The sequence below is a fragment of the Hyalella azteca genome, unplaced genomic scaffold, assembly GCF_000764305.2.
Source record: "Hyalella azteca isolate HAZT.00-mixed unplaced genomic scaffold, Hazt_2.0.2 contig8314, whole genome shotgun sequence".
Classification (NCBI taxonomy): Eukaryota; Metazoa; Arthropoda; class Malacostraca; order Amphipoda; family Hyalellidae; genus Hyalella; species Hyalella azteca.
In genome coordinates this window covers 15,134-87,222 of record NW_025938411.1, presented here as the reverse complement: position 1 = coordinate 87,222, position 72,089 = coordinate 15,134, and the positions used below count along the sequence as shown (strand labels likewise).

Below are 72,089 nucleotides of genomic sequence, written 5' to 3'. Positions count from 1 at the left end.
CTAAAAAATTAAATTAAATAACTTGGTAGTAAAAAGAGATATGTTGTATGTTTTTAAATATGCTGTATGCCTTGAAAACGCTAGCGAGTGAATCATCTAGCATTAATCAGGAATATTCAAATAATAATTGCAATAATTCTACAAAAAATACACACGCATAGATCGTTCGTCTTTTTGTTTGGGTATAAATGGAACAAAAAAGCACTCACAATCGTTAAGTCTGCGCGCTTCGTTTGTTTTCTGCTGGAAAACTAACGAATCTGATCGATGGTCGAGCCAACCCAGCCACCTCTTGAGCTGCTATTGAGAATTTATTGCGTACATATAAAAAATGAAATGATTTACCATATGCAATTTTTTATGTCTGCAAACAAACAGAATACGCAGAGCGAACATGAATTGATGACTGCGCTTGGGTCCAAAGCATCGAGCGACCTCAGCGCTCGAGGTAATACGGTGAATTTCCTCAGAGAAAAGTAAATAAGTTTCTCTAACGACCGCATGGAGCGCCTCTCGCAACCGTTCTCTGTTATCACAGCAGCTTTAGCTTATTGCGCCCTCCGGGACCCTGGTTCACCTAACACCGAGCGAGCACTTGAATTTCAAACACCGAATTTTCCGGTAAATCTTTCGCCTGATAATCTCTCTGGGAAAGTTACCTTAATTAACGAAAGTAAATTTAGCTCGGTCATTATCATACAGTTGATTAGTTATACGATGAATTGATTTCAAAATCCTGGATTTCACTCAATATGAATAAAAGGAATAAGAATCAAATTTGAAAGAGAATTCGCGATAATAGTTCGCGTAAAAGCATGTTATTATTATTAAAATAAATGTTCCGAAGTTCTGGATATTAGGCGCAAAATAAGAATCAATCTAAACTCTTAATGGCGTTCGTTTCTTTTGATTCCTTGAGCTTACCTCATTTTGGCCGGGAAGCTTACGAGTGTGCTAACTTCAGTTTTTCACTAAATTTATTTAATTATTAAGGAGGTTTGCGCCATGAACGACTTATAACCATTTTATATCCAATGCGATTGATTAAATTGTTTATGCTATATAAATAAATCCACTTTAGATTGGTAAATGATATTATTTCATTTCTTGGTCTCATGTTTAGTTTTTACATTATATTGGTATTTTACAGTACATCAAGATTTAATTTTTACTCACTTATTTTACGCCCCTATCGTAAATTTGCAGCTTTCCCAGTTTGATTTGATTTACTCAGAGGTAGTACGTTTTTAAATTTGGTCTACTTCTAAATTTATTTGATCATGGCAGAGTTTCATTATTGTTTTAATATAAATTTCGATGGACCAAATCTGTTCAATGATGGACCGATTTAGTTCAATGATTTATTCTGCTTCGATGGACCAAATCTAATATAAATCTGATGGACCAAACCTCGCGATGGACCAAATCTGTTCGAGCGATTGTTACAATATTGATGAAACTGTGAAGCTGTCAATTATTGTATAGCTGAAGCTAGCTGAAGGATATTTATTATGACGACCGAGCCCGCCAAACGTCAGATATTGAGATATCAATACATCCAAATGAGTGTTGTTGTAGAAACAAGTTCTATCGACAAGAATTGTGATGACCAAGACACTCATTGACAGCCATTATGATGGCACGTAATCTAAACGAGGATTATTACAAAGTAAAATCCATGCTAACTTCTATTAAAAACTATATTGATAGTGTAAACTGAGCGGGAAAGCAACAACGGCACTATAGTTGCCTACGCACCACTCTAATTGCCACACGCTGAGAGCGATGCCCAATTACGTCGACTCTTTACTCTTAATTGGCTCGATAATGCCCAGCATTATTGTCAGTCATCCTCGTGGTCTAATGTTACAATAAAATTTAATCTGGTAACAAAAGATTATTTCGATTCACTATTATTTTTTGAAAAGTTTACTGCAAATAATATCGTTTGGGTAGAGCCCAACGAATTGATACTACACAAAAGTGATGTAATATTATGTTAACTTCTGTTAAATATTTCGCCGAATGCCAAGTCCTCACACGTTAGGAAGCATTCAAATGCATAGATTTCCGTTGCACAATAATGAATTAGGTTCATTTTCGTGTAAATTCATAAATTATATGCGGTTCATCATGAGCTAGTCTGCACTGTTCTAGAACTATGGGATTAACAATCAATCGGGAAAGCTATTATTCGAATAATAAACAAAAAATCTCACTATTTACATTGTCACCACTCAACACGAAACACAATTTCGGAACAATTGTATCTTACACGGAGCGAGACGAAGACCAGTCGTTTTCGATCTTAAATAAAATATTAAAAAACCCTCTCAAAAATACAGCATCAAATGCGTGTGCTAAATTCTGGGAAAGATATGACTGGAGAAGGAAATGGAATTCATGCGAATTAAAATTCACACGAATGCTGAAAAAGTAAGTGTTTCTCGGAAATAATTACCTGCAAGTCACCTCTGAGTCTCATGGGGCCCACACGGCCCAATGAGGAACTTGATTATTAGTAAGTTTAGTTGGATAATAAAGTTAATTGATCAAATTAACCAATTGCTCTATTGAAGGAATGGCGCCGCGAATGACCAGACAAGTGAAGAGAACCGCGATACAACAATTAATGTTCACCGGCGGTCCGTTTACTGTTTAGTTACTTATTATTATTGCTATATTTTTATTCATTTATTTTATTTTAATTTTACTAGACTTTATTTTGATGATATATTTAAATAAAATCATCGATTTATGTTCGCATCGCATTCAAAAGCTAGGCTAACAATTCACAATTTACGTAGAATTTAGAAAACATAAAAAGTTTTAGCAAAAAATTAACACAACTTGAACTTCTTATGAAGAACTTTCCAGCTTTGTTGAATAATATCTTTACAGTTTATTATTTCAAACATACAGGGGGTCATTAGTTTCGAACACGTGTTAATTTTCACTTTATATAAAAATATATTCTTCAAAGTTTATAGTGCTTTTTTCTCACATTCTTGTCTCTATGAAAAAATGCAGCAATTTTTAAATCGCGCTTAAAATAGTTCTTTCCGGTAACTTTATCAGCGCTTCAAGATGCACTTTTCTTTGGACACGTCATTAAAAAAATCATCCGAACCAAAAATTTCCTAATTTAATATATCTTGCAAGAATTAAAATTGCAACATTTTTTGAAGTAACGTCCAAAAAAATCCACCAAATTCAATTGAGCACTCGCGTTGCCCACAGCTACAGCTAGCGCCGTGCCCGGCAGACAGCCCGAGCACTCCTCGAGCCGCTCGAAGAACGTGCAGTGTTTTGCCGAGGACATTCGTAGGCCGTCGCGTGGTCTCCGTAGAGAGCAGCAACTGAGTGGCCTTTTTTTAGCTGAAGCTCCAACACATTCGTTAATTTTCGGAGGCCAATCGTTGGCTAAGATGCGGCCGTCCCGGCTCGACCACTCAGCTACGGCTGCCGGGAACATTAGCTTGGCTGGGCCGAATCCCAAGATTTTGGCGAACATTAGATCCTGAGCATGCGATGCGCTGCTGCACCGAAGACGCTGTAATCATTGCGAGCTGTGCTACTGCTAGCCTAATGACTTGCCCTTCAGCTATTCACTTACATGCTGAGCCTTCAGCTGCTTCAAATTCAAAATTTTTTAGCAGCTGAAGTGTTAAGCGAAATCACAGGCTATATATACATTGTGCCCTTGACAGACTTAGATTCTCGTGCCCTTTATTTTGTCTAAGAAATAAAAATTGCAGGAAGAAAATTAAAAATGCATTTGCGTTTCTAATACTAACGTATTATGTTAATATTTGCGCTATCAGATATAACGCTTTACAAATTAAAACGTTTAATATGAATGTGCTCATGCAATTCTTACGATATGATTTTTTCAACACATCATTTTGTAGTATTTGAGCAATCGTCGTAAAACTTTCAGATAATCTGTAGTTATAACTTTTTCAATTAAATTTTCAGTTACGGTACTGTCCATTACTTAACAATAATAATTTTACCTTATTCTTCTTCTGAAAGATGCATCGCTTATTCAGATTACATTTATTCCAAAATATTTCAGATGGGTAGATTCAATTAATCACACCTACAAAAGTTTACATGAAAATGTTCTTTCCTTCGTGCGCCAAATATCTAATAAGATTAATTCGATAATATTTCTTTCGTAATTTTTACGCGCCACATCTATAATCAGATTCCTCCAATAATATTTCTTCAGTCACGCTCGAGTAACTCAAGACCTGTAATTTTAATCCTGGAATTATCTGCAGCCAAAGCCTGAGGCAAGTCCCACTTAGTATTCGGACGGCTGCTGGCTCCACTTGCGAGTTTCCAGCCAGAATTGACAGTCTGTTCTTTAAGCAATAGCATTGAAACACCCGCAACTCTTACAGGAAACATGCTTCATGCAAATGACGACGCGGCCACTTTTTCAATTTTCCCAGTTTCACTGTGGCAGAAAATAAGATTGCTCTCCTCGCTGCATCGGCTGTCCAAATTTGCATGAATCAAGTTTACGTCCAATTGTAAGAAATCAACATAAAGGATTTTTACTTGAAGATACAATGAGGTACAAGCTCTTAAATAACTTGGCAATGTAGGTTCTTAAGAGCTGTCACGCTTGAGAGTAACGCAGCCATATTAATTTGATGAGTTTTGCTAACTAGGCTCATTTCATTTACTAAAATATTCAACAAAACATTTTCGTTAAAATCTTTTAAATAATTGTCGTATGATTTGGAAACATATTGTTCTAAATTCCTTTTAAAAACTGGATTCCTCGATTTTATTATTACCCAATATAATTTGACTTGATTATCATGTAAGATTATAGTAATATGAAATGCTATTTTCGAATACATCCACTTTTTCGGTGTAATGCTGCTTTTGCCTTAGATATGCTTGCTTTTTGTGACATGCTATTATCAGTTTTCTTGAGGTTTTTGTAGTGGATGTGTCTATTTTGAACACTTTCTGTCGTTCTTATCACTATCGTATTATCATTTGAATGGGGGTTAAAGGACCTCCTTGTAGCCTCCAAAGCTTTTTTAGCTTTGGAGGCTAATGGTGACGTTTGTGCGTTCATCGGCATCCTTGTATGAGATGAATGGGTTTGTAGCAGCCAAGGCAAACGAAGGTCAGAGGTTCCAGTGGGCATTTAATTCTAACCAAACACCCTGACTTAATATATGTATACAGCCTAACCGGCACTAAAACTTTATCTTAACGATGTCATGAATATGCATTTTCACATTTATGAACAAAATTCCCTATTGTGCTCGTCATGTCCGTCCGTCCGTCTGTCTGTCCGTCCGTCTGTCCGTCTGTCTGACTGTTCGTCCGTGACTTCACTTTTTCGTCGATGAGAAAATGCCCTCTCTGTCACTCACTGCAGTGAGCACTGAGTTATATTTTTTTATCTTATGGGCATTCAATCGAAAGCTTTTTCTATTTTATTTCGTATTTCTTTCTATAACATTGCATTGTTTACGACTGTAGGTGATTAAACAACAACAAACAGAAACATAAAATAACACAACATTGTCACGTAAATTTTGGCTCCCGTTTATTAAAGTTATCCAAATTTTAACGCTCGGCGGAAATAATTTCAATTTTCAGCTGCATCACATAATGGCCTAAAACAGCAATCAGTTCGCCACGTAAAGAGCCATTATGTGACAGCAAAGTAGGAAATCGTGTTCCTGGCAGGAACTGTTGCAGAAATAATACCCTCGGCATTTGTGAAGGTGGACCACAATTTCAGAATCCCGTGAAAATCGTTGAGCTACGGCCTGGAACCAATCAGAAGTTTCATGAAGCAAGAGATTGGGAGATCATTTCTCCATCTTTCAGTCAAATATGCAGACTAACGAGCGGGCTTCGGCGCAGGATAAATTGACGAAGCGTAATTTGGTCGGGAATTGAAAAGCCAGCAATTCTTTTTGAAGGTTTTGGTGATGTTTGCCGCTTTGCTGCCGTGAAAGCCGCACCTCATCGCCAGCCTGAATGTATCGGCGAAACAAAAGAGGCGCGAGCAGCGCTTCATCATCGTCGATGCTTGCGTTTGATGTTTTATCACTGCGTTTCATCGCCTCCATCATTTAACATCATTCCCGAGGCTGGTAAACTCACACCTTCCTTCTTCGAGATTCTACTTCATCATTTATATTCTCATTTTTCCGTTAGCATTCACCAGATAATTCGAATAGAATTTCACTAAATAGAATTTCACTAAAATATTCGAATAGAATTTCATTTAACCTAAACTCACCTTTATTCGTCGCAAAGTATAGAATTTATAATGATTTCCTAAAACTCATAATCTACCACGAGTCAAAATTATCGATACTTTTATGATACATCGTTTAGGATTCGTATGCAGAACCTTGTTGATAATGACAATTGTGAGCAGAACATTTTGCATAATTTCATTTGTGAGCAAAACTTTGTGGATAATAACATTTCTGGATGATTACCTCGTTAATAATGGCAGTTATGACATGACGCAGAATAGCTTAACTGAATTCTGAAGTGCCTGCATAACTCTAATCTGTCTTCAAATGAGCCTGAAAATCTCATAACACTAACAATTTATTAATTAAATGTGCTGACTTTTCAACGCTATCGCAATATTACGACATTTGATGATAGGCAGAAAAGTTTGAATTATTCTCGGGGTGAATGGAGGCAAACGGGTATCATATTGAGGAATGCAAGTAATATATTTGATATTCAGTTAACATGTTCTATTATGATCTGTTTTGAAAATTAGTAAAAGATAATCAAGTTGTAGTCTAGTAAGATTGCACACTTTTTTTCAATCGACGAACGAATTTGTTTAGAATTTTCTTAAGATCTGAATATGGCCTCCTGATTTTTTACATATTATTTCATGGAAAGCCTCCTTCAATTTTATCAGGTTTTATGTAGATATAAACTTCTTCGAATTCATCTAATAATTATGTCCTTCACTAGAGCGCGAAAAATAATCAAACCGAATTCAATAAAACGAGTTTCTGAACTGGAATAATGAATTGACACGGGCTAATTCATTTGGATCGCTCAATAGTTACATCTTTAGTTATGAACATATTTCTCAGCCCCTAAATGCAAATCTAATTAACGAACAGATTGAATAATTAACGAATTTTTTTACTGGGGTTACGATGTAGAAGCTTTGGGGCAATCTTCAAGGCTTTCAGACTCTAATATATTCCTAGGAAAAGCTGACGGGAGAGGGTAAGCTGTGTGCTTAAACTGTTGCAAGTTGGCTTGCCTTATTGGCAATTTGCATTAATTATTGCTTTCCAAGTGAGACTAATGGGCAGTATTTACACCCGCCCTGCCCGATAATAATTCATGAATGGGTGCAGGCTTGATAAGGCCTTAATGGAAGCCACGCTTGTCTTGTATTATACATACGACCTTATCAGCATCCTAGGAGATAAGATTATGAATCATGCTTCATTATTTTTTTGCCTAAAAAGGCCGGTAATTATCTTCAATTTCAGATTTCAATTTATGCATTGCGTTAAATATTATGACAATTCCAATGAGTGACTTTCTTTATAACCGCATTTTTGTAAATAATTAAGTTAATATAATATGTAATAATATGTAAATATATAATATAATTATTATTTATTTTAATTTTAACGTATAAATAAATAAATTATTAATTATTTACATATAATATTTTTCGTTTGAACTGGTAAATCGAAAATTAAACATTTTCGATTTACCAGTTCAAACGAAAAATATTGTTAGATATATTGGGAAAACTAATAAGAAATTTGCAAATAAAACAAATTCTCTGGTCTTCAATGAAACCTGCTTGAAGGAACAAATTCTGCCAACCTTACCAAATATTATTATGTAAATAATTAACATGAATGTATAATATGTTGTTTGGGAGCTTCAAGTCTGGCTCTAATTTCATACAGAATTGTGGTTGGATTGTTCCATTGAAATTTTGAGTTTGGAATTTTTTTAAGTGATGACAGATCCGAACTTAGTCAAGCTGTGATATTGAGGTTGAATAGAAAATTTTCTCTCCAATGTGTGCTTGGGACGGTTTTTCTTCTATCAGTTTCACTTAGCTTGAAAATTTACTATTCGTGAGTACATGATTCCCAATTCTTCAGGACTCTTCATCAAGCAATTCCAGGCTCAGCTGCTCGTTGTAAATAATGGTAATTTTAGCACCTAGTGACAATTTTACCCTTTCATGTATTTCGCAAAGAGCTTATTTATTTCATTTAGCATTATATCACACTTAGAAACATACTCCTCTGAGAAATAATTTTTTAATTCAGTGATCCCTGAAAAACCGGAAATGGCCCATTAGCCTATACTATATAACACTGAAACTTAGGTCTTCGTAAGTAAAGAACTGAAATCAAAGTCAACTTTTATAAATTGACTAAAGCTAAAGTCTACGTTAGAAAACTGACTTAAATAAAAATCTATATTCAAAAATTGGCTGAAATTATTTTCTTAAATTCTATACAAATTCGAGCCTGTCTTGCTGAGGCAAAATCGATACAGCAAGCGGCTTCGTTGGAAGATACGGCAGTAAATCGAGATCTTGAGCAGCAAAGTCTTTTCTTAAGACATTTTATGCCATAGTGTTCCTTTTAGGTAACGAAACAAGCAACTCCCGCCGCAGCAGCTGCGAAGTATTGAACGGTTATGTAGCTCAAAGGTATCGCCAGGATTCTTTATACAGAGATTAATTTGCATTGCGCTGGGTAGACGGTGACTTCCAAAGAAGATGTAAAGTTTTAAAGGAAATCTCTCGATGTTTTATCCAAAGAACCGTCCTTGGCACCGCTTTAGCAGTTTTCGAAGCTCCTGTGCTTAACAATTGATGAATAGTCTTTTCTTACACTTCTGAAAGTAAATACAAAACTAACCTGTTGAGTCAAGCAATAAATTATGCAAAACTCTCATTCCTGTGAGAATATTTTATTCCTAAATGCGGTGTGTAGTTTTTAATAATTAAGAACTGACTTATGCCTTCAAATAAATTAGGGGCCATGTCGTATGAATGCAAAAAATTGCATTTATGCGACATTCCAGAAAAAACGTTCTCCATATGGATAGTTTTTTTTAGAGAAAGTAACATCAAATAACGGATGTTTTCGTCAATGGCAATACGTACAAAGATTTCTGAAAAGTTTTTTATCACAATTTTAATAACATTTGTAAATTGGATATTTTTATCACCATCATTGTGTGAACTAATCATTCATTGGCAAGGGTAGAGAGGAATAATATGCAATGAGGCATTTTAACATTTTCAAAAATTTAGTAAATTTTGAAAAAGTTTCAGTTTAAATGGTATCAAAAGAGCGTTGGTGATAGTTATGGTTATGTTGGTGGAGCGGCGCTATAAATGAAGTTATGAACGAGAATTATTTCCTGGTTATTTGCAAAATGAAGGAAAAGAACTCCTAACTCCTGATTCGTTTCCATTGAAAATTTAGAAACGACATGATTTAATTGCGGACTATAGTAATGAATGGTAATGACAATGAAGAAGGCGATGATCAAATAAACGGCATTTGGGTGATATAAAAATTGTGGATACGTGGACAAATATTTCTCGTCGACTTAATTTTCTCGGATTTTAAATAAAGTTAGTTTTTTTCATACATTTTTTTTCAAATGTCATTTGTCAAGTATTTTATGACATGACACGCACTGTGAAAATAAATAGCCATCAGTCCTTTAACTGTGCACATATGACCGTCGTCAATGATATCCTGACATACAGTAACTATATAATGACTTGATTCACAGTCCCTATAGACAAAGGGTTAAATGACCTTCTGTATATATACTAACAGATATGTCAGCTCTAGCAGCTATACAAATGTGCCTCGAGCATTGGAGAATTGAGGCACTTGCGCAAAGTACAGGAGTTACTTACAGAACTTCAGCTCCGCAGGGTCTCTTGCAGAGTTCAGCTCCGCATGTCTCTTGCAGTGTTCTGCTCTGCAGGGTCTCTTGCAGAGTTGTGCTCTGCAGGGTCTCTTGCAGAGTTCAGCTCTGCAGGGTCTCTGGCAGAGTTCAGCTCCGCAGGGTCTCTTGCAGAGTTCAGTTCCGCAGGGTCTCTGGCGGAGTTCAGCTCCGCAGGGTATCTTGCAGAGTTCAGCTCCGCAGGGTCTCCTGCAGAGTTCTGCTCTGCAGGGTCACTTGCAGAGTTTGCAGTTAAACTTTCTCGAAACGCCAAGTTCACGGAACTCCTGGGACGATGAGAGATCTGCTGGTGACATTTCCTCCGTGCGCGTAAGCCAAACTCGCTCTTTGGAAGTTACGGTTTGAAGAAAGATCGCAATTAAGTATTCCTGATCTGAGCTGTGTTCTAAAAATCATTAACTGCTGGGTTGATGTCCAGGAAATAACCGATAATGTGTTCGCGACGATTAACTCATATTCTCCTATACCTGAACAAATTTTATGCGTGCAGCATGGAAGTGCATAGTTGTGAGCGAAATCTATGAATCTATAATCTATGTCATGAATTGTATAATAATTACAGAACTTACAATTCCGCAAAACTTGAGAATTTATCTATGCTCGTTAGTTTTCAACATTAGCACGAATCTAACGCCTTTGAACTAGGAAACTTTCCTCCTTTTAAAGTGCGTGGCAAATAGAGAAACCACCAGTAAACATCGGGTCAAACTATATGAATGTCAGAGTCTACGGCGATTATTCGATTATTCACTCCTGAAGAGCTCCGGTTTTGTTAAAGCTGGATCAGAACGCTCAGCATTCCCCCACATTACTTCAGTTGAAGCGGAAACTGAGATCCTAGCCAAAGTCAAGTATAAAAACTACGCCAGTGGAGAAATGAGGCAGCCACTCAGTTAACTCGCGTTAGATCAAATTTCTGGAGCCCTATGCAAATTCACAATGATTTTCTCCCTTGAGAAATTTGCTGGATGCCTCAGAAGTTTCCTTAAGTACATTACCCAAGGCCCGCAGCTGCAATCAAAGTGTCTGGAACAAAAGCAGTAGCATGAATTTGAAAGACTCAGCAACCGTTGTCTGGCGTGACAACAATAAAAAACAGTTCCCAAGTAAATTTTTAATGATTTTATGACTGTATTCAAGGCAGAAAATGTTGGAGAACAACCTCAAAGCCTTGTATAACCGACAATTTTCAATTCATATAACGATTGTTTACCATGAACACCATGCGAGCTCTCCATCTCTTCGAACAACTATTTTTATTATAACTAATTCTTTTTTCTCATATCGTCGGAAGAACGAGGTAATTTGACCTCATCGTGTGATGGGTTGAGCCAATAAAAGCGGTACGTTAATTTACGAGACGTCCCCTCATGAAATTAGCAGCATTTTTGTGTCATGGGCTCATGCTGCGAACCTTTTACGCTGTTAGCGCAGTAAAAGATCTGCTCTTTCATTACAATTGCATTACATTAGGAAAATATGAAAGTTTTGTCTGATAAAATTTGTTTATGTTCTTGGTATTTCTCAGACACAAAAATAATTGCTTAGAAACAGTAAAACTTCGATCAATAGCTATTTTTCACTTCACTATCTATTCTGATCCGCTTATAAATCCATATACACAGCTATCCATTCATTAATTAAATTTTCATTTTTAAATCAATTATGCACATTGTTTCCGATTTTACCTCATGATATTTTTATTCAAATTTATCGACGAGCTAGCAGTAAATTTGATCATATAACTATGAGAACTTGTTGCTTTTATTTCTTAGCGAAGTAATAAGCAGAGAACCGAGAACTCAAGAGCATCGTCAGGAGAAAATTATAGCTCAAGCGTGACTGTGCTCCTTAAAATTCAATGTCCCTGGCAGCACCTTAACCTTACGACCAAATTCATCTTATTTGAAAACTAGTTTTTTTTGCATCTTCTCAACCACTTTGTGTGAAAAGGAAGCAGCAACCAAATATTGCTTTACATCAAAATTATTTTTAGCGACCATTTAAAGACAGAATTGTTATTACCAAAAGTTCCTTATGGGGATTCGACGCATAATCCAATATATCATCGTTTCGTTCACCAATAAATCGGTATTTAATTATAAATTATTAACAATTCTTAGAGTTTTCCAGCATTGGTGGTGTAATGCCTTAAAACGGTCATCGAATCTGCCTTGTACTCCCAGTGAAATGAATATTTCATCTAACAGGGTTCGAAAGATAACATTAGACGCTTAGTGTCAAGTCAAATGCTTTTATCATTGATCGAAATTTTCATTTCAATGAGTATAACATGAGTGACCAACGATATAGTATATAAGTAACTTGCCAAAATATATTACTATTTTTCATGAAAAATTATGTGAGTCAGCTTTCGGGCATCTAATGACTGCCTACCGCAGTCCACGTTTTCAATAGAGAGGCGGCAAAATAACGACGAAAAATAATGAAGCTTCATTCGCAGGGCTAAGCCTGAGACCAAAGCTTGGCCATAATCCTCAGTAAGGCGGCCCTCGTACCAAGCCAACGCTTTCTATTCCTGAGACCAGTAAATGGGTATTTCTATTCCTGAGACCAGTAAATAAATCCTAAATTATTAGATGGAGAGAAAATGGCTGCTTGTGTTGGTTAACAGATGACAAATTATATGATGGCAAAATATTTTTTTTTTAGAATTTTACCTTCATTTGTAGCTTTATTGGAATGCTGATTTTGTGAAAAATTTTCCTTGAATTTCCATCTTGCAATAGAAAAATCTAATTGTGTTCTAAAAAATCTGATGTTATAACACCATTTGATGTCAATTTTTTGATATCACTATTAAATTCAGACACCAATCATCTTTTACAACAGAAATTTGTTACTCTTGCCTTCAGCCGAGTTGCAACAACACCTGACATTCTTGGTGTCAAAAATTTTCCTCGTTTGTATCATATTATTTATTGACATATTCGTGTCTGGATTTATTAATATAAATTACTCACCCTTCATCATCTGAGTGGCGGAATAACGTATAGTTGCTTTCAGTAAACATCGTTAAAAATCACATCGCATCAGCTTTAATCGATATCGTTTCTGAAAAATGTTGTTCTAAAATATGGTTGTTCTATTGTCAACTTCGTCTAGCTGTACTTCTGTCTTCAACTCAGTCTAGCCTCAGTCTTGCTGTTCTTTTGTCTTCAATTCAGTCTAGCTGTTCTTTTGTATTCAATTAGGTCTAGCTGTTCTTTTGTCTTCAACTCAGTCTAGCTGTTCTTTTGTATTCAATTAGGTCTAGCTGTTCTTTTGTCTTCAATTCAGTCTAGCTGTTCTTTTGTCTTCAACTCAGTCTAGCTGTTCTATTGTCTTCAACTCAGTCTAGCTGTTCTTTTGTATTCAACTCAGTCTAGCTGTTCTTTTGTCTTCATTTCAGTCTAGCTATTCTTTTGTAATCAACTCCGTCTAAGGACTAGGATATTCCCTGTCTAAGGACAAGATAATATCTAAACGGTTCAAGATAAAAAAAAACAGGATAAAATCTAAACTCTATCTAGCTGTTCTCTAGTCTTCAACTATCTCTATTGGTTTTCTAGCGTTCAACTCCGTCTAAATTTATTTGTTGCTAAGTCCGTTTAGCTGTTCTTCTGTTTCAACTCAGTCTAGCTGTTCATTTGTCTTCAACTCCGTTTAGCTTTTATCTTATCCTCAACTCTATCTAACTGTTCTCTAGTCTTTAACTCTATTTAGCGTTTTTTTTTTTTTTGTCTTCAACTCCGTCTAACTATTATTTGCCTCTAAGTCCGTTTAGCTGTTCATTCGTTTAAACTCCGTAGATCCTGACTAGACATAAACGCCTCGTTTCGTCCCGGTAACATCGAGAGAATGTCAGATGGCGGCAAGAGTTTGATGGAGTGTCGTGTAGTCAGGGCTAAGCTCCTGGCACGGCCTCCACTTGAACATTCCAAACATCGCTCAGGCCACGCATGCAATTCCGTGATATGTAACCCTAGATTTATTCCGTACATAAGTAGGATCTAGAAAGAATCCTGCTTATGAGCAACGCAAGATCATGGCAAGTATCTATGCAGAATCCTATCAGAGCCAATCACTGAATCCAGCAGAGCAGCACAAGAGAATCCTTCCGAGTCGCAGGATTGTTTTAATGCTGGAAGGTTGACATGCACGCATGCACGTGGAGCTTGGTTTCAATCGTAGTCCCCACGACAACGAAATTTCAAAGCTTTACTGACAGTTTGACTTTCATTGTAATAAAATTGATACTGTGGTGTCGTTGACTTACTACTGACTTAATTATAAGCGTGAACGAAACAAACTAATTCAGCAAAAGTGACTTTACTCGCACATTGAGCTCTCTTGCAAACTAAATTAAATAAAAATCTATGACATAAACAAAAATATTTCATTTAAAAACATGTTTTTATACTGTAAATGTTTCGTCTTAGCTCATGCATTCATAGGAAGGAAAATGTTGCAACTTTCTTATCAGAAATCTAATAACTGCCATTGATTCTTTATGGAAAGGTCCTGGGCTCTAGTTATTTTAATAATATTCCATTAAGAATACGCTATTTAATATTCTTCATGCACATTTACTAACGCCCCTTACTTCGTGCAATTTCTTGCTATCCATCATGTTATATCCCATGTTGTGCTTCGTGTTTGTGTTATTCGCAGACCCTTACGTCTTCAAGCTATTCGGAGCCCCAAACTTCATGTTAAAATGCATGTTGTATTTCATGTACGTCATGTTCTTGTACATGTTATACATCATGTCCTACCTCATGTTATTCAAAGCCCTTTTGAAAACCCTATCAGAATATCCTCAAAAATACACTCGCAAACTGTGTTGACTTGCACGCACCTCGGCATGGCTCACTGCAGGGCAGGAGAACACTCTTCAGAATGGACGACTTGACAATATTCTTAGTATATCTGTTCAGTTAGTAACGGCAAAATATTAAAATTATATATTGACGGCCTGATACTTAGTTGCGAAAATTAAAATGATATTTTGTAACATGATATTCAGTTGAGCCTCGCAGATAAGTGAAAAACAAAAAGGAAACCAATTCGCCCGTTGGAATAAATCAGTGCTGGATGCTTAACTAACTACTTTTAATAAATTAGGTTTTCGAGAAATGAGTCGGCTATATGATTTGATGAGACGGATCCAATATGAATGTACTCCATATAGAATGAACAGAACTGTACATGACGGACGACCTGAATTTGACGAAAAATGCTATGTAAAACCAGGGCAAACTCAATGAAATACTCGAGTAGTGAAATAAAACTTCAGACGGTAAAAACATTCGCCTCGGTAGAACAAGTTTCGAACAAAAACGTGATCATTTTTTTTCCTAGAAATGGAATGGAAATTATATTGTAAAACTTAGATACTATACATGCAGCCAGTCCTCGAACTCCTTAACAATGATGACTACGCGTTTTTTCACTAGGACAATTTTCATAACTCAACTCTAAAATAATCTATGTCAGAACATGTGAGTAAGCTATTAATATAGTAATAAAACTGATTAATACCATATATATTTAAAACAATAATATTAATAATTCAATAATATTAATTATGCAATAATATTAATATGAGTAATACCGATTTTTCAAAATTTTAGTCCGAGCTGCTGTGCATAAACTTCGAAAATACATTTGGCATGAACTTAATAAATACCAGCGGACTAAATTCTAAACCATTTCCTTGTTAAAATAAGATTTTGCTGGAAAAATTGATAGCCAAAAATGCCATGATACCTGTCTGTTGAATCTGTGTCACAGAAGCATTTTTTTACTGTTACAGATTATCCAAATTTTAAAAATCATATTTCCTACAATTCTTCAGCGTGATACCGTGAAATTTTTGAGTAAGCCTTTCTCTAGAATATTCCAATTTTTCAGTCAGGTCAGGCCAGCCAAGATTGACACTGAAATAACGTAGATTCCTCATAAAAGCCTCGAGGCCGATGAAATATTTGGACACAGCAGTGCATGCGTTTCTTTGATGCTAACCCCAATAAACGACATAGCGAGAATGGGGGCAGGCAGTCGCGTTGTGTGCCCTCTGGCTGTTGACTCACGCGTCTCTGATCTTTGACGTGAACTGGACTGGAATATTTCCCCAGTCCTAAATGGGACTTTACTATGACACTGCATTGCAGTATTGCATAGACGCGATTCCCACTTCTATCGGTCCAATTAAGATACTAAACTGATTTATATATAATAATAGTTAATTGGTGTTTGAATAACGGTTTTAGTGTGATGACGGTTTTTTAGTGATCAATCTCTAAGTCACCTATGAGCACATACATCACGTGTCAAACTCGTTCTTTACTGTCTCTTTATTGTTTGAAAAGAAACATACATAAAAAATGGGGAACTATTCATGGTCGAGTAGATCTGGCTTCAGGTCGACACATTTCGAGCAGCACTCCATCATTCTTGTGAAATGATGCGTAAAAGATCGCCCGATATTTCGGATACTTTTCACAAGCGTCGTTTGGGATTTCGAGGAGAGAGCTCGCCTGAAGAGCCGAGGTCACGTCCGCTTCTGATACGAAAATGAACAAATGTTCGCTCGAGGCTGCTTGACATTTTTTCGAAGTGACGAAATACGGCGTTCTTTGTACACTATTCTTGAAAAATTCGGACCGTTATTCATCCGACCGATTCTTGAAAAAATTCTGACTCCCTACCGCTATTTTTTTAAATTATATTATCTCCATTCATTTAGAATTGTCTCATTCATTTTAGTCGCTTATGTGAATTTTTTTATCTAATATCTAGTTGAATACTGAAAAATTAAATAGTGATTGAAAAATTTTCTGAAAAATTATTTTCACAAATTTTTTGAACTATTTCTTTCGTGATTTATTACAAGCACGTACGGACCTCCGGCGAAGCAAGGGAATACAAATTCGCATACCATTTTGTACATAAATACCCAACCAACCAATGAATAATTTCTTTTCAGTTTGATTTTTAGAATGTAATTTTACTGGTTCTCAAACGTTTCCCCTTTTCATAGCTTATACTCAAGATATAATATCTTGATTATAATAGTCCATTATATTTGTTTTCGAAAATAACGTTCTTCTTGCTCGTATTAAGCTTCATCAAAGTCAGTTTTTGAGTTAATGCATGCATATTTAACCTCACTCTGCGCGGCACTTATGAGCATTTTAAATTATTTGCTGGGCTATAGACTTGACGTATTTCCAAGCATCGATGCTCTGAAGCGACTGATGGGGGGAGGCTTGTTCATTTTTCATGAGTGATCTTGAACTGATACATCTTTTTCAAAATGTATTTTCAGCTAAATGTGAATATTCAGGAATTTCATTTATGCAGCGCGAACGGTTTGTAAAAAAATAATTAGATGATACTAAAATTATGACACTTTTACTTGAGAAAATTCACTTGGACCACGTTCATATATAGCCTCCTTTTCCTTAAACCAACTAACCGAAGCGTATAATTTGTATCCTAAAAAAATACAACTCAATACTCACTGCAGTGAGTGACAGAGAGCGCATTTTCTCGTCGACGTAAACGTGAAGTTACGGACGGACGGACAGACGGACGGACGGACAAACGGACAGACGGACGGACGGACAGACGGACGGTTGGACAGACGGACATGGCGAGACAACTAATCTCCCCTCTGTTGTAACAATGACTGAACCTGAATGACATCCAATCTGTACAATACAATCAACTATTCACACATCATTAAATTCCAGAACGTAGCATCAAAAAATATAACTCAGTACTCACTGCAGTGAGTGACAGAGAGCGCATTTTCTCGTCGACGAAAACTTGAGGTCACGGACGGACAGACGGACGGACAGACAGACAGACAGACAGACGGACATGGCGAGCACAATTGTGTATTTTTTATATAAATGAGAAAATGCACTAAAATGCTATACCATAAACGCATGCACGGGTGAAAACAAGGTTCAATTTTCAACTACGTTTGCAGCAAATCTCAAATGAACAAAAAAAAACTTGGATTTAGAAAGACATGCACGAACTTTAGTGCAACGCATCGCTGTGATTGTTGAATGTCATCATTTAAATTTTATTAGTGCCTGAACGTAAGAACGATGATTTTACAGCACCATGACGCAATGACCAAAACTGGGGTCATTAATTGTTGTTAATTTCTTCTATTGTTGTTAACTGTTTGTATACAAACACTACTACTTTCTCTATATTTTAACAATTGATTTAATTTTACTCTCGCCATGAATTAGAGATTGATTGAGCCTGTCTGGGAAACATTGACTATGAGTCACATCTTCCACGCGGTATTGAAAAAAATATAACTCAGCACTCACCGCAGTGAGTGACAGGAGAGAGCATTTTCTCGTCGACGAAAACGTGAAGTCACGGACGGACAGACAGACGGACGGACAGACGGACAGACGGATATGGCGAGCACAATAAAGCATTTTTTTCATAAATGAGAAAATGCGCTAAAAATGCTATGTTTTCCGAGGTGGTTATCAAAAAATCAGAGTAAAATAATATGAGGCACATCAACTATCAATCTCGATCAAAATATTATGAAAATATAATTTTAAAAGCAACGCGAGACGTTTTTTGAACATTTTTAAACACTTAATATGTGCAAAAATTTAACGATCACTTTCATAGTATAGCGTTAATTTGCTGCGTTTCAGATGTTATCTAACCTTATAACGTTTCCCATTATATTTTCATATTATTATGACAATTTTTTATGCACCATTTAACCTCGTGTTTAAATCAGGCAAGCATCACCATGCATTGGCTATCCGTATAAAGGATGATTTCATCCAATCTTATTGAAATGTTGATCTCTCCTGAATTAATGGCCTTCAGATTTGAGATATCATGGTAATAGCTGTCAAAATATCAGCAACACTACCTGCTTAAATTTATATAAATAATTTTCTAATAGAAAAGAATGATATTTTTTCACTATTTATAGCTCGTCTATCATGAGGTTGACGTGGCGTAAATAAAATTCTCTCAGCCATTGACAGAGAGACGCGGCCACAAATAACATGAGGGATTTTTTCACTACCAAAATACATTTCCTGAGCTGCAGACCATGCATAAATTCATGATATTATTCCTGTATAATGGAAACCTAGCAATGTATCAATAACAATAATACCTACCCATTATTAAATATGCAGTCTGCAGTCGTTGTATAATTACGTTACAGAGAAATTTGGTATCTATGTAAAATAAAATATTGTGTGCTCATTTTCAACTAAAAATATTCGAGGTAAATTAATGTATGTTGAGTTTTTATGCAAACCTAGCGGCCGGTGATGGTTTTTGTTAATACCATAATTGAATAAACTTCCATGTCGATTTTTATCTTCATGTACAGCGCGCTTCATCAGTCTTCGAGGATTTTTTCCAGAGATAATTTCTCTGCAGATTATTAGCATCACATTTTACAAACTGGCAAACGTTACTTGTAATTTAGTTGCATAGCAGACAGTCATCGTGAAGCTGTTTACTGTACACTTCGTAAGAGATCTCGACATAATATATTCACGAAATTTCTCTTATAGGTTTCTAAGTCACCTCTGATGCGACTTACTTCAGAAACGCTGCGTTCTTCGTCATATTGTATTTAAATCCTGCCACAGAGAAAGGCTTTGAAATTAAAAGTTTGATAAAAGAATCTAAAAATCAGCGCCTTTATTGTAATTTGAGGTTAAGAAAACACATTTTGGTGGTCCATGAATGTGGTGAACAATGAATGTTTTAGAAATTGAAATGAAATTGGTGGACCATGGATGTTTTAGCTTCATATTTATTTATACAAGACGACCAGTCAACTTAATTTGCAAAGCCGTTCAGTCCGAAGTTCAATTCATAGACGCAGGGCAGACGGTCATAGCGTCCACAACTCAAATGGCCCCGAACCTTTGATCAATATTGAGGTCAATTTACATCTCTTAAACTCAAACATAAGGGCTTAACCTAAAAATCTACAATAGGTTTGAGTTATTTCTTTATTTAACAAAGAGTAACACCTACTTCAGTCTTAAAATTTTATTCAAACCCTGCAATAGATATTAAAAAGTAAAGTTGTTTCTCTTCCAAGTAGCTGCTCATCAAACCATCCATAATCCATTTCCTTTGCCTGATGTTTTTTTCACTCACCTTTTAAAGCGAAAATTGTTTGTTCTACATCAGAATTAAGCGACATCACTGTTCTCTTTGCTGCAACACTTGCAAACCATTTAGCGTTATCTTAATAGATTGCTCGGTTACAGGTGAATGGTCCAGCCTTAATACATAAGCTTCAGAAGATTGCCATTGAAACGCCGTATTCAGCACAGTTTTGATGCACAACGGCCCACGCATCAGTCTTGTTTCTGACGCTTGCATGGCCTGTAAGGGACGGGTGATTTAGTGGATTGCTGTAGAAAAGCAACACATTATGGTCAAGGATAAATACAACCAACGCACGTAGATTGGCCCAGCGTCATGCAAAACCAACCAGCAAAAGGGAAAAGCTACCAAAGGTTAGTAAAAAAACTGCAGGCGCTTGAATATTTCAAAGTTTTCACCTAGAACCAAATAAATTTGAAAATCCTCAGACTTGAACTTATATTAGCAAAATTGAAACCAATATGACGCATCTTCTCGAACGATAGTACATTGTTATAACAAAGACATCCAACACACCACACTCGGCAAGCGCAATAAAACAACTCTAGTGAAAATATCTTATGAATAATAAGATTTTTTCACTAGCTTTCGTAAAAATGTAAAGCTCGTCGGAAATAGAATAAGCAATTGGGCTGTGAATTTGATTAAAAATTCTATTCCACTCTAGAAGTAATCTCTCATCTGTAGTTTCCGCAGAATTCTCAGGTAAACTGTCAACGCCAAACTTGAATATCCCCCAGCCCGCGAATAATATACTATTCACTACAACTTCATCTATCTCACTCTAAGTGTCCCTGTCCCTCCACTAACTTCAGCGAATGTTCTTATGCATGAGTAAAGTTTCTAAGCAAGAGAGAGGACAGAACGCATCTGCATCTTATTCCGCTGTAGCCCCCAGACACTCAAACTTTGACGTTATACCAAACTTGCTAACCTCAAAACGACACCAAGGGAAGGTGCGCTCATTTATGAGAATTGCTTTGTGTGAATTGCTTTCGGCATAAAATGAATTCGAAGAATCAATCAAATCATTCACGACAGAATTGATTTGAATTCGGCATAAAATGGATTCGCAACAGAACACGTATACGTACAAACGAAAAGAATTTTTATTCTTCATGAATTAGTACGCAGTATTACTCGTACTGCCTAGAGGATTTACTTTCGACATTAAATGGATTTGCAGCATTACAATTATTGCCGAGATTAATTGTAGTCGGCAACAGATATATTTGCGTTATTACACGTATAATGCCTAAAATTATATGTTTTCTGCACAAATGGATTCCTAGCATTATGTTGGTACTGCCTGAAATATTTGTATTCGGCATAAAATTGGTTTGCAGCATTACACATATTGCTCAAAATAATTTGTATTCTGCACAAATGGAAACACAGCATCAGACGTACTACCCAAAATTATATGCATATTCCCAGATATACATGAATGATTCCCGAAAGATTTGCGTGCGGGATAGAATAAATTCATAGCATTATGCAATACCTTCAAAAAATTCTAGCATTTTATGTATGTTGACTATATGCATGTATATACAGTATGTAAAAATAACGGGTTTCTTCCTGACGGTAGAGACTTTTATGTCTCAATGGCGAGTTTTTATTGGTGAAGTTTATGATACATGTGAGAGAGGAGAATCACTGATAGGCAACTTGAGTCTGCTACCAATTTCACTTATACTAATGCAAAGTTAAATATTTTTTAATTTTTAATCTTTATTATTTTCAAAAATTAACAGTTTCAAATAGATTTATTATTATGCATAATCTAGAGCGATGAAAGAGGATTCAACTGTGAATGGTCCAGCTTTTTTGTTTGTTTCTTTATACTTCATGCGTTGGACTGAGCTTGCATTATTAAAACTTGGTGCAATCTGGCGAAAAGGCCACAAAACTTTTCCGAAAACTTTATGATTCACTTTACTACATCACAAGAAGCTTCTGGGAACCAAGCGTGTGACTCTTTTTTTGGAAACAAGTTCCCTAAATTGACAGGCTTTTACTAAAATACACGAATGGTCATTCTGTGGTGCTTTGATACATGAACAAATTCCTCATTTTAAATAATCACTTACAGCCAATCGTCTGTCTCGGGAGCAAAAGCTGAGAAGCATAATGATTCTGATAGAAGGAGCGGGAGGCTGTAAAAAATATTATATAGACAATTGTTTTAATTTATTCCTAATTCAATTTGCATTACTAAAATAGACTCTTAACATTCTTATTACCTATTACCTAGCCTGTAGATCTTGTCGTTCAATATCATCGGAGGCAATATCAAAAGTTTGTGACAGCCTCCTAATGAAAAGGTTCGCCTGAAGACTTCAAACGGAACTTCGACACTGACATGAGAGCAGAGCTGCATCACGAGGTTCTTTGCCAAGGCCATACGCTTGATAAAAATTTCATTGAAAATGCTGAACTGCGTTCTCAAATTTTACAAAAATCAATAATTTATTATGCATAAGATATTAAAGTGCGAGTATTCCAAACTAAAACCTAACGTAAAGGAAAAGAAGCACCATAAGCAAGCAAGTTAGTCGATTAAATTCATATTTCTACAAAAATTTTATATTCGATCTTTCATCTCAAAAATTTAACATGCGACCCAGGGAAGTATCAAACCTCATCAAAGATTTTTTTTCGTACTGATTCTTCTGCGTCACTCTTGTAAGAGAATTTTAAAGCATATAGTAAGGTTGCAGCACATGATTTCAAAAGAGTAAGCGCTTTGATGTTCGTCAGTATCCCCACCGTGCTTCATTATATATGTAAGTAAGCAAACTTTCAAATATTTTAAGTTTCAAACAAAATAGACTTCGACATCTATTCCAATGAGGGTCTCTATTGAGACGATGCCCAATTTGCATCGAAGAAAAATGTCATTAAGTATTTACAGCGACCCCTATAGCTGTCACACGCCACGATCTATTGCATGAGTTATTACTCATCAGACAATTTAGCATTTGCTTCTGGCATTCCGCCCAGAGATCGATAAGCACGTTTTGTAACTCATTCTCAACTTTCTTTTTGAGCAAACTAAACTTTCTTATCTGTAATGTCACTCTAAACTTTCAGAGGCCATAGCTCAGTGAGTGGAGCTAAAGAAACAGCGCGCGATAAATTCCGAGCCGCCCTGCAACGCGACGGCCGATAGAGCGCCATGAATCACGGCGCCCAGGTAACGCAGAGCTTCCTTGTTGAGTTACGAATTCTTCATTTGTTTATTAGCGCATTTTCTCATTTATGAAATAAATTCACTTTTGTGCTCGCCATGTCCGTCTGTCCGTCTGTCTATCCGTCTGTCTGTCCGTCTGTCTGTCCGTCTGTCTGTCCGTCTGTCTGTCCGTCCGAGACTTCATGTTTTCGTCGACGAGAAAATGCGCTCTCTGTCACTCACTGCAGTGAGTACTGAGTTATATTTTTTTATTTACTCAATATGGTCACATATTGAGAGGTATATTACTTCCTAATTCAGATTATACATTTATCTTCAATGTGATGTTGAGTCCGCCATGCATATAATTAATTTTATTTGTGATAGTACTTTTCCATTAATTAATGTTGCTTGAGCACCCTATGTCCAATTAACTTAAATTTTCATATTATTTGCATGTTAATGGTTGTGTGATGTTTAACTTTATTATTACTTCTCTTTCTTTCGCCACCCGATTGACTCTAGTAATTGCTTTATTCAAGTTGGTATATTTTTAAATCACTTAAAGTGTAAGTAAGAGCCCTGAAACAGCAACTAATTTGTTCTGTTCATAATAAGTTCAAGCTTCAAAATGTTATTGCTACTCGTTGTTGATTCGCATTTATTCTGAAAGCGTATGTAATAAATCTTTTATTTACTGATGGGAGTGTTTCACTTGAAACATTTAATGCTACATTTAGTCAGTTGGCCATTTATTACAGCGTTTTATTTCTTTTAAAAGCGGTGTCTTATTGTTACGAAAATTCAACAGTGAAAAAAATTTAAATCGATTTTGTTTTACACAATTTCAATCTTTTAAGACTGTCATCTGAATTATCTATTAATAAATTTTTTGATGAATTTACGGAAAATGAGTGAATTGTCTGACGAGCATAAAAGTCTGACGAGTGCCGCTAATATGCTTATAAAAATCCGTCCTAAATCAACAATACTTATAATTCCAAGAGGGCAACGAGCAATCACCACCCTATTCATTTGAGAAATTCTACATTGAATCGTTAAATTTTGCAGAGCGCGGCAGAGATGACCGGCAATAAGTGAAGCACATCCGATTCTAATTGATGGCGCAGAGGATTCGAAGCTCCATTGAATCCTTCCCCTTCATGCCAGGGATTAATCAAGTAATCCTGCGCGACCTCAATCGAGCTTGTCGCGATCGCTCATGCGATCCTGCGAATTATTCGTCACTGATAGCCGAACCATTTGAAGCGTTGATCACAAAGCGCCATTCAGCGTTTGAGATTCAATAGCGTAATGTTGCTTCATTAATTATTTCATCACTGTAAGCTACAGGAGTATTATATGCGGCCGTATATATGCGGCCAACACAATGACGGATCGATGACAAGCAGAAATCAACGTCTGTTTTCGATGGACAGAGAGTCTGTCGGGGCCAATCAGTAAATAAAAGTTGAATTGAACTATAAATGACTCATGTCATTCAACCAGCGCAGAAACCACTCAATTTATGCGGAAGAAAAATAAAAATTTTTTGCATGTATTAGAAATTGATTGTATCTGAAGCACAAAGTTAACCCGTGAATTTTATTTGCATGAACCCACAACAAACTAATTACAAATTTTAATGCTGGTTGTACAGCATTTGTTAGGATGGGGGCAAATTTGGATAAAATGGTGAAGATGTGAGATTTTGAAGGTTTATTCTCTCGTGTACATCCATGTTAGGACCTCTTGATGAAAAGATGAAATGTCGTGGTCCTAATTCATTAACTACCAAGAACTCGCCCAAGTTCGTTCGTTGCCAAGAACACGACAAATTCGACCAAGTTCGTTCAGTAATTTGGTACATCTTCATTAGTTACCTTATGCGTACATTTGTTTGTATTGATCTATATTGTTTATTCAAGCCTTCAAATAGCATTCCATATATATACTAAATTTTTCATAATTTTGCCCCAAAAATTTTTCTAAATAGTAATTGAGTTTCCAATCTGAGCAACTTAATGGATAGGTAGACGAGATCTTTACAGACTATAATGAAGAATTATGCTATGAATACTATTTTATTAGAAAGATCGTACATGAATTACAGTATTATAATTTTGTGACGAAATAAACCGCATATTCAGGAGGCTGACCAGATCATACCCAATTTAATGAATTACATTGAACTTTTACACAGTTTAAAGATAATATAGGAGTAAATAGTCATAACACTTTTAGGTTAGAAAATACTTTTATTTTGCCTAATTTGATTTTCCTAGTTACTATACTCTGCTGGTGACGCCAACTATGACAAAATTTATATTCAGAAAAATACAGCTGGCATACGCTGATTCCATTTGCAGATTACCACGAATATAGTATAAATTTTACTCCGTGTTTTGAAATTTTTTATTCCAGTTGTCATTTTACCTAAAAATCTCACAAGAATTCGGATAAGTGGTATAATCACTATAAAGAATATATCCTGAAGCATGCCTGTTTAATGTTCAGTATATGTTAAACGCTTCGAGAATCTGTTAAACCAAGAAGAGAAAAAAAATCATGTACGCTCATGTACGTAAAATTGTTCTTCCAATCCATAAATTTTGATCCCGATTATTTCATCCTAAGAAAATAGATTAAATCAACGTAGATCAAGGTGGGATTAATTAAAGCGCTTCACAATCAATTTCATCAGTATCAAGTATTAATTAGATCAGGAATATTTTAAGCGCGTAAGCACCCTAAAGAAAATGTGAGGTTCGCGTGAGAACTTTGCTTGATAATTCCAACTCCTCAGGAAATCAGAATTGATCTAATTTTTTCTTGTATTATCTAGAATAAGAGCGAAAAAACTTTGAGGCACCAACTTAAACAACGGAGACAATGAATTTCCTGTTATATGAATGCCAAGTGCAAAACAGACAAGACTGCCAATCAGGAGTGGATGTGCTTCCAAATAAAACTAGAAAAAAACCTCCACCTTAATGGCTTTCTCATTATATCATGTCTCTGTGAGCGTAAAACGCGAGTTTCTGATTAATACGAGGGACACATGAGGGGAAAACAATGAGGTGCGAGGGTACGGCTTCAAGCAATAATGAAGAGGGGAATATTTCCCTCATAGCAGATTCTAATAACAGCCGCTATGAGGCACAACGATCGGCCCACGGTCAGACTCCCTGTTTTGTTTTAGCCCGAAAGTTTTTCCTTCGTATTTTTGCTGTTTGACAGAAATGAAAATTGAGAATGAAAAGGAAAGTAAAATTCAAAAAGTACCGTTGCGTTAATTTTTAAAATTTTCTGACACTATTACATGAACATAGGATTGGAACAAATATAGCATCGTTCATTCAACTGACATGCGCATAAGCATTTGCGACAGTTGAAAGATCTATATTAAATATTACACATTTCTGGCAAATCCGTGGCGAATACAAAGATTATCTTCATGAAATATTGATTGAATAACAAATATTGACGTTTCCCTTCATTAATCGTAACAGGAAAAATCTCAAAGAACACTGATTACTGAATCATAACAGAGGCTAAAACTACTGCTCACCAATAATTATTTTTACCAGTATTGGCTGCATGAATGTCACACAGAAATTTACTAGGTAATATCAAATGTTGTACTGGGGTAACCCATTCATACAAACTTAATCCGTTTAGCAACCAGCAAATAAAAATTTACATATGTTTATACAATGAAGGTAAAAATGATTAACCAAGAGAGTATACTGCCTCAGAACTGTGCAGATAAATTGCAGCCTATATGGAGCATGAAGCTAGCGCGCCAAGATGCATATACGTGCAGTAAGAAGGGCGCGAGAAACACAGAAAGCGATTTGTATCCCAGGATGATGGATGAATTCGAATGTAGTAACTCATTTTTTTGTACTTTCTATTCTTTAGTCGAATGCTTTGGATGTGCGACCATTCACGAGTAGAAGTTCCATAGTATTCATATATTCCGCATGATATGATATGAGTATATTCTAATTTAACGCTTCTAGAAAATTTGTCAATTGTTTTTCGACTGCGTAGCCAAACAAGAATTCATGGCGTACTGGCTATTATTATTTACATCGGTTGCATATCAATATCCCTAACAGTTTCTTAAGGTCCAGAATTTACAATACCAAAATATTTTCACGATTGATGATGGTGACAATCTTTGAAAGCATCGAAAGTTAACGATCGTAAGAATTTGAAATAGTACTTTTTGTGCCAAATCCTAAAATGAGATGGATGCCGAAGTAAAATCGTGATTTGAAAATAGTAAAGTTCAGACTTGAATAATATTCTACCGAAATTGCTGGTGAACAGACGGTACGAATTCTTGGAATTAAATGCAGAACGAACAAAATTTCTGATTTAACAACATTCGGTGGCTGGTCCAATGTAATTTATTCAGGTGCGAACCTCTGAGGGATCTCACGATCTCATAAGGCCTTGACAGTGGAGGCAGTAGAAGAGATGAAAAAGTTTACGTGCAAGAAATCTTTTCAAGTAAGTGTGGGGCAGGGCGTATATAATACATCAATCTGAATAATAACAGTTTGCTTTTATAGTATATATTTTAATATATATTATAATATATAATAACAGTCTGCTTGGATATAGCAGCTTGCTTGCTCTGCCGTTTCGCTGCACTCACATCTGCAGCCATAAGACTGCAAGCAACGAAACACGTTATGAATGACACTTGTGATAATGCGATGTCAGAATCACATTCACGTTGTTATGGCGCTCGCAGTGAGGCGATAAAGTGCTCGTCTCAACAAGCAAAAGTTGTTGACTTACGGAGAATATGTTTTCTTTTTGCATGCCAATCGTTTTTGCGATTGTGGTGATGGGATTTTTACTTGCAGTAATATTGAGTAGTATGCGTGTTGGACGTCTAAGTAGTTCAGGAAAAGAGGTTACTAATCATTGAGTGTTGGTAATGCGTTTGAAAAGGGATGGAAAGAAACAAATGTCTGCCGTTTCTCATGATGCAATTACAAACTGGATAGGTATATTTATTATCAACGAAATTAATTTGGTACATTTCTTGCTTTTTAACTTACCATCTAAGCAGAGCTTTTTAATCTAAAATAGATTAAGAATTCAACATGAACTACGATAATAGTTCAACCTCATTCTCGGTGGCAGATGATTAATAAAGAATTTTTTCTCACAACATAACGAGCATCCCCTGGAATGTCTCATGAATGATCGTTTGTTGATTCCACCATTAATTTTTAATCGCTCACAACTATACTACTGGAAAATACGTCCAAAAGTTGAAAGTTCACCTCATGTATGTCAGTACAGAGCTATGAGAGAGAACTAGCACACTTAATCAATTTGATGTTCAACGAAAATCTGGGGAAATTATGGATATTGAAATGTAACCATTTACCTGCTATTACCCGGAGCTCCAATATTTATTATAAACGAAATATTTCCATGAACCATTTAATAAAATTCGAGTAGCAATTTAGCAGAAGTCACCAGAACATCCACAATAGCCTCGAGTTGTGTACATTATTCGTTCCACTTTTACAGTTCGTCACTTGAACGAGAAACTACTAAAGCCCTCCTAACAGTCGAGGAGAACAGTTTGATTGACTTTGAATACCTAATTGCGAGAGGGAAAGTTAAAACTCGTCTAATTGCTCACACAAACTTCGAATATAGGCATATTTTTGTTTTTCGAAGCGTGGTTCTTTTTAAAATCATGTAAACAAATAACCATTTTAAGCGGTGCAAAACATTTACTATCCTTGATTAATAATACTTGTTTTTCGAAACAACTTATCACTATAATAAAATGAACTTTAGAAATCTTCTATTAATATTTTCCAATACCAAGAAGTCTAACTCGATATTCGAAAAAATTAGATTTTTGATGATCTCCGCTTAAAATAATGTAAATTACTAGCAATTTCACAAGGTCGGAATTTTTTTGTTGCTGAACGTTTCGAGTTGTTATTGATGATGTTATTCCTATCCGTTCACTCACATTGACGCAGAGTTTAAAAATGTCTTTGAAAAGGTAAAATGCTCTAAAGCTGCTCAAATAAATAAGCTGGTAATGCTCTTAATAAAAACGAATATGCTATATATTGAAAATGAAATCTCACATGGATGAAAAGCAAACCCCTCTAAGTTCTTATCGTTCTGGATTAATTTTAAAAGTAGATAAATTAATATATACATAAAAAGCTTGGCTTTTATTTTATTGTATATACAAATAGTTGACGTGCACTAAGTCATGCTAATCCTGGAATTATTATTCATGGAAAATCATCTGGTTATACAAGAAGCTCAGTATCTTAATTTTTATTCAGTAATTTTATTATCTTGGTCGCGATTATAATATTTGTTCAGTACGAAAGGCTCAGTGGTAAAGTAACGGGTAATATTAGTTATGTTGAAGTGCACGGCGCTGCTGTTCAAAGATTTAATTTTTCCTGAATTATATGGAATTTCTATAAAAAGATGAAGGTTTACCAGAGTCGAAGCAATATAGCAGAACTCAAACTTTCCTGAAGATTAACTATTATTAATTGAGAGGTGAAACTATCAACAATTACACAAGCAATATGACAAAATATTCAAGAAAGAGCTAACGAAGCCTATATTAATTCGTTACTTGAAAAAAACTATCAAATCTTTGAGTCCGCAGATGCATAACAGAATTAAGGCGAACGCTCGGCAATATTCATTTCCTCTCCGAGATCCTGACATGGCAGAAGTCCCTGGAGCCGAAGCAATATCAGCTCCAGTATGATAATAAGGTGCTATCTATGCGAACAATAACTGTCGAGCCTCGCCAAAGTTCGGCACCATGTCTTGTCGGTTCGAGAACTTGGAGCCTGATTTCTTCCAGTGTCGTTCCGATTTTCAGAAATCCAGGAGCCAATTTACGAACTGCGTTTCTACCTCAAAATCACTGTGATTCTCTCCTAAGGAATAATGTCAACGGCATCCATTTCGTGGTTTACACGCCGGCAAGAAGTATCATAACTCTCGAATGTCATCTAGAATGTTGCAAAGTTGGAAATTGTTCTACATTTATGGATATTTTAATTAACCAACAACAGTCGCAACGAACATCTATTGATCTAAACGGCTATGGCCAAGACAAATATGTTGGTATCTCTGGCCAAAAAGTTCAAATGATTACCAATGAAACTAAATTTCAAATTGAAGTATTTTTCGAATATTGATTAGTCCAGCAGTTGTTCTATTTATAACTATTGGGGCAAGGAATATTTATCACATCCACATTGGAAATAAACGAATCTTTTAATTTAGAATATACCAATAAACATTTTAGAACAGTGTTTCATGTCATGATTAAAAATTGTTCAAATAAATGTTAAAAAGCCAACCCAACAATAGGCGTGAATATTACTAATTTATATAGTTACTTTTTCGAAACTCTCTTTGTTGCGTAGGCCGTAGAAATATGCTTCGTCCGCCGCAAATGTCTCATGCGGCGGCAGCGCAGCAATATGCCTGAGTGAAAACCATCCTTGAGCGACCATCACATATCTTCCATGCTCTCACATTTTCCCATTGCTTCAATTTATTGTCCAGCTACTTGACGTAGATTTTGAGCGCCGAATAAGAAGTTTTTTGCTGTGTGTGTCAGAGTCAGCTAAGTAACTCGAGAATTAATTAACATGATTGCAGAAATTGCCCCTAAACATTTTCTCCACGGTTGAAATTTTAGGACAGCAAGCAATATGACTCATGTGATAAAGTACAGTTAAACGTGCAAGAAAATTCAAATAGATGGTCATAGTGTTGCCATCGACCGGTGACTCATGCACATTTTATTGTCATATCTTTGAAAATGCATGAGCAACAAACAAGTGTTTGTTATAGATCACGGTGAAGACAATGAGAACATCAGCCGCACTGTTTCCATTTGTTCCATTGATGAGTAGGAGGTGACCTTTTGCTGGAAATGAAATTATGTCTTTTGTTAAAATTTTATCTGAGAACTTTATTTTTTTAGTCATAACAATATCACATGAATATTATACTCGTCTCTTTCCCATCTCACAACGTTTTATGGAGATGAGTTGTTTGCAATTTGTCAATAATAAACAAGTTTCAATATATGCAACAAAAATGCTGGCTATGCACACTTCAACTAGTAACCGATTCTCCCATCGTAACTCTTATTTGCTAAACGTTTTACTTCTGTAGAGCGATAATATATCTTTTAATAAAGGCATGGCAATATTAGGACAAAATTAAAGAGCGTTCGTTGAGATGATAGAACGGAACTCGATTGAAAATTTACCGACTTGAGCCTCCCGATGAAGCTCCTTATAAAGGCCGTATTTATAGCTGTCCTGTAGCCAATTCTTCGTAAATCATAAGACCGCATTCATCGTCTTGAGACCTCATCCGTCGCTAATCATTTTAGCCGCATTAATCCTTTATCTTATAAGACCGCATTCATCGTCAATCTTTAGACATCATCCGTCGCTAATCATTAGCCGCATTAATCCTTTATCTTATAAGACCGCATTCATCGTCAATCCCGGGGCCGCATTTATCAATGAACATTTTGGTAGGTATTGTAGGCATTTTTATGCCTACCAATGACGTACTCAAAATCAAAGTGCAACGTAAAGTTGATGCAAAATTTATTTGACCAAAATTTTTGTCTCGATTATCCATATTTCTGCAAGTAGACTCGAATTAAAATACGGATAACCATGCCTGTGTTCGCTCAGCAACGATATACGCACTACACTGCTATAATTTACGACCTTCTTACAATAAATAACGCATTATTCCAATTGAGTATTCCAGGCGAAAAATACGGGAAAATAAAGGAAAATCAGTTCGTTATTCTCCTTACGGTCTGTACATTATAATGCTTGAAATGTATAATATAACTGTAGTGACGATTATTTGAGCGTATGAATAACTTCAATATCAAATAATACGAGTGTCCTAATTATGCAAATTCTGTGTTACATCTTCCTATAGAGTGGCAAATTGAGGGTGAAAAAGGGTTTGCGAAAGTTCCTCCTCCATTTAGTGTATCTAATGATCCAGTGATTCACACGTAGGCGGCAGAACAGTCGTTTAACCGTCAAGATTTTTTAGTTTATGACGTTCTTTTGAACCTTTATTACTTCTAGCGGTGTTAACTAAAATTCTGTTGAGAATTCAGCCATTACACTAATTTTTACTACGACAGGTAATAACATTTTCAAATGTATTTGCAAAAACAGATAAAGATTGATACTGAGGGATTCCGTGAATAGTTATAACATCATTTATTATATAGCCATATGCACGTTAATGAGAAAAACCAGGGCACTTAACTCCGTCGCGAATAAAAGACCTCCAGCTGAGACGAAATTCGGTCCGAAAAATTCCATCAAAACTTAACGCGTTAAAGTATGGCTTCCATCTCGCACCCCTTCTTTTACATTTGCGTTTTTAATAAAACTCACAGATTGGAACCGACCCTCATCTCAACCTTCCCAAAAAATTAAACCTTGGAAAATGCGACCGGTTGAACTTACGATAACACTCGGTTAAAAATATTTTGACTATATAAATACAAACGCTAAAAAAAACCCTAACTTGATTGGTTTATTCGTATACGAAAATTTCAATTCCAACGACAACAAACCAGTTCGCCGATCTCTGCCACAGTCTGTTTCGCATGGAATGAACCTTGTCCTTGCGCAGTTACATTTTAATTATTTTCCGTTTTTTAAGGGATTGAAGTTGTCTAAATGAAAATGGTTAAACTATATGGCAATCAAAATTCTGGGTTCGAATGGTTTTCAAACTTGTTAATACACGATTTTTAACGCATGTACCACGATTTCAAGAAAATCTACTTCGAAGCAAACAGCTTCTTGCTCCTCTTATACAATTTATGAAGAAATATGGAAGTGACACTAGAGCTTTCTGTACTCTAAATTACCTTTTAATATAGGACTGTTGATTCAAGTAAAGCGAATCATCCATCAATCTTAAAGATATCAATAAAGAATATCACATCAATAACATCAATAAGATAAATTAAACTTGTACTGTGCACTGATGCAAATTTTTATTGGATATCGCAATTAAATTAATAGGTGCATATTGAAGGAGTTGAAAACGATAGCCCAGAAATTAAACACGTGTAGACCAAGGTAATCGTTGCCGAAGAATTAACAATCATGAAATTCCGTAAACTATTCAATGCTTCATTTTTTCTAACACTTCGCTCATCCCAATCCTCGATGTGCTCATCTGATGGAGCTTCTAATTAAAAAGAGTTTTCATTCGCATTTATTAAATCAGAAATTACGCCGTTGGAAATTATGACACAAAAATTCCTGCCGGTCGCAGTCACCGAATGCATTAATCGAGATCTCAGAGCAATCAAATTATGAAGCAATTCTGTTATAGCCTCATCGACGCTCGCAATGCAGTCAAGTACGAATGCAATCAATTAATTAGAAACAACTTGAAAGAAAAAACCCTCGAGTCGTTCCTGAATGATAAAAAAAGCAATTCTCGTTATGAATAAAAATAAAAAAAAGAACGATAAAAAAGCGGTTGATAATTAGCAGAATATTGCAGTGTATCCAATATGCCTGGCAATATTTGAACAGAAAACACCCACCACTTAGCATCTATGATAAATGATAGGCAATTTCATATTTCTATGTACAAAATTTTATATTTTTTCTATATTATTCTCTTGCACTGATACCAAAAAACTTCAAAAATCAAACATTTTTATGATCATAAATGTTCATCGTTACTCGATTATTGAATTTTAAAAAAAAATAAAGATTTTAATTCACTCATTTCACTCTGCTGCATCGTTCTGATTTGGTGATTTTTGCAGGTACTAATAATAAATGATATTCTTCCAACAAGAATTAATTCGAAGCTAAGATTGAGAGCATACATTTAATAAAAGAAAATCCATTAGGGGAGGGAGTTGTTCATTAACACAGAGGGATTGCGCTTCATAAATGGATTTCTGGCTCTATTGGGGGCGTCTTGGATCGTTCATTAACATCTATTGCACAGTCAGCACCGGCAGGTTGATCCGGCCATTGAACGGCGTTGGATAATGGATTAAACTTTAATTTTTCAGTGGACAAAAGATCTAATTTAACCAACTTTTAACTACAAAGCTGATAAGTTATGAAAAGCTTTTGGCTTCATCGCAGCTCCAATCTCCCCTCTTTTGTAGTTATCAACATCCTCAGAAGCACGGATGATCTTCAGATATAATGTGAAGGTTAAATCATTTTCGGCGCCATACTAGCCATGCTTGAGGATGCACGAGCGAGAGCTGGTACAGTGCCGCCATGTCACATTTGGGGTCTTATGTAAATATTGAATGCAGTTAACGCTGGAAATTGGCTTCCCTCGGTGCATGTCGTTCTCAATCCTGCTGCATACGCACTGCAGAACACATGCCCTGTTGATTGTTTTTTGATTGTTTATATTTTGATTTTTATAGCTTTCTACGTTTTTTATGAGGCTACTGAAGGAAATAATTATGTATCTGATTAAAAAGATTACTATAGCTTATAATTTTTAGATTTTTATAGGTTTCTAAATTTTTTTATGAGGCTATTGAAGGAAATAATTATGTATCTGGTTAAACTGGTTACTATAGCTGATAATTTTGATCAGAACCTGTCCTGGGGCTCCCCAATTAACCACCTAAACTTTTAATTGTGTTGTTGAAAAAGTGTTGTTATAAAGTTCATACAAATGTGCCCATACATTGAATGGCGATCATAAAATCCTTGTGATTTCTAATAAAAACACCATTCGAATTGACTACATATTATAATATACAGGAAGAATAAATATGAACAAAATCCTAGATCTGAATGTTGTTACTAAAGTTAATAACATATAAAAACGATAGAAATCATATAAAACTAACCTTATAATGCAAACACTGGCAAATTTTAACGAAAGTGGAGTTCATGTTAAAATTAATGAAGTTATGTTTTCTATTCCTCACTAGACGCCAAATCCCTGGAGAAGACGATGGCAAAATTAAAAATCCCATCAGCGGGACTCCCCCGGCGACAGCGCGTACAAATTCAATCCCCTCGACTGTCAACGTGCATATTTTTCCAGTTGAAAATAACTTCGGGAAACTGCACGCGAACATCAACAATTTCCACAATCTGATCTTCGCTTAAATTAAATAAATTAGCTTAGGATACACCTGCGTATGTCGGGCTTCAATTATTGTGAACAAGGAATTTACATCGGACCCCTCAGGCATACTTCGAATGGAGATGGGACCTATTTTAATTATTTAGGGTTATAAACAGGGCTCAGAATGTGCTAGTGATTTAGAACCTGGTTATAAATTGGCGCGCTACCTGACCCGTTCATCACTGGGCCAGAAGGTCTATGATTAAACCAAATTATGCAACAATGAAGCTTTGTGCAAGTCATTAGATCGTATGGTATGGCAATGAGGCATATTTATGAATATAATGTAAAATGTCGCATTCCCGCGCCGTTAGCTATTCGATGGTGTAATGAAGTGTGATGTGTGAGGGCGTTACAAGCAAACCACTGAAGCGTGAAGCGAAGCACTGAAGAATGAAGCTCGGCACTGAAGCATGACGAACGTCACTGAAGTATGAAGCTCGGCACTGAAGCATGACGAGCGTCACTGAAGTATGAAGCGAGGCACTGAAGAATGAAGCTCGGCAGTGAAGCATGACGAACGTCACTCAAGTGTGAAGCGAAGCACTGAAGCATGACGAACGTCACTGAAGTATGAAGCGAGGCACAGAAGCATGACGAACGTCACTGAAGTATGAAGCGAGGCACTGGATAATGAAGCTCGGCAGTGAAGCATGACGAACGTCACTCAAGTATGAAGCGAGGCACTGGAGAATGAAGCTCGGCACTGAAGAATGACGAACGTCACTGAAGTATGAAGCGAGGCACTGGAGAATGAAGCTCGGCACTGAAGCATGACGAACGTCACTGAAGTATGAAGCGAGGCACTGGAGAATGAAGCTCGGCACTGAAGCATGACGAACGTCACTCAGGTATGAAGCGAGGCACTGAAGCATGACGAACGTCACTGAAGTATGAAGCGAGGCACTGAAGCATGACGAACGTCACTGAAGTATGAAGCGAGGCACTGAAGCATGTCGAACGTTACTGAAGTATGAAGCGAGACACTGAAGTATGAAGCGAGGCACTGAAGCATGACGAACGTCACTGAAGAATGAAGCTCGGCACTGAAGCATGGCGAACGTCACTGAAGTATGAAGCTCAGCACTGAACAAGAACCAAGGTCACTGCAGCAGATCGCGGCCTTCAAACTTCCGGTCATCACATCCATTTAGGTTGCCATGATGCAAAAATCATAGTTTCAATCCAACCAATCCTTGCCCAGTGCCCAGCCGATGACCGCCTCTTAAATGCCGCTGTGATTTCCAATTAGGCATTGAGCCTGTAAGCTCGTTACCTGAAGCTCTACAATCGTGCTGCTAATTTAAAAGCATTTTCGTTGTGAAAAAATCTGAAGATTTGCGCCATTGCCGAGGCTGGGTTGCCAGTAATTGGCCTACCACCATCAGCTATTGAATTGAACTTAATCTTCGCTTGAGCCTTCATATTCTGCAGCTTACCATGCAGTACAGTGTAGAAAATACGTTCACTGAAGCTCAGATCATGAACGTCTATACCCAAGCAATTGGAGTGTCAGTGTGCATTGAAATGTGAAATTAATGGAAATTTAAATGGTATAGTGCTAATTTTTCTCCTTATAGCAAATCAAGTTAGTTAGAAATAATTTTCTTCTACTCGTTTCGGATAATTTATTTCTGGTGCACGGAAATGAAGCCCGAGCGCATTATAAGTTCGTTTCTCAACTGAGAATTTAGACAATTCTTGACTTACCGCTCTTTACTGAACTAATTAACAAATAACAAACTAATTAAAAAATCGTACTTATTTAATAGCGTTTAAGAAGCCGTTTTGTACTATCTATATACTAAACTGACATCCCTAACTCTTTACCGGAGTTAGAGATGTCGTTTCCTCAGCTTAATTTTTCACTTGAAAAACACAAATAAAGCCAGCACATCATACAATTAAAGCCAGCACATCAAACAGTTAAAGTCAGCCCCTCATACAATTAAAGCCAGTACATCATACAGTTAAAGCCAGCACATCATGCAATTAAAGCCAGTACATCATACAATTAAAGCCAGCCCATCATACAATTAAAGCCAGCACATCATACAAATAAAGCCAGCACATCAAACAGTTAAAGTCAGCCCCTCATACAATTAAAGCCAGCACATCATACAGTTAAAGCCAGCACATCATGCAATTAAAGCCAGTANACCGCAGCACGAGTCCTCAAGAGCAGCACGAAGTTCATTCCTCGCTCTTCATTATACCGCCAGACCGCAGCACGAGTCCTCAAGAGCAGCACGAAGTTCATTCCTCGCTCTTCATTATACCGCCAAACCGCAGCCCGAGTCCTCAAGAGCAGCACGAAGTTCATTCCTCGCTCTTCATTATGACGGCGTTGGCCTCTTGGCAGAGAGCGAAGGGCTCTGCCAACGGGCGTCGTGGAGTGGAAAATTGCGGGCATGGAGCGCTTTCCGCGGGATTTCCTCGGACTGTCGCTCGAAAAATGGCGAGAAATTAGGGCACACTTCTTATATGAAAATTTCATTCGAACGTGGATCAAGTTGAAAAGGCTATTATGAAAGGGAAATCTCACATTCCACAATGGATAGTTGTTCTATAATTGCAATTTTGGACTTTCAAAATCTGCTCATTCGAGCTTACTAATCTTATCTTGCCAGTAAAAACATCTAATGAAGATAAAGTTCATTTCAAGAATGTTTTCAATAAGTCGTGACCTAGCCCAATTACTTGAGTAGTTTTGAGTAAGATATTTCTTTAATGGTAATTCCGAAGAGAATAAAGATTATTATTTAAACTCATATCACTCATTCATACAATTTCAAGCAGAGAAGGTAACTGTAATATGTAGTTATGTTCTGCTTTAACCGCTCAAACACTGATTAAAACACCTCATTTTTGCAGGAAGTTCTTGCAAGCTTTGCAGAATTAAAAAGATCTTTAAGTAAAACTCGAGCTTGTTACTTCCACCACAACAACTTCCATAGCTCGGAACTAATTGCCTTCTTTTCCAGCAACTTTGAAGCCAAAAAAATAGCAGAAAAGTATTGCTGTAGCTCACGTTTTATTGAAAATTTTCATCGGTTGTTGTGTTCTTTTCTTTGCTCTTGCCTAATGCAAACTTTTTTCATTTGCGAGACGAGGAAGCGTAGCGCTTTGCTGAGCCAACACTAGAAGAAACGTCAATCCCTTTAGTGACCGTTAAAACAACTGCAACTTATTGGGAGTCTTTAGAGTACCGAAATGTGGAATACTTAAACGTACCTTGAAGGGGCCTTTCTTAAATTCATCACTACGGCTTTCTGGTCATTTTGTGTGCATTTCTGAATAAAAAGTGAGGTTCGAAAGCTTGAAATTTCCTCAAAATTTTTGAGAATTGAAGTATGGTTTACCCGTCAAGAATAGGCTATGTTTTTTCAAGTTTCTGTAATAAATTTTATCAAACAAGAATTTAGAAGTATTTTTTCCAACTTGCATTATTTTCATTAAAAACGTGAAGGAGATGTGCTAATATACCAGGAATTATAAACTGGAAGTTGATCATTCCGAACATAATGATTCAGAAATTATTTTTAAATAATCATTTATTCTTCAATATCTACCGTGTAAACTTAATTGACCTTTCGATTACGCTTGCATTATTGGAGTTTTTGAACTGACGAAACTGGTCTTCGAAACATTTTCAATCAAAAAGTTTGGTATTCCATCATCATTTCCATTGTTCTACAATTTTTTCAATGTGAAATTTAAGCCAAATATCAAATGAAAACATATTTCCATAATAAAAGATTTATAGTTAAGGTTTGTGCTGAATTATAATCCGATTGTTTTTTATTTAACAAGTCCTCAAATATTACCTCCATGAAAAAGTAGGTTAATTCATGAAGAACATCTAAAAAACTGAAAATCTTGTTAGTAATTTTTCATTCGAATGTATTAGCGGCAAATAACAGATGTAGAAAAAATACAACGACAATAATATTCAAGCCTTTTACGCACCGTCTCCAATAGAAGTTGGACGATTTTTAATTCTAGTATCTTGATTAATTATTTCATAGCATAATTTGATGTCAAGTGATAGTCAATTTAAGATTATCCTGTTAGATCACACCAGTTTTTCGATCATTTTATTTCACTTTCAGGCCTACTTGATCACATATCCAAGTATCTTGAGATAAATTATTTTTCAGTGAGAATTTTCTTCCAGGTGTTTTCATCCACATTATCTCCAAGTTTCAAAGTATTTGTGGCATTATCACTCACAAGTTTTTCAATCAGATGCCGCATGGTCCAACAATAGGAATAGTGCGAGCAGTTCTCCGGCTCAACCGTGCACCAGATATATACTTTAGACTATAGCAAAGGTTCTTCGAATTTCAAAGAGTCAAATAGAAAGCATTTCTCAAAAGAATGGATCCAAAGGACCATTCAATAGGGCAGGAAATTACCCTCTGAAAAATGACTCGCTTTCTCGTGGAGCAAAAGTTCTAAGGCTGACTTAAGTCAACCGTTGGGCAAAACTTGAGATTCGACTGAAGAAATAAGATTAAAAACGCGTTTGAAGAAGGAATTCGTATTTTATGGCTTCACTCCAGGAATAATATCCCTGGATATCTGCAGCTCCCAGACTACCGATGCCCGATTCCGTGTGATCTTGATACCGTGGCTATCGGAACCTACGAAGCCTTTTTATCATAGAGGAGTGGGATCATGTATGATCGAGTGTCTTATAAATCATCTTCTCATAATTGGAAGGCTTGGAGAAATCGCAACGCAATGTGATTATTATGGCAACGTTAGGGGGCTTTTTATGTTAAGGTTTGAATCATTAGCTTTAGAAAACCTAGCTTCTGCGCAATTATGTTCCGTGTAATCACAAATTAAATGGTCGAGAAATAAAATTTTCTTCTGCAAGATTTGAAAAACACTAGTTGACCATAACCCTTAGATGGAAAGCCGCAAAATGCACGTAAATTGCTTCAGTCATTTTGCTATTATGTGCTTATTCATGAAAATGACAAGCCTCCCCGCTACGACTAAAGATAACAAAATACTACCTTGCTTATATATCGTTATTAAAACTAGACTTTTCGTTTATTTCCCTGCTTAGTGATTTAACTAAGAATTTCAAGCTCCTGAAGTATATATACTAATTAATTTTCCATGAAAATTTGCATGCAAAATAAGCAATAAAACAACAACAGATAGTGTAATTAAATACTTTAAGTAACATGAAAACAGTACAACAGCAAATGCAAAGAAACAACCGAAAATCCGCGTCAACAAAACACAACAAAGTAACGTATTCAATAAAACATGTCAGAAGAACAAACAAGAACAAAATTTTTTACAATCACTTCCGATAAGCATAGCAGTTAGCGCTTCACAGCGAGCTATTCGAGCGCCATATATCTCCGTGAAAAATCGTTCAAATTTGTGAAACATATTGGCGTGATTTTAAATAGTGGAATAATTGGCTCTCGTTCACAGATCACTAAGTTACATAAATTTATGCGGCTCTATTTTGAGAGAAACTCGATACACTAATTTTTTATTCATGTTTGTAATTTATTAAAGCGAAATAATTTGAGTAGATCCAGCATTAGCATGCATTGCAAGTGGATAATTACTCTCGTAACTGGGCGAGCGACACCACCATCAGCTATGCTTGTCATTATGTTAATTTTACTATTGATGCAGTCTAATTGATTGGCAATAATGAACAGCGTCTATTTAAGGTAATTCTCATGCTACAGTAAAACAAAACTAAACCTATTGAGATCACAGCAATGAATTCCGCGAAACAGAATAAAGTGCTGCTGAGATGTAAAATTCATTAGAGACACATCCATGGTTCATGAATTATAAATTTTATATAACCGAGTTGAGCTAATATACTGCACGTGGATTTTGAATTCTTCACGAATAAATCTTGGAAACTCATCACAGAAGTGACGCATACGATCATTTCATTTCATGCTTTGCTCCAATTTGTTATCGTCAATTAATCGTTGCTGAAGATCGATCTCCATGGTAACAATGCCGCTGTCGCGCCGATCCAGACAAGAACTTGAAAATTTCTCGGAAATTACAACGTCGGTCCGAGTCGAAGAGCACTCACTTGCTAAACCAAATTCGCTCGAAGAACCAGACTCGCTGATTTCTAACTCATCCATAGCGCTAGATTTTGAGATTTGCGAATCTTTTAGTTCTGTGCTCTTAGCTTCATCTTGCAAAGCTGAAATATTTATACTGGACGCTGACTTGCTAGCTTCCTGAAGCAGTTGCTCTTCATATGGCAACATGTGAGCAGCCATGAGTGTCCAGCAGCTGGAAATTTCTTCAAGCTCTGATGGCTTGTAAAGTAGTTTAATTCTGGGGAAAAAATTTATCGTTGGTACAAGTTCATCACATTAGTCTGCTGTTCACTTAGAATGCTAAAATAGTCATGAATAACATTTAATTGTCTTTTTTAAATCTTAGTTCACTGAATGCGAGATTTTATCTCTGAGATTTAATGCATATAATTTATCTTTATTATTAAACCAACTTTAAAAATTCATGAATTGGTCTCGAAAAAAGACTATACTGACAAAAAACTTTACTAATAACTAAATTTAATCTCATTCAGTTACACATAACTACTTGCTCATCAAAATAATTTCTTCTAACATCATTGTTTACAATAAAAGAACTCACGCTAACACGAGGGCCGATACAAGGGTCGGATCTGCCTTATATTCCTGTTCTTCCTCAATTTCCCCTCGTTCGTTGACATCGTGGTGACCGCCCTCATCCTCTCCTGGAGGATTATTAAGCAAGGCACAGCATTGTGGTGAATGGTCATCCAAACACCATTCGGGCTCATCAGAAAGTGAGCAACTTGCACAATGCATAGTTTCTTCGTCAATAAGACACTGTAAGTGGTCAGATTTTCCTGCTTCGAAGAGACAAGGTAAAGTTCTTGCAAGTTCGGGCTCTAGAATGGAAATGGCACTCAGGAACGCTGCTGCCGCCTGAACACTTGGCGAATATTGAGTGATGTCGTAGCGGCAAAGACACAACTCGGATACACGGCGGGCTGCTCGAGTCACTTTCCTGGGAACAATTTACAAGAGTAAACAGAAACTCGATTTGTTCAGAATAGCTGTAAATAAAAATATAGCACAATGCATTTAGAGCATCAGAGAGAACAGTAAGCGATTGGCGCTGAAGTAACTGATAAAAACTTATACAAATGATGAAGTTGGAGGAGAAAAAGAAAGGAATGAAGCGAGAGACAGACAAAGGAAGAGGGATAGAGGTACGAGCAAAAGAGAAGAGAGGGAAGAGGAAAGAAAATAGCCGAAAAATATGAGGCAAGAAGCGAAAAGCTTGAAAAAGACAGCCGAAAGAGTTCGAAACAAAATTTAGCCAGCGGAAGAAAGAGCGCCAGAGATAAGAAGCAAAAAACAACGAATCTAAAATAGCCATGGAAATTCACAATACGTTATGAATTGTCCGAAATAGTGCCTAATATAAGACCAAAACCGGAAAGTACTGCAAATGATATAAAGAAGTACCTATTTCAATAGCAATCATACCACGTGTGCAATAATTGCAATAATTTTATTTTACGTCAGTCTCACCTATCCAAGTACCCCAGCTGACAAGCCTTGAGCGCCAGATGGTTAATGAAATACCAGCTCGTTGGGGCGTGCAGGTAAAAACTGTGACAAAAAATACACACAAAATTCATCTCTTCCGAGGTCGAGAATGTTGTTCATCTCTCACTACGGACCATATTAATTCTCATCATTTCCTAGCATGAGTGGAATGAATCTGTGTATTTCTCAAATTATATGGGGGAAATTGTATGTAATAAATTAAATTTCAATAATGATCTCCGTAGACTTTAATACGTAACTTATAATAATAATAATAACATATAACAACCAGCCAGATATTCTTGTAATTCGAATTATCCGACAAAAAGTAACAACTTTCAGAATAAAATTATGTCTCTGTGATACCGGCCTCTCAAGTTCGAAGCGATCAGTAAAACATTCGATGCCGACGATAAATCAACATAATAAATAATTGAGAAATCATTAAAACTTTAATTAGTAATAGTTATGTTAGGGAATGTACATAATAATTTATACAACTATAACCGAGTATTTATCTTGCGCAACTTTTTCGTTACCCAACAATACTCCCGGTTTTGTTTAACATATTCTTTTCCTTCCGAATAACGAACTTTTAATTTTTTCTATATCTTCTATAGCAGGGTACAACTTGATAGCAAAGAATATTATTCTGAGTAAAAATACAACCAATTCAGGTGGCGTTTGAGTTGAAAGTTTAACGGTAAAGTATAACACTGCATGCCTTGTTGTGAAGAGGACCAAGCTCTTCCCGTGAGACCACTGGAATAGAACAGCGTCTAGTGTTTTACGGGCATTATAAAAGAACAGTAATAATGATGGTTCGGTCGGGGAGGCTCGGTCGGTAGAACCAAGCGCTTTCCAGGAATATAAATTAATATATACTGCCATATATTAGTTAACATACGATACTTATAGCATCGACCACTTTTTAGCATTATGCGAGTTGATATCAATTTTGTTAATTCAGCTTGTTAATTGTTAAGATAATTCGTGTTCGAACATCAAAAGGCGTTAGTCGGTTTCGGTACAAATTGGTTGAATAATATTTTATGTTGCGAATGAAGGAGCAAATGATTTTCAGATGCAGGTTTTCTTCGTAACCCATATCTTTTCATATGTTGTTTATATAATTTTTCTTTCCGGCTTTACTCAAATTGTGATAGAATACACGGGTCCAAAATTGAATAAATCATCATTTTTCCTAAAATTAATAAGTGTATATTTTCGAAAATGTTGTCAATTCTTTTATAACTTAACTAACTTACTCGAGTGAGTGAGCGATGTCAGTGAGTGAGTGAGACATGGTTCAAATATCAATGCACTTTTTGTTCTTGTGCGGGCCATCTTAGACCAGTTTATCCAGGGAAATGGAAGTATCAGCGTTACGTGCATATATAGTGTCCAATTTGAACAGAGTCACAGTCATTTTATCTGAGTGATTCTTCTGTGAGTGATTCAAACAATTTACACTTGTTACAGTTAATCCTGAAGGAACAATCCTTAGCACCGTCTCCAGAGACTCCCTCACCCTAGTTTCGTGAGCAGCAAAATCTCCATACGGCGGAAGTGATGTCGCTGGAAGGGGGCGCTGCAGACGCGCGAGAGAGCACTTATGCCAGGCACTTTGATCTCTTCCTGCTCGAGAGACTATCTATGATTTATCTATTGTGAAGGTACCAAGCATAAATCAAGTATGATCTTTTATTTAGTTATTGTGAAGGTACCAAGTACAAATCAATCATGATCTATTATTTAGTTATTGTGAAGGTTCCATGTATAAATCAAATATGATCTATTATTTAGTTATTGTGAAGGTTCCATGTATAAATCAAATATGATCTATTATTTAGTCATTGTGAAATAGCATCGAAAAAAGAATGACGATCTATTATTTAGCTATTGTAAAGGTACCAAGTATATATCAATTCTAATCTATTATTTAGTTATTATTAAATAGCATATATTATTTAGTTATTGTTAGTGTGAAATAGCAAAAAGACCAAACTCCATACTGTACGAAGAAATTAGAACGGCCGCCTTCGCTCTGGATTTAAATTGTGATAAAATAGGATGGATGATGTTCTAAATCACATTCTGAATATCATTGTGGAACATGAAATTTAGATGAAGTATTTCAAAGCTTGAAAAGAAACACATACATTATTGATAACAAAAATAAAATTTAAACCACTCTTAAGGAAGAAACCCAGATGATATTAGGAGGCATGGCCTAAAAGTAAAACAATACACTATGATACAATACAGCAAACTATGCGCTCATTCTGCTAAATAGTCTAACTCAATGTCTAGAGTAATTGCAATGAAATGTTCAATTCGCCGGTCTACCGATGACCGTCTTGCATGCAACCATATTAATTGAATTTCTGAACAGGAATCATTTCAGAATACTTATTTTCAGACTGAATAAAATATATTGCACTCCATAAAGTATTTCTCCATTAAGTGTAGCAAGTGAAATACACGAGTTTCCCCAAATGTGAACGATCAGAAGCCCTCGCCATCCTTGCATATCATTAAAATTCTTTTATCATCAAGGCAACGGATGGTGGCAGTCTCAGGGATTGTTTGTATCCAATTAGAACGGGAATTGCAAACCAAAACATCAAAGGCAGACAACAGAAGAATCGTGCAACGCACTTTCATTTAACACGAAACGCACATAATTCAATGTCTAGCACACGAGATTTCGTTACGAACCCCACGCGCGTCCCAGATGTCTGCAACACTTGGCAGAGTTATTGCAACGATCCTAGTTTGTTGGTCTGACAATTATTATCAGCGATTAAACAAGGTAAATTTAACATGGTAAACTTCAATGAAATAAATATTAATATTCTGCTTCAGGGTAATTTGAACAGGAGCACCCAAAAATTTCTGAAGATTCAGCAGAAAAGTATACAAAATTTTGTTCAAATTAACGGCTAAGGATGAGAAATAATATCTTTTGATACTTAACTTGAATAAATTTCCTCAGTAATATACGAACCATTGTGGTTTTTAGATAACAAATCTCAAAAAGATTGTGTTAATCTACTGCATGGCTGAAGACGTTCAGTAAATAAATGCACAAGTTAGACGAGATCGAGCAAAGCAGGGATTGCTAGGAACTGGTATCAAGGATTATTCTCCTTGCACTACACTGAAAAAGAAAGTACTAATTCAGGAAGCTCTTTGAAAATTTATTTTTTAAAGTGATACAATGGAAGACAAGAATTTTGCAAACAACGCGTGCGCTTCAGGCCGAACCCTGACATCAGGAAGCTGAAGCCTTGGAGACGAGATTCTCGCTTGAAACGCTTCAGCCGCTCCTGCTACACAAGGGCTAGACACAAAGCATGCATTAGCGATGCTTCGACGGATTGTCTCTCGAGAATTGTTGGGACTCCTGTACTCCTGTGACGACTGTTCCTAGTCGAACATCACACGACAACGCCCACAATTTCCTCCCTAAATGCTTCTTCAAAGTCGCTTGTCAAAATTTCGCTGCAAGGTTGTTGCTTTTGTGCGACAAACCGCCAGCGGCGAGCGTTGTTAGCGATTACTTTGCACCAAAGCGAAACGTTATTACGGAAACTTCACTGAAACTCGCAACTATCGGCGATGTGTGCGGGAAGTGCAAGAAAGAAAATGTTATGAAAATCAAACGAGTCTGGCTTTAATCTATCCCAGACACACTTATACTGCAACTTGTCGGTTAAAATACCCTTTCTAATAACTCTTTGCAGATGAAACAATCCAATTAATTCGTATTAATTAGTTGATACGTCACAATGAACATGAGGGTTTTCAATTATTTTATGAAATCCATGTGATCAACAGCAATGTGAAATTGTTTGTTCGAATTATTACGCTGAAGCTATTATTCATCAACTTATTTAGTGGAAACATGACGTCCAACCTTAGGGTTTTTAATTAATTATATGCTAGTAACCACAAGAGGCGCGTGGAAAGGTCAGGAGTCAAGCAATGATCGATGATCATCATTGATTAATTATTATCCTGTTATTATCATCATAGTCATCATTTCCCTATTCAATCAATGCTTTCAATGTAAACGCCACACGAAAAAACCCTCTCAAATCGAACCTCAATTTAGCGTCATGATTCTCGTCGACAAGCAAGATAAACAAGGAAGGTTTTCCAAGCAAGATAAACTTAATTCGATCCAACCATTATACAATAAAGGAAAAATTAAAGCTCTTTTGACAGATTTTAGCAATACTCCTTCAGTTCGTAATACGTTCCAAAATATAAAAAACCTTCCCATCTGTTCAAATGTGCCTAAACACTGAAAGTGACATTTTTTTCAGAAATAACTATCAACATAAACTTCGTTCACTCAACGTTCCCCAACTATAGTTGAGTGAGCGAAAGCGAAACGCATGGTAAACCATTCCATTACACTCAATACCGAGCATCGTCGTTGCCTGAATAGACGCTATTTATAGCGGATCATCAAGTACATCAATTACTAAGACATCTTGAAAAGATTGGAGGCTGGTGATTGAGGTCTCAGATCGTCCTAAAAACCGATGTGATCGAGGTGTATACGACACGCATTTGAGCCGCTGCTGCTGCTGCTGCTGCTGCTCGGGTCCAATGGAGTCATCAACGGAATCGAGGTTTGGACATTTTTGCGGTCGTATCTTAGCCAACGTTCTTGATGAAGCTCTTCATAGTAGGAGGAATAGTCAGCAAGTGGATAAACAATATCCTTGCCCCTGAGTATTAATATGAAAATCTAATCCGAAACATGCAACAGGGAACCATGTAGATTGGTTAATTGATAACACGTATAAGCGGACCGTGTACGGTTAATAATTAAACGAAATTGGTAGACAGCGGCCAACTTATATAGCTGATGCAAACGCAAACAGAATCAGTCTTTGAGCTGTGAGTAGTTCATAAGTAACGGAATAGAGAATAATACATCACTGTCATTACTTACAAAAAAAAACATTACATCTACACAACATAAAATCGTATAACAAGGGCAAAAAATTGGAGTACTCACCATTTTTGCGGCAACGAAGAGGGCGCAAACAGCGAGGAGTTGGACGCAGTCGCTCGCTATCGCAGATAAGGTCAAAAAGCGGTCTAAAAAATGGACGGCCAAAAATAACGTCTCGGAGCCAAAGTTGAGTTTTCTGTTGACTTTCAAGAGCCAATTGACGATGGCGCAACGAACGGGCTCCGTGACCTGTGAAAATCAAGCGTCAGCAACTTCGATGAACCTCGAAAAATTCGTCCTAGATCGGCCAGTGATTGTATAAACGAATTGGGTAATCTAATAAAATTTTATTATTGTCCAAACATCTATAGAACCAGACGTCATTCTTTAATTCCATGGATTGGAAACCCTGTAATGCAACACAAATTTCGGTTAGGAGTAAAAATATTCGTGTCAACATCAGTTGAAGGAATATTGCGTAATAATTTGACAATTTAAATCGAACACCTATCATAATGATCTTAAATTCACTTGTAAGACCTTAAAACAACCCAATTTAATTGCCGTAATTTGTAGTTTTCACCCTAACGTGTGTGAAAAACCTCAGAAGCTCTCAAATTCACCAAATTTCTCAGGGTACCGAAGCAGCTAAAATTTCCCTAAATAGTTTAGAAACGTTGAAGCAAATTGGCTCTGGATCGTAACGGATTATTTCCAGTTCACCGAATCTACAAGGAGAGCATTTTAACGTAATTTCACCGCTAAAGATAACTTCAGAAACTCCATTTCGATTCGGATGAACTCACTTTAAGTTTTGCTTGCTCTGGAAAAAGTCAAAACTGCAAAGCAGCAGTTAAATTTTGTTGAATGGCATATTTAAAGGCGAATAAGTAACGTTAAACAGAATGAATTAAAACACAATTGAAAATTCATCTCGACCTAGGAGCTTTTGATACAGAAAGAAAAGAGAAATAGGATAAAGAAATTCGTACCATGTTGTTCTGTAGGGAACAATTCTCAAAAAGATACCGAGATGATTTCAAATGACTAATAAATGAACGTATGTTCGCCGGTGAAAGGTGGCACATTTAGGCAGATATATCGAAAATCCATACGCAGGAATCGATATACCGCCAACTCGCATTATTCTAATTCTAAATCAAACTTCACAGCAGGTAAACACAACCTGCTTTAAACCCACGAGGGATAAAATTTTTTATGGTATTACAGAGTAATATAACAGAACAGCAAATGACATGTTCGAGGCAATGCGCGGAATTATCAGTCGTATCACAAACATTAATTTCATAACTTCAAAAAAATCAACAATCACAAAATGATGCAAGTAAAATGTAATGGATAATCACGATTTTTTACCTGCGGTTGATTTTCCAGACATCTTAATGGATGATATTTGATTTCCAAGGCTTTTTTGACCGCAAAGACGTCGTCGGCATACTGCAGGCCGAGCAGAGCGTCTGATGGCAAATCGACTCGCTGATCAGCGGAAGGCTCGTTTTCCTCTTCCAAATCGTACTCGATGAGTGATTCTGCGCCGAGCGACGATCGACGTCGAGGATCATAAACCCCGAGGCAAGAATCCACCGAGAGACGTCGAAAATGAGCCTCGTTGATCGAGATGTTGCTCCCTGCCAAGTGGAATCTTTTCCTGTCTTCACCCAACGAAAAACGTCGTCGAATGTTTCGCACGCAAGCTGTTCCAGTCGAGAATCTTCGTGCAAGGCACACGGGAGTTTTAATTGCTCCGTCGACTCCTAGCGAGGCTCTCCGGCAAAAATCTAGTACCGAAGAGTTCCGTAAATTGGAACTGGATGCTGAAAAGCCGTCGTCCTGGCAGCCTTCTGGAGTTTCAAGGGCAGGCAGTGGGTCTGAAGGTATATCTGAATTTTCCATAGCATAAATGATGTCATTCGGTGGAAACTCGGTCAGTGGTTCAGGGCTCAAAAAAAACTGCCGAAGATCGATTAATCACTGATATTTCCTGCAAGTGTTACGATTTTGGTTAAATAGATCATCATAATCAGGTTTTAACTTGAAATTCTTTAAGAAGCATTGATAAAAATGAACATATTTGATTGACCACGAAATCTACGCAAAAATCTGGCATAGGATAAAGTTTACAGCTGAAACCATTCTCAAATTTTCATTTGGGACTTTAATAATTTCAATCAATTAATCGAAGTTGAGTGACCTATAATCATTTCACTATGTAATTTCTACAAAATAAAGAAATTGTATCCCCTTTCCTCGCTATGTCAAATATCTAAAGACCGTCGTACGTCCATCGACAGACATTTATTTAAAAATAAATAGACATACATGTATGCGACGGAACGTGTGAATGGGAAATAAGCCCGAATTTAAATGGCACATCAAAGATTTAACAACTAAAAAGATCTCTTGTAAAGCGGCGAGTCAGAAACGCGAGGCCAAAATGCATATCCTCAAATACTCAAAAAAGATGCAGGGTCCTTAATATTCGAGTTAACGATCAAGCCGAACATGCATACTTCCAGCCAAAAACTCCAACACGTAGATGAAATTTAATCGAAAATAACTAAACACTTCATTGTTATGAATTACGCCCGCCATTGGGACGTGAGGGATCTTCAATAGTTATAGAATAAAAGGTCATATAATTCCGAGTTTTAAACAGCTTCGTGGTACTTAATTCGACTAAGACATTTGCAGGCCTTCACATAAACATTGTGAATTTCACAAATTCTAATTCGTTATTGTGATATTTCAATTTTCAACTAACTGCCCCTAGAGGCTAGATGCTTGCTTGACCAGTCGGTATTCAACTGTTACAGTACACGTCAGGGAACAATATAAAATTTTATATACCTAAGTATGATAATGAATATTTTAACTAGCAATATTTAGTAACAGACAAATACATGCATTTCAGATAATCAAACATAAAAAATTTCACAAAATCAAACAGTTCCATCATCCATGATCGTCATCTTTCCGACCCCAATATAGTTCCATGATCGCCATCTTTCCGACACCAATAGTTCCATCAACTTCAATGATCGCCATCTTTCTGACACCAATAGTTCCAGGATCGCCGTCTTTCCGACACCAATAGTTCCATGATCGTCATCTTTCCGACACCAATAGCTCCATGATCGCCATCTTTCCGACACCAATAGTTCCATGAACGCCATCTTTCCGACATAAATAGTTCCATGATCGCCATCTTTCCGACACCAATAGTTCCATGATCGCCATCTTCCCGACACCAATAGTTCCATGATCGCCATCCTTTCGACACCAATAATTCCATGATCGCCATTTTTTTGACACCAATAGCTCCATGATCGCCATCTTTCCGACACCAATAGTTACATGATCGTCATCTTTCCGACAGCAATTGTTTATGATCGTCATCTTTCCGACACAAATAGTTCCATGATCGCCATCTTTCCGACACCACTTCTAGGCTAGAGTCTTTATAAGATCGCAGTTAGGCCGGGTGGCGTCTTAGAAATGTTTCGCGTTGAACCTACTGGACGAGCGTGAAATTCTAATCAATGCATTCCTGCCATGAATTCCAAGTTCTTTCTGACGTGAGGCATTCAGACTGTAATTTCAGATTACACGCCACTTTCGAAACACCGACTCGCACTTCACCTGCACGACACCAATGACACCAGGCACAAGAAACTTAATCTCTTAGTGAAGGGAAGTAGCAATGGAAATTTGGTCCTGAAGTATGAAAGTAATTGAATTTTCATTGAGATTTGTCAGCAACACTAAAAAATACATAAATAACTGGCAGTATTTGTTAGTATTATTAGAATTCCAGACACATATATTTGAATAAGTATTTCACTGCAAAGCAATTCATTTTTTAGACCACGTGGTGCGAATGCAAGCGCCTCTCAGTATATTGACTAACTTTATAACTTCTATTTCTCGCGCGAACTTATATCTGAACTGGAACTGGGGTTAAAGTAAAGTTAGACATTGCCGTCCACTTCAGAATATAACTCCTCACGTTCGCTGAATATACAGGGTACATTTCGAATCACAGCTTCAATTCTAAAGAAAAACTCGCTTCAAATGCGAGTTTTTAACTACGAAAATTGCTAAAAGTTTTCGTGCCTAAACAAATGAGGCATGCGTCATTTGTTCATTACAAGCATAAAAGTTTGGCTAAAAGGTTAATTTTCTCGCTGTGATTCGAAGCCGTACTATGGAATAGCGGTTTTCAAATTGGCTTAATTTCGAGGTTAAAATTACTTCATGTTAATCAAATTTAGTGTTATGACACCCTCAAAAATTATTTTTCTCATATACGTTTTTAACTTGTTGATTGTTCTGCTAGCATTAGCAAACCAACAGGAATGCATTGCGGAAAATTGAACTAACATGGGATAAATGTATCGCGTCACTTCCAATGGAGTGAAAAAATCAAAAAAAAACATTTTACTGCTCTTGGTCTATTACATGGACATCGATCCCAATACTAATCATAACTGTCCGGTGATCTAGCTGGACATAACACTAGAAAATGTGAAGTCATGTTATAACACTGAAAACATTATCCTGCATTATAATGAACGCATCGTATTTTTATCAAGATACGTATGCAAAGAACTTTTCGACCAGAAACTTACAATTTTTGCTCGTCACAAACATGAAAATCGTCGAACAAAATATTAGATAATCCACATCTGACAATACACTTTTTTAGCTCTGAAAATAAAGGAAATTCTTAGTTAAAGAATTTCAATCTAACGTGCATTACAAACATCAATATATATGTTCGCAGAAAATACACTTTAGTGGCCAAAGAAAAAAACGCCCCCGATCTCAGAGATCGGTTGAAAAACAAGTTTTATTATTTGAAGCTGACGGCGAAGTATAGTTATTTAGAAAAAGGATGACGAATAACAAAATAATTCGGTTCATTATACAATCATTTCACTAAATAAATCGTAAAGCGTCCAACCCAATTCTTTAAATTAGCCAATCCCCACTTATTGCTTGCTATATAATTGGTTACTTTAAACGTTGCAGCATGTTTTACTAATATAAATGAGTGTTCCCGGCTTTTCTGTGTACTTACAGCTAAAATATTTTAATTATTAATAAAGGCATGTCAACAAACCCCACTATTTGCCGCACTCATAAGCTCAACGACACGTTCAACTGTCGTCTCCGAAAGGAATAATTAATTAAGTGGGGCGCCAAAACATGGATTTGATTGCTTGAACTTGCAGTACGTTTTCGGTGGCTCAGATTATTAAATCAAATAAAATAAATAAAATACTTTTTCGCTCCGAAAAAAAACTTAAAAAAAATACAAGGAAAGGGCAATCAATTTTTCAAAAAGCATGTAAGTAAACAATATAGGTACTAGATTGTAATTGCTTTTTATTTTTCGTTCATGATCGTGACTGGGGCAGTTAGCGGTCGAAGTTACGTTCTGAACATACAATAACATCAAAGCTTAACTTGCTTCCACTAAAAAATACTCTTTCGTTCGAGCTTCATCACTCAAATAAAAGTATTCACAGTTAAAATGATTTACTTCATGTATCGCTTCATGTATGAGCAAAGAGGAAGGACGAAGTAAAAGTGTCCCCGGTATGTCAAGTCAAATGATTTCAAAATATGGTATAAAGTTGAACGAAGCTTTGCTTACTAATTGACTCCGATTTTACTAACTGATTTTGCACTTTTGTGAGTTTAGCAATGAGGGAATGAAATTATATTCTGAAATAACAATAAATGCTTGTCAATTCTAAGTAATGTTCTAATACTAATGATTTCGAAGATACATATTACAAAAATTCATTCCCATTTTAGCGTATTTACTTTGCTCTTAGCGTTCTTTCTTTGTAACGAGTCACATTCTACATTCCTAAACAATCAATCTCCAAACATTCAAAAAATAATCAAGGAATTCTTTTGGAAGTAAAAAGCTCTAAGAACTGTAAGCAGAATTCTCACTACATTTTCTCAGAACGCTCTACTGAAAAATAACCATAAATAATCCCACTTATATACATCTCCTTAGAACAATATCCTATTAGTCTTCATAATCTTATCAGTCTTCCTAATCTTCATTAGTCTTCCTAATCCTAATATTATATATCACTTACTGAAACTGCATGATGCGCTATGTACAAGGAAGATTGTAATCGCTCTTTACAGCAAAAAGTTGTGGTTCAACTCGTATTAAAAAATAATGATATTTTATTACGTGTTTCAAATTTGTAGAACATAGTATCATCTTCAAAGTCTTTTAGCTGTCAAAAAATGGTGCCTTTGACCGGTCAGAAAACTGAAACATTTCCTGTGACTTCGGATAAAAATACATTTTGAAGAGTTCCATTGAAGCGGCCTTATGACGTGCGGGGGCTGAGCGGGCTGTACGTCGTGCAAACGTCTCCTCGAATAGCGCAATAACGCCAACTATGAATAGAAAATTGCCAAGATTTTAGGTCAGATTCCGGAGATCGTCGATGAACATAGCACCGTTCTGCTGCGAAACTTTGCATGAACGACAAGGCGTTTTATGACGCCGAGTTATTTACAACCTAACATGATGGCATTCCAATATGGTCACGTGGAATACAAAAATTCCGAGGCGAATACCACGGCTTGCTTATAATTTTAAATTTATTAATAGACCCTTTGAATTTTTAATATATATAGTCTTTTTTATTCAGTATCCATCCATTCATATATATTTTATTTATTTTTAATTCATGCTCATTGAATCTGGGCGTGCCTGGTATGCATAAAACAAATTATTCACAATCATAAAATTTTGTCACTTATTTCCTTACACGAGAGCGAAAAAGTGCTCTACATTGTTTAGTTCATTCAAAATTCATTTAGAATCGTGAATTCTGTGGCCCTTGCAGAATAGTTCTTATAAAGTAAAAAAAATCTAGTAACGGGCCAATAATAAAAAATCTTCATTGCTACGGCAACTTTGATCAATACATGTTTCATACCCAGGCCAAACCATTAATATGAGTACAATTTTTCCGTGGTATATTACATTTTGAGTCCCGAAATATTTGTAACTGGAACACCATCATGTCCCTAAATATTCAGAATAAATGCGTAGCCAGTAATAGGTTATTTGGGACTTTAAACAACGACGACATTCAAATGAATTTAAATGAATTGAATGAATTGAATGAATTGAATGAATTGAATGAATTGAATGAATTGAATGAATTGAATGAATTGAATGAATTGAATGAATTGAATGAATTTCTTTATTGTAAATATTTTTAGCAGACCTTTGTTAGCTTAGTTTTATTAGTCTATTTTTTATGCGCCCCTATGATTTACTTGTATATCCGACCTTTAGAGTGTGAAGATAGCCTACAACATAACACTCGTTTCATACGAGCTTCATTACGGAATTGTCCGGCGAACGTAGAGAGACTCTATGGTTGGAGCAAAGGTTGGGTTTGGACGTGCAGAGAGGCAATGCAGCTAGCATCCTAACAGCAGCCAGAGAAAAGTTCGACGTGGGCCCGCTCCTCGCTCGCGTCACAGCTCAGTGACCCTCGGAGTCGGTGTAGGCCACCATCAGAGGCGTTAAGGTCGGGACCCTGATCATTGACATGAAACCATTCCCCGTTTTTAATTAATAAAATCAATTCTTTTTTTTGTTGGAATGGTGAGTGTGGGAGGCCTTTAAAAAAATCCAGGTTTTGTCTCCTGAAATGACTTCGGCTGCCAAATCAGACTCAACACGTACCAGAGAATTCCCGTCAGGCCCTCTTGGTGCAGTTACTCGAAAGAAGCGTGAGATCGAGGAACTTTTGCATAGCCCTGAGACCAACATAGAAAAATTAAAGTGCTTTTCAACGTATACCTGGAGAAAGTGGAAGGTCTTCTCGAAGCTTGTAATGATCTGAGAGAAAAGGAAGATTGCAGGCAGGATGGTTTGGAAGAGTGGCTCGGACCTATTCTGACTGACATAAGTCAATTTAGAAGTAACGTCGAGAAATTCCTCGTCCCGAGTCATGACGTCAGAACTACGTCAGACGTACTCTCACACGCCAGTCGGGCGTCTTCTAAGGCGTCTTCCTCTAGGGCGTCTGGGTCCTCCGTCACATCAGCACGTGTCGCCTTAGCACAACAGAAGGCAAAACTGATGGCAGAGAAGAGTTCGTTGAAAGAAACTATTGAGCTCGAGCAAGAAGAAATAGAATTACAGGCTAAAATCGCAAGGGATCGTTTGATTTTGAAACAAAAATTGCGAGAGGCAGAAATGATGAAAGTCGAACTTGAGACTGATTTATTGGAAGAAGAATTAAGAAACGTAGAAGGCGGTGAGCGCTCACATCACGAATCTTCGAGGTCAGAGATATCGGCCGTTCATGCGCTACTGGCTGATCCTCGTAAACAAGGGCAATCGCCAGCTGGAGATTTACTAGCGGTGGCACTAGCTAAGCAAAATGAGTTCACTCAGCTGTTGGCCGAGAGTCATGAGCGGGCTGTGCTCCCGAAGCGTCAGCTCGACGTTTTCGACGGATCTGACCTGACCGTCTTTAGAACTTTCTTAACGGCCTTTGAGAATTTATTTGAAAAGGCGTGCACTAACGATAGCGACAAGCTTGCCTACTTGGGGCAATACACCGCAGGTAAGGCCCGAAAACTTGTCGACAGCTGCAATCATTACGATGCGTCTGCAGGGTACAAGAAGGCAAAGCTGCTTCTGAAAGAAGAGTGCGGCAACGAGCTAAAGATTGCAAACTCGTTCCTGAACATTCTGAATGACTGGACTTCAATAGACTATGACAATTCGGATGCTTTGGATGAGTTGTCACTCTTCCTTACGAAGTGTTCCAATTATATGTCGAATATGTCTTCGCTTAACCTCCTGGGGCCGTATTATCAAAACTTCGTAAGTACGCAAAATCTAATTACGAGTGGCGTTGCTATGACAACGTAATACTTGCGGTAGTATTATAAAAACATTTACGCGGGAAAATTTTGCGCGGGAAAAAAATTTGGCTTTTAGCTAAGACTTGCGTACGAAAGTTTTGATAATGCAAAAATTAGGGTGTATTTACGTACCACAGAACGTTTTTGTCGTAAGTACAAAAAGTTACGAAGTTTTGATAATCCGGACTCTGAATAGCCTAAAGGAGATCATGAACATTATTACGAAACTTCCATACAAACTAAGGGAGAGGTGGCGAACTTATACTTACAGGTTGACCTAGAATGCAGAGAACGTGACATTCCAGCATTTAGTGACATTCGTTCAAGAGGAGTCGGCTATCCTCAAGCAGCCTATTTTCGCGGACATTAAAGGCTCCGCAGAGAAGAAAGCGAATACTGGTAGCGGCGCCTTGAAGAAACTGTCACTATCTACAAAGACTGCCAACGTGATTAACGAAGATCCTGAAGTCTCCCAAATGATGTGTCCTTGTTGCAAGAAAAATAATCTTCACCTGGCAAACTGTTTCTTTTTCAAAAAGAAGCCTACAGCCGAAAAAATGAACATTGTGAAAAAGTTAGGCCTCTGTTTTGGCTGTCTGGGAGCCAATCATCTCTCGAAGGACTGCAGAAATCGCCTCACCTGTGCGAAGTGCGGGCGGCAGCATCCCACATTACTGCACGAGGCGGTTGAATCTAACGGACCACTCCAGCGAGCAGATGGTGCACCCCCCTCGGCTTCCGATTTTGAAAGCGCAGAGACGCGACATCAAGCAACTTCATTCGCAACTGGGGCTGGGGCCTGTCCGGGGCCTGGATAAAAATCTAAAGATTGTGGTCAATGTTGCTTTGGATCCATTCTCGACAAATTGTTGGATCAATGAGAGTTTGATAGAGTGGCTTGGTGCAAAAGCTGTCAAACAAGATTTATATTTGACAACGATGGCTTGCAAGAACTTGAAAACGCCTACTCTGATTCTTAATAACTTGAAAATTTGCGATTTTGATGAAACTGTTACTGCGACGGTGCCCGTTTTGTATTCCAAGCCTGGAAGAGACTGGCTATTTTCTAAAGAAGACTTGCCAAGACGTGAAGATTTGGAAGGGCTTCCGTTTCTGGACTCTATACCCTTTCGCTTCCTCGACGAGGAAGTTTCAGTATTGATCGGAATGGACATGCCTGGTTTATTAAAAACTCTGCAAACTGTCAGCAGGGAGTGGAACGATCCATTTGCCTCCCGGCACTGGCTGGAATGGGCGCTGAATGGGCCGATTTAATCTAAAACTAGAAAAGAGGTGTCAGTTCATCGAACGAAGATTCATTTCGAAGAGAACGAAATAAACGAAAATTTCACGGAAATGTTTCTTCAAGATTACGACACAACTGGTGAAGACGCAGTTAGTAACTCGGTGGAGGACGATATGTTTCTGGAAATTGTGACTGCTAGTTCGAAGATGGATGACGACAATCATTACGTCATCGATTCGCCTTAAAGGTTACTGCAAAATTTCCAGACAACCGTAATCAAGCCCTCAAGAGATCCGAAGGAATTCGGAAAAAAATTCACACGGAACAAAAATTATTTCGCAGAATATTCAGCCCTCACAAACGAGCAGCCTCTCAAATTAAACGACGAAGAATTCGGCACGTTGATGTGCGAGGTTGAGGCCATCCTTAACAACCGTCCTCTGACGCCAGTCTCGGACAATCCCGATGATCTTGAGGCGCTGACTCCCAATCACTTGCTTCTTTTGAATGCCGGTGTGACATTCCCAACCGGACTTTTTTGCAAGAGTGACGCCTACTCGAAGAAGAGTTGGAAGCAGGTACAATACCTGGCAGATATGTTTTGGACGAGATGGCAACGCGAATACCTCAAGTTATTGCAAACTCATCAAAAATGGACAACCGACACGCGTTCCGTGCAGCCTGGTGACTTGGTGAGCGACAACCAGCTACCTCGCAACCAGTGGCCTCTCGGGCGCATAGTTGAGATAAAACCCGACGACGCCGCCTGAGTTAGTCGCTAAGATTAAGGTTGCCAAGTTCAAAGATTCCTCTATTAATAAGATAGTGTGCCTAATAATCGAAAAGCCTACTCACAAGCTGATTTTACTTAGAGAAGGTTCACAAGATGTAAATTTAAATGGTATTTGAAATTTAGGGGCTGGTGTAAATATTTTTAGCGAACCTTTTGTTAGCTTAGTTTTAATAGTCTATTTTTTATGCGCTCCTATGATTTACTTGTATATCCGACCTTTAGAGTGTGAAGATAGCCGACAACGTAACACTAATTTCAGGCTAGCTCAGTTCCTAGCCCGCGTCAAAACTGCCCACAATATTTCGGTGCGTTGATTTATGACTTCATATAAGTTGTTCATAGTTCTGATGATTATTTGTTATTTTTGAATATTATAAGCATAAATTGAAGTTTGTAGGGTTAATATATTTGTTTGTTCCTACAGATACAATTTTTCATTCAATAAAAAGGAAATTTGTTGTTGAAACCGTGGTTATCCTAAAACCTGAACGTGGACTTACGGCAACCCAAACTCAAAAACGGAAAGCGTTTTTATATACACTAATAATATTATGGAATGACTTGAAACTTTGTCATTTTAAATCAAACATTTGCTTCCAATTTCTCATATTCATAGACAATGAATAACTACCCCGGATCAACACAAGCATGAAATAAATAGGTTCACTGATAGCACAACAACATTTAATTTGGAATGAACTAAGGAATATAGGGAAAATGTTAGTTCACTGTAGAGTTCAAAATCATTTTCAATTGCTTTATGGCCTCAGAAACTGTACATACCCAGTCAGAAATCGCCGCAGTCTGGAAGCCAGCCGCGGGTGAACTTGCCTGCGCCAACGCTCGCCCCAGCGCAACGCCAGGGTGGTCAACAGCGCAGGAATGTCCACGGCAGCGCAATATTGTGGCAGCGCTTCTCGGCCTGGAAAGGGCCTGCTGCCGCAGTCAGTCTGTCCTACCGCGAGCGACCAGGCCGGCAGGCACTGCCAGCTTCCGCGCTATCGCGAAGGTAGTTGCCGCGATTGGCGGGACCGTTGCGCAAAATTCCCGCCGGCCAGTGATGTGTGGTGTTATGTTTTGTTGTGTTGCAATGTGTGAAGTTTGTAGTGTTGTTCTATGTTACGGTATGTTACAATGTATAGTGTTATATCATGTGTGGTGTTATGTGTTGTTGTGTTGCAATGTGTGAAGTTTGTTGTGTTATAATATGTGTTGTGTTATAATATGTGGTGTAATGTTATGATGTGGGCATGGTGGCTCAGTGGTTACAGTTCAGAGTACCGAGATTGGCGCTGAGAGGCGCGGGTTCGATCCCAGCTCTGTGCACCAGTTTCTGGTCAGAATCGGCGAGGAGGCCGGGCGGTGAAGCATGACAGAATAAGGGCAGTGAGTTGCGAGTTTGAGGCCGCAAAATGCTGTGAATGTTCTGCGATGTTAAGAATTGGCGACAGGCCTACAGCCTAATAAATGCTGAAACCACTATTATTATTATTACTATTATTATTATTACTATTATTGTGTGTTGTGTTATAATTTTTGTTGTAGTGTTTTGTGTTATAATGTGATGCCATGTTAAAACGTGTTGTGTAATAAGTTGTGTTACAAAGTGTTTTGTTTCTAAATAGTGTTATGTGTTGTGTTATGTTGTGCATCATGCCACATTGATCATATAGCGCGTGCGTCAGTGTTCATCATCGCGCATCAGTCACATCAATGGTAAAGCACATGCGTCTGTGTCGGTCATCGAGCATCGGCCACATCGACCGTAAAGCGCTTGCGTCAGTGTCGTTCATCAGGCATCGGTCACATTGATCGTATATCGCGACAATTGGGCATCGGCCAAATCGATCGTGAAGTGCGTGTGTTCATGTTGATCCTCAGGCATCGGCCACATCGATCGTAAAGTGCATGCGTCAGTGTTGATCATAGGGCATAGGCCGAATCGATCATAAAGCGCGTGTGTTGGTGTTGATCATCAGGCATTGGCCGGACCGTTTGCAAAGCGCGAGCGTTAGAATGGATCATTGGGCACCGGCCACATCGATCGTAAAGTGCGTGCGTAACTGCTGATCATCAGACATTGATCAGACAGCTCGGGCCTCGGAATCGATCATTGGGCATCGGCCACATTGATCATAAAATGCGTGCATCCGTGTCGATCATAAGCCATGGAATACATCGTTCGTAAAGTACGTGCATAAATGTTGATCATCAGGCATCGGCCGCATCGATAACGAAGCGCGAGCGTCAGAATCTGTCACTGGACATCAGCCACGTTGATCGTAAAATGCGTGCCTCCGTGTTGATCATCAGCCATCGACCATCTCGGTCGCAAAGCGCGAGCTTCAGAATGGATCATCGGGCATCTGTCACATTGATCGTAAAGCGCCTGCGTCTCTATCAATCATTGAGCATCAGCCGCATCGATCGCGCAAGAGCGTGCGTCATTTGTCGGTCATCGGGCATCGGCCGAATCGATCGTGAAGCGCGCGCGTCACTGTCGATCTTCGGGCATCGGTCAGAGTTGCATTTTCGTTTATTGAGCAAACATACTGGCAACTTTCTTCCCTGACGTACTGACGTACATCCCGAAATAAACCTCCGGTGCTCACGCCGCACCTTACTGAACATAGGCAATCAATTTTGGCGTCTTCCCCGCCCGCTCGCTGCAGACATCGGCGTCCACCATCCCGTTTAGATCAGTGGTTCCCAAAGTGGCGATAGGGGGGCGGCAGTCAGAAGTCGAAGTCAGAATTTTGACCGTTTGTTTGACGATTTCACACTACATATGCAGCACATGACTCCCTGCGAGGGTTTTTCCAAACAGATCTGCGTTTTTGAACCTCTTCTGGGCTTACGTCTTGGACAAATTTACGGCCGAACTCGCGGCCAATTTCCGAATTAAATGATCATGGAATATCTCTCAAACTAATGAACGTAACTTGATGAAACTTGGTACATAAATTCATTAGGACCTAACGGTAATGTTTAGCTCGCTTTCATTTGTGAGTTATAGGTCGATACGGGCCGAATTTCACAGTGATCAAGGAATTTCTTTCAAACTACTGAACAGATTTGAACAGAACTTAGTATATAAATACCTGACCTTAGTACCTATATAAATACCTAACCTCAGCAATGGTGATGTTTAGCTCGTTAAAATTTTTTAATTTTACCTTTTTTTTGCAAGTTATATGGCTATACGTATATGGCTCTTGGTTAAACCGGCTGGTAGAAAAGCCAGTCGTTTCTCCGTATATCTGTATAACTTGCAAGTGAAGACATAATAGAAAAAATTGTCACATGCTAAACATGACCATTAGGAGGTTAGGTTTTTTTTTACAAAGTTTCATTCAAATCTGTTAAGTAGTTTAGAAAAATGTTATTAATCGCCACAAATTTAAGTGACAAATTACCCAGCAATACGGGCCAAATAAAGAAGTGTGAAATCACGAATGATGGTGAAATGAAAAAAACTTGCAAACAAAGGCAAAATAAATGAAAAGTTATGAGCTAAAAATCACCATTTCTTAGTTAGAAATGTATCTTCAACATTTCGTTAAATCTGTTCAGCAGTTTGGAAGAAAATCTTTGATCATTCCAAATTTTGGCCTGCATAACCTTATAACTCACAAATGAAGGCGAAATTTAAAAATTTTTAACGTGCTAAGCATCATTATTGGGGGTCTGATGAATACATGTTCCAAGTTTCATCAAGCTGCGTTCATTAGTTTGAGAGATATTTCTTGATAATTGAATTTGGATATTGGTTGTGATACCGGCCACGATTCCGACCATAAATTTGCCCAAGACGTCCTGGGTTTTTAGAGCTGAAACAGTTAAAACAGCTGAAAAACATATTGGTGTACTAAATGGGGCTCTATTTGTGAAATACACATTTGTGTTGAACCTTTCTCTTTTAAAATTGCAGTGTACTAAATATCAAGAGGCGTTTGTACTTTGTTTTTATATGTATCTGTGGTTTGGGCGCTAGAAATTCACTAGCAAGCCAAAGGGGGCGCCAGCCTGAAAAAGTTTGGGAGCCTCTGGTTAACATGGTACCTTGGTGTCTTTTTGACAGAATAACAGCGTCCTCGACCTATGCTGTGCTATACTCTACAGACTGGCCTGCCAACCCCTTTATTGTAATTATTGAGCCTCTACCAAGTGAATGTCCTATTACCAACTTTCTTGCAAATGACTTAGCTCTTAGCAAAGCTCTAGCCAATACCCATGACATATTTTGGAACCATGGGGGATGAAGAGAATTCACAAAAATTTCAGTAAAAATCTCTTGATAGTAATGATGGATAGCCAAGATTCGCAATGTTTAATATTATGTGTTACTAAACTTCTCTCTACGAGTCAAATTGGATCTTGGAAGAGCAAATGCCAATTCTCACTTAATCACACTGTGTGTGCAGGAGTGATAAGAATCATTATCATTGTTTGATAAATGAAAAACAGTAATTTTTTATGATACACTGTAAATATTTTTAGCGAACCTTTTGTTAGCTTAGTTTTAATTGTCTATTTTTTATGCGCTCCTATGATTTACTTGTATATCCGGCCTTTAGAGTGTGAAGATAGCCGACAACGTAACGCTAGTTTCATGCTAGCTTAGTTCGTAGCCCGCGTCAAAACTGCCTACAATATTTCGGTGCATTGATTTATGTCTTCATGTAAGTTGTTCATAGTTCTGATGATTATTTGTTATTTTTGAATATTATGAGCATACATTGAAGTTTGTAGGGTTAATAAATTTGTTTGTTCCTACAGATACATTTTTTCATTCAATAAAAAGGAAATTTGTTGTTGAAACCGTGGTTATCCTAAAACCTGAACGCGGACTTACGGCAACCCAAACTCAAAAACGGAAAGCGTTTTTACAGTATCGAAATATTGGCAACCATCCACTAACCACAGTAGTCAAGAGGTAGATTCGAGCATTTATTGAATCTGACCATCTAGTGGCTCCGGAAGAAAGAGTGAGGCGGGAGTCGGGAAACGGAAGTCAAGAGCTCGGAAGGCGAGTGGCCAGTAGGCTGGCCGATGGTGACATAAGAGGGGCTGTGCGTATGCTGGCATAATCGGATGATATTGCCCCGAGGGACGATAGAACCCGAGAAGTGCTCCGGCAGAAACATCCTCCGGCACCTGAGGACCTGTCTCTCCCTGAACCTGCAGGAGAAGACTACCCACCTCCTTCTATCGTAGGGGAAGGGGATAAGTTGTGGCACTTGCAGAAGCTGTGAAGATTGAGCCTCGTGATGGGCAGCAATCAAACTGTGACTCGGGGCTCCCAGCTGGCTTCCTTGAAGTGGAGAAAGAGGAACCTTTCTTCATGGAAGAAGTTAGTGATTTTCCTTTGAAGAATGTTCTTTTGTTATTATCTTATGAAAATAATTAATAATCCAAATCCCAATAATAGCCTAATAAAGTTAAGCAAAGTTCTGAGTTACGCATGAAGGAAGATATAGGCACTTGCGTTGTTAGCATTATTTCCAAGATGCATTATAGTTTCTTCTATCCAAGATGTCAGAGCCTTCCTTTTATCATGAAGCTGAGTATAGTTTTTTATTTCCAGTGTAGAATTTATGACATATTACTCATGCAGATTTTCTATTTATGAACAATAAACTTGTATTTTAGTAGGTATCTGCGGTATATGACATTACTTAACTTCAGCTAAATTTTCGATTTCCCCATAACCATTCGCTTGCGTAATATAGGTTCATCAATAGTTATTAGGTATGATTGTGTTTTAGAATACGATCTTTGCAGTAGTTTAAATTTTGCGGAGATCTCGGTCTAGCTTCCAAAATGCTCTAGGTCTTTTTAAAATGCTTATTAATAATGTTCAAGGTCTTCCATAGACTCGAGGTTTTTAGAATATATTAATTAGTATAAAATGATAGATTTCCAATTAACTGCCATGAAAGCGGCCTTAATTTGCACGTCAATTGTGAAATTTATTAAATTCATCTGATTAGCCCTAGTTCTCCCAAATAATATACTTATTTAGTACGTCAACATTCAGACTAAATTCATTCAGTAACATTTCTTCCATCTGAGCAGGACAGTGCTACAGTTGCTGACTTCAAACCGTTCCAAATTCCATTCCTGGGCTTGGATTCTCTCAAGGCAGAGCCTGTCGAGGCTGGGGCATCTCCATCCATCCCCCAGGCTCCTCCTGCAAACCAAGAACTCCCAACAAGGGCAGGAATCTTTACAGCTGTTCAAAAAGCCTCTGAGACTGCCTGCTTAGCCTCTACTTCTCTGGAGGTGCACAATTGTGGTGCTTCAATGGCTCTTCCGCCTTCAGAAACTTCAACTTCCAAGAGCAAGAGTCAAACAAATGAAATGAAAATCTCATCCACTGAACAAGAAGCTGGTGAAGCTCGCCCGCCTAATAATGGCCGCCTTCCTCCTACTCCTGCACCATCAGTAAATTGTAACGTTCTCAGCTACAACGGAACGAGAACTGTCCCTGCAACGCGGGAGGCTTCTTTTAAGGCGAAAGAGGCGCACAATTCTGTGGATTTCAAACGTTCAAAGCATCTGTGCATCCAATTAAAAAAATGCAGTGTACTATTGACTCGCATTAATGTTTCTGAAAATTACATTTACGTTTGCGATGAAAAAAGCGAAAATAATATTTGCTCAGAAGAAATTGTATTTCCAAAACCTCATCCTAAGCATGGTAGCGAAGATTCAGAGCAACCTAAAATGCACAGTGAAAAAGTGGGCAAAAGTGGAATACCAAACTCAAGTGAAGAAAATGAGCTAAGCTTTTCTAAAAATACTGATAGTCTGCGAAGGACATCCCTCAATCGTTCTAAGCGTCTAAATGCTTCTATGAAGGAGATAATTTCCTCCACAACCTCCCACGTACGTCGTAACAAAGAGAAGACTCTCAAGTGTCATGTCTGTGGCGCAGCTTTCTGCTCTAAATATGATCTTGACCGACATATCAACGCAGTTCATCTTAAATTGAGGCCCTACAAGTGCTCTAAGTGCGATTATGCCTCCAGTCAGGTTTCTCATTTGCGTACCCATTTAAACACAGTGCATGCAAAGCTGAAGCCATTCAAGTGCGACGAGTGTGACAGCTACTTTTCTCAGAAAGGTGATCTAAAAACTCACATTTCCAGGGTGCACCTCAAAGACAGACCGCACTCGTGCCCGCACTGTTCCTATTCCTTGTGGTCGAAAGCAGGACTAGCTACGCATGTTGCTAGCGTTCACTTGAAGCTGAAGACTCACAAGTGTCCTCAATGTGACTACACTAGCAGCACTAAAGGGCATCTTGATTATCATGTTAATAGTGTTCATTTAAAATTACGACCTCACAAGTGCCAGACATGCAAGCGCGGGTTCTACCAGAAAAATAAGCTAGAACAGCACATGAAGTCGGTGCACATGAATTTGAGGGATCACAAATGTTCGCAGTGTGATTACGCTGCAGGTTCTCGCGGGGTTCTCAAGAGACATGTTGATGCGGTGCATCTGAAAATAAAGAAACACAAGTGCGGAGTTTGTGAGTACATCGCCACTAGCAAGTCTAAGCTCATAAGCCATGTTGCTCGTAAACACTGAAAATCAATTGGCTTGTCACACAGAGTATATAGAAATGTTCTGAGTGCAAATTTTCTACGAGTTTCCGAGGTCACCTTATGATGCACAGGGATGTTACTCATCTGAAACTGCTTAAATGTTCTTACTGTTATTTTGCCTCAAATTATCGTGGGAATATGAAGAAACGTGTGGATGCGGTGCACCTGAAAGTAAAGAATCACAAGTGCGAAGTTTGTCAATACCGCGCCGCTCGGAAATCCCATCTTGTGAAGCATGTCTCCACCAAACTTTGAAAATCAGTAATCTGCTCACTTTTATTATTGCTGGAGAATCTCGCTTTCATTTCCTTGCTACAAGATGTTCATTTCTCTCAGCTACATTATCAAAATAATATTTTGTATTATTATACGCTATATTTCACCTTGTTTAACGTTGTATTGTACCGTGGTTAACGTTATATTTTAACTTGGTCAACGTTATATTTTAGCTTGATTAGCGTTATATTGGTGGATGGAAGCGAACAGGAATATTAATCCTCTACCTATAAAGTTTCACTAACCCCCTAAGTTTAGTTTCTCCATTCGGGGCTCAGCACTTACCGTTAAAATTTGTTATTGCTCATCTGTCCTCAATTGATGGCGTGCCAAAATTCATGTGTTGATTGTATTTACATTGTGTTCTTCCTTTTTTTCGCTTATTGCGGAAAAGTTTCATGTCCGTCAAGCTGTCGACGCTGATAAGGCCCATCATCTTCTGTAGTCGGGGTCAAGATAATGGACCTGGAGCCCAGCGCGCTTGTGTTCCTTCTACCTCAAATTGCTAGATTTGCTTCTTGACCCATTTTGTGTTTATTTTCAAATATATGTGATGCATTTATTATGCAACCCTTTACATTGGTTGTAGCGAAAGACTTTTTGTCCGAGACAAGAATGGTTATAGGTGTTTTTTGCTAAGTTGTGTGTGCTGAATTCAAACTAATAAATAGTTTTGCTTCACCACTTGTAGTTTTTTGTCTTTTAAATTGTCATAGCGGGACTCTAGAATGAAAAATATTTGCCGCAGAGTTCAGCAACTCAGATGTAGAAGTTACACGACGGCATTCCGACGTACGCTGATGAGCTAAACTGCATTGAGAAATCGTAGATGACAGAATCCGGGCAGGAATAAGATGCTTATAGCCGAATAAGGAAGCAATGTTGTAATTACTGACTTGTGACGCATGAATGTTATCATTCGGTAGAAATTTCACGAACGCATAACCAGCAAATAATTCGGAACTTGTATGTAGACAATCCATTAGAAGTTGCTTCGCCTCTCGTCTATCCTTGATTGGTCAACACGGCCCCAAAAAATTATTGATTGTTCATCACGAATTGAAGACAATGTTCAGATACCAGTAATTTCGTATAACTTTTCTCTTATCTTAATAGACAACCGATGAAATCTACATATATCAGGACGGTATGCATGCTGGAGGCCAGCATTGCCCTATACCAGCATCACTTGCATACTCCTTCCCACGCACAAGCCTGCTACAGGGTAAAGTAACCTGCGGTATTATGTGCTGAAAGCCTAAGGTACAAATTTCCTTCATGGAAGTGTACCAGCGAGCCAATGAGCTGTAAGCCAACGAAATATTAGCCGTCGGGCTGGACACTTGAGACCTCCCGCTTCTTTCACCTGTCACTTCCTTGTCACTTCGTCTCTTTGAGATGCTAACGTCGCTTCTTGCCAGCTTCAGTCCCTTGTGGGTGATGAATGTTTTGAGATGCCGCTGGTGGTCTGCTGTGAGCGTTTTTGGTACCCATGTTTACCAGACCATAGAATAGTCAAAATAGTTAGCCAAAATCTTGTTAATTGTGGTTTTGCTGAATATTTTTTTTTACACAGCTCTCGAACTGTAATCCGTTGATTTTCAAGCATTATCGCTTTGACCTGGCAATAGTTTCGTCAGAAACCGATGGCCGCCTGTCACGGGTGTCGTCGTGGATGTCAGTTCGGCCAATTTTAAAGACCCTTACCCAACTATGCAACATTCCAGAGCTTGACAAATGTTTTCGTGAATTTCCTTCTCCGGTTTATTCCTAGCGGCCGCAGCTACCCTGGCTTGGTAAGAGATTTGAGTTGGGGAATCAAACAACCTGCCTCTGTTGCCTAGCCTGCACCCGCGCGCCAGTCTCATCCCGAGGAACTTGTTTTACGGACACATCTTGTGTTCGCAGACATAAAATTACTTGTTGTGACTTTTAGCTTTGTCATGGAATGCGAAGTAAAAACTGATTAATAATTAATGGATGATAATTTATCAAGAAATGTAGATATGATTGTCTAAAAATACATTTAAAATAGTTTGTTCCTCCTCTTTAAAAAAATATTTAATCAACATGAAATTTACGTACTTGCGGAACGCGATCTCACGGATTTGCTGTTTACTTGAAGCCGTAGTTGGTATTCGGTAAGTGGACGTTGCGATTGGAGTTCTGTTCTGACCGCTGAAGCGGAAGGTGTGCTGTGCTGAGCTCCCATGACGAAAGCCGGCTTCAGCCTGCTGCCACGTCATCGTTCTCAAATTTTAAGTGCCCGTGGATGCTGTACATTGCTGTCTCGCTCCGAGGCGTTGAGCCGGCGAAGGAGCTACTTGCTATAGACAAATACCTAGCAATGCCCACTGCAAAATGCAGTTCAGCTGATACGATTTGAGAAAATTTTTTTTTGCGTCGCCTAGTCCTGACTGGCTTCGCCAGGTGTACTGTTTGAGTGCTTGGAACTGTTACTTTACAAAACCTTAAGATAGCCCCAGCCCCCATGTGTGGTTGGTGCCCCCGGGTTTATGGTTAGTGCCCCCAGGTGAGTGGTTGGTGCCCCCAGGTGAGTGGTTAGTGCCCCCAGGTGAGTGGTTAGTGAATGGACAACTCTTCAGAACACCTAAATTTGTTGCTGAACCTAATTTTTCCTTACTAACACCGTAATTTCCTTAAACCGTCCTGTCATGGGGCCACATTGAACTAGTATTCAGAGGCTCCCATAAACTTTGATGAAGAAGGACGTTGCGATTGACGATGCCGGTGGTGTAAAGAGGTCCTCATTCCTATTCGTAAGTAATGCGCTTGAAACTTTTATAAGCTTTAGGTAATTATTTCATTTAATTTAGGCAGATGGGACAGGGTGGGAGTAAACGTAGGAAAAAACAAGAACAACTAGCCTTTCATCTGGCCCCTGGGACGTCTGAGTCTGACCCCGTTCCCGAGGCCGGCCACCAGAGAGGCCCCACTGTGCAGAAAGTGGGTGAATACAGCAAGATCTTTGGCGACGCATCAGCAGCAAAATTTACGCCTTCAAAAGTTCTTGCCGACACATTTGGATTGAAATTATTTCATTCTAAATATTTGCCAGTCTTTGGCCAACTATTTAGAAAATGTTGAAAATCTGAATGACTGCAAGTGGTGCTGCGTGCGGCAGACGGGCAGAATACCAGGCAGATGCAGTGAATAACAAGAATAATAAATCTAGAACTAAGCAAAGGTTGCTAGGACATAGGGTTCATGACGGCTTTGTTGATATCTGATAATCTCTTGGCGGTCCAGGTGGCAGAATCGTGTTGAGCCTCACTCTACTTTGCTGCTCTCTCAATAGATGGCGCCATGCATCCAGTGTCTGGCTACCAGATAGCTGCCAACTGCCAAGTTATATGTGTTGTAGTGCGTGGAGAGTAAGGGATATACTATCAAAATTCAAAGTTGTTAGCAGCATTTTTTTATTAAAATTACCTGTCAATGAATCCTGAAAATGGCTGGTTATGCTTTGGGCTATAAATGCATATATTGGCAATGCTGCTTGCACCTTCTGCACCCTGGGTGAGGTAGAGAATGAAACCCCTTTTGGAGTCAATACAAATGACAAGGCAGCTACCAGCAAGGAGATGGTGCAAATATACTTAGGGATTCTTGAGCTCAAAGCTTAAGTTGACCTGATGACTTCCCAAATTCCAGGCCTTGGAAGTGGATGCAAGTTTCTGATAAGCTTGCTGTTGACAAAAAAAACAGCAAATGAGCAGTTAAATAGCATAGAAACACTGGAAATGCAACATGATGGGGTTGGGGCAAATTTTGAAGGGTTTCCATTTCATGCTGGTTCACTAGGACAAGGAGAATTATCTGACTCTGAGACTGAAACCATTCCAACTTTTTACTTCTGAGCAGAGGCCAACTTCTCCTGCCCTCTCTGCTGAAATATAAATATCTCAGGAAATCATACCAGCCAAGTGCCAACCCCTTAATTGTACTATTAAGCCTGTACCAGATGAACGTCTTAATGGTCCTATCACCAACTTTATTGCAAATGATTTAGCATCATGGCCAATACCTTAGCCTTGCCATGATGATATATTTTGGAACCAAGTGGGATGAAGGGAATTCACAAAAATGTCAGTAAAGATCTCTTGATACGCAGTGTGGAATTCTGTATAGGTAATATATTCTCATGGAACATAAGAAAATGGATAGAAAAACCTACCATGACCTAACACCTTCCACTGCAGTGACCATTGATGCACTGAGCTCATCAGAAACTGCCATGCTTTCAAAAAGTTCCATGTTCCAATATCTTGCGTGGTTTGAAACCTGATACTGTATCGGCAATGCCTCCTTTCACTAGTTGTATATGCCATTCACTAGTCGTATATCTGTATCAGACAAATTTTTGCAATGAATATGTTCTAAAATAAAACGTTTAAAAATTACTTTTTAAAGACAACACTTCCAAAGAATCAGTGTCTCCAATCTTACAGATGTACAATGAATTTCTCATTTAATTTTCAAATATTGAAAAATTTTTTTCATTTTTTTCAATATATAGAATTTTTTTAATATATAAAATTTTTTTAAATTGTTTATTCTGTTAATTGATTCATGCATTGCTTCTGACTTCACACAAGTGTGCAAAATTTCAGATCAATTAAATGGGTAAAAGTGTTTCAAATATCAGTTATAAGATTTGTTGCTGACACAATTATTTTTTCAATTTTTTTAATATTGAAAATTTTTTTTAGAATGGAAATGTCACTTTGATTTCAGAATCTGTTCCTGAATACATTTGTGAAACTACCATGATACTCATGGTAAGTACCATAACCATACTACTACAGTACTTACATACAGTAATATTACAGTTGCATTGTGGCATTGCCAACCATAATATAACCGCTTGTTGCTGCTTAATACCGCCAACGCTAACCTTCCAGAAGCGGCATTGCCGACCATCAAATGCAGTCGCTGGTTAGCTTTCAGCGAGTGAATGCATATGAGATTTTGCTCTCG

At 37.6% G+C, this 72,089-nt stretch overlaps 3 protein-coding genes across 5 annotated transcripts in view; 2 read left to right on the top strand and 1 right to left on the bottom strand.

Annotated features, from left to right (window-relative positions):
• Positions 1 to 40,784: 40,784 nt before the first annotated feature.
• Positions 40,785 to 50,334, bottom strand: LOC108678018. The gene is made up of 6 exons (XM_018166348.2): positions 49,580 to 50,334; positions 48,266 to 48,451; positions 44,759 to 44,865; positions 43,210 to 43,290; positions 42,281 to 42,679; positions 40,785 to 41,956 (listed from the first exon to the last, which is right to left on the bottom strand). The coding sequence occupies exons 1-6, from the start codon at positions 50,114 to 50,116 to the stop codon at positions 41,551 to 41,553; spliced, it is 1,716 nt and encodes a 571-aa protein (XP_018021837.1). The 5' UTR covers positions 50,117 to 50,334; the 3' UTR covers positions 40,785 to 41,550.
• Positions 50,335 to 63,251: 12,917 nt separating this feature from the next.
• On the top strand, positions 63,252 to 67,772 carry LOC108678014 (zinc finger protein 723-like). The gene is made up of 4 exons (XM_047881564.1): positions 63,252 to 63,363; positions 64,443 to 64,549; positions 65,275 to 66,455; positions 66,543 to 67,772. Exons 1-4 carry the CDS (start codon positions 63,252 to 63,254, stop codon positions 66,793 to 66,795), a joined length of 1,653 nt encoding a protein of 550 aa, XP_047737520.1. The 3' UTR covers positions 66,796 to 67,772.
• A 2,044-nt stretch (positions 67,773 to 69,816) lies between these two features.
• LOC108678013 (zinc finger protein 43-like) overlaps positions 69,817 to 72,089 on the top strand; it is a 7,558-nt gene continuing 5,285 nt past the window's right edge. For 2 of the 3 annotated variants that reach the window (XM_047881565.1, XM_047881566.1), the window contains exon 1: positions 69,817 to 69,868. The gene's annotated coding sequence lies outside the window, so the exon portion shown is untranslated. Of the gene's footprint in view, positions 69,869 to 71,826; positions 71,891 to 72,089 lie in introns of those variants that run through there. The other variant, XM_018166339.2, reaches the window with a different exon arrangement.

Bases quoted from the DNA above. Each gene is read 5' to 3' on its own strand.
- LOC108678018 (XM_018166348.2), bottom strand. From the start codon at position 50,116: ATGGAAAATTCAGATATACCTTCAGACCCACTGCCTGCCCTTGAAACT. The intron at 43,291-44,758 runs GTGAGGGAGTCT...TTTTTGTCACAG, and splicing joins TTGCTGCTCACGAAACTAGG to TTTTTACCTGCACGCCCCAA. The intron at 41,957-42,280 runs GTGAGTTCTTTT...TTTTTTCCCCAG, and splicing joins GTATCGGCCCTCGTGTTAGC to AATTAAACTACTTTACAAGC.
- LOC108678014 (XM_047881564.1), top strand. From the start codon at position 63,252: ATGGTACCTTGGTGTCTTTTTGACAGAATAACAGCGTCCTCGACCTAT. The intron at 63,364-64,442 runs GTGAATGTCCTA...TGGCACTTGCAG, and splicing joins AATTATTGAGCCTCTACCAA to AAGCTGTGAAGATTGAGCCT. The intron at 64,550-65,274 runs GTTAGTGATTTT...CCATCTGAGCAG, and splicing joins AACCTTTCTTCATGGAAGAA to GACAGTGCTACAGTTGCTGA.